The 70,005-nt window shown below is 49.3% G+C and overlaps 4 protein-coding genes and 1 long non-coding RNA gene across 9 annotated transcripts in view; all 5 read left to right on the top strand.

The window, feature by feature from the left end:
- The first annotated feature begins 9,938 nt into the window (after window positions 1–9,938).
- On the top strand, window positions 9,939–17,032 carry LOC120660995. Of its 2 annotated transcripts, none has more exons than XM_039939670.1 (9): window positions 9,939–10,258; window positions 10,911–12,848; window positions 12,943–13,634; window positions 13,953–15,012; window positions 15,144–15,478; window positions 15,552–15,743; window positions 16,135–16,238; window positions 16,573–16,664; window positions 16,747–17,032. In XM_039939670.1, exons 1-9 carry the CDS (start codon window positions 10,099–10,101, stop codon window positions 16,782–16,784), a joined length of 4,611 nt encoding a protein of 1,536 aa, XP_039795604.1. In that variant the 5' UTR covers window positions 9,939–10,098; the 3' UTR covers window positions 16,785–17,032. The 2 variants fall into 2 exon arrangements, with proteins under 2 accessions (XP_039795604.1, XP_039795605.1); XM_039939671.1 differs by having other exon boundaries at window positions 15,561–15,743.
- Window positions 17,033–32,905: 15,873 nt separating this feature from the next.
- LOC120658888 lies at window positions 32,906–34,488 on the top strand. Of its 2 annotated transcripts, none has more exons than XR_005668873.1 (3): window positions 32,906–33,433; window positions 33,718–33,784; window positions 33,867–34,488. It is a non-coding gene; the product is annotated as an uncharacterized LOC120658888 (long non-coding RNA). The 2 variants fall into 2 exon arrangements; XR_005668874.1 differs by having other exon boundaries at window positions 32,913–33,433; window positions 33,880–34,488.
- A 24,801-nt stretch (window positions 34,489–59,289) lies between these two features.
- Window positions 59,290–62,769, top strand: LOC120660996 (probable glucan 1,3-beta-glucosidase A). The gene is made up of 8 exons (XM_039939672.1): window positions 59,290–59,540; window positions 59,635–59,754; window positions 59,882–60,070; window positions 60,208–60,366; window positions 60,633–60,802; window positions 60,916–61,071; window positions 61,481–61,935; window positions 62,091–62,769. The coding sequence occupies exons 1-8, from the start codon at window positions 59,340–59,342 to the stop codon at window positions 62,372–62,374; spliced, it is 1,734 nt and encodes a 577-aa protein (XP_039795606.1). The 5' UTR covers window positions 59,290–59,339; the 3' UTR covers window positions 62,375–62,769.
- Window positions 62,770–65,092: 2,323 nt separating this feature from the next.
- Window positions 65,093–65,896, top strand: LOC120662713 (proline-rich receptor-like protein kinase PERK9). The gene has a single exon (XM_039941804.1). The coding sequence runs from the start codon at window positions 65,093–65,095 to the stop codon at window positions 65,894–65,896; it is 804 nt and encodes a 267-aa protein (XP_039797738.1).
- Window positions 65,897–67,234: 1,338 nt separating this feature from the next.
- The window catches only part of LOC120660999 (probable ribosomal RNA small subunit methyltransferase B), a 24,429-nt gene continuing 21,658 nt past the window's right edge, over window positions 67,235–70,005 (top strand). For 2 of the 3 annotated variants that reach the window (XR_005669789.1, XM_039939674.1), the window contains exons 1-6: window positions 67,236–67,414; window positions 67,517–67,567; window positions 67,672–67,725; window positions 68,501–68,551; window positions 68,628–68,678; window positions 68,807–68,961. Coding sequence is in view for 1 of the 3 variants with exons in the window: in XM_039939674.1 (XP_039795608.1) it covers window positions 67,303–67,414; window positions 67,517–67,567; window positions 67,672–67,725; window positions 68,501–68,551; window positions 68,628–68,678; window positions 68,807–68,961 (474 nt within the window). In the remaining 2 variants the exon portion in view is untranslated. Of the gene's footprint in view, window positions 67,415–67,516; window positions 67,568–67,671; window positions 67,726–68,500; window positions 68,552–68,627; window positions 68,679–68,806; window positions 68,962–70,005 lie in introns of all 3 variants that reach the window. The other variant, XR_005669790.1, reaches the window with a different exon arrangement.

A 70,005-nucleotide genomic window follows, 5' to 3' on the forward strand; every position in this document is an offset into this window, starting at 1 on the left:
TCCTCATCGACCCAAACGAAGATCAGCTGAAGTACATGGTGCACCTTGAGTTCAAGGCCACCAACAACATGGCGGAATACGAGGCTCTGATCTTCGGCCTGACCCAAGCCCTCTCATTGGGGGTCCGGCAGCTTCTGGTGAAGGGGGACTCCCAGCTAATCATTAAGCAGGTCCGAGGGGATTGCAACTGCAATAATCCCCAGCTCGCGGCATACCTCATACACGTGAGGAAGCTCGAGAAGGACTTCGACGCTTTGGAACTACAACACGTTCCCCGCGAGCACAACTCAGCAGCAGATGATCTCTCTGCGAGAGCATCTACCTGGGCTTCTGTGCCTGAGGGTGTCTTTGAAAGACGGCTGCTGAAACCTACCGCCCAGCCTCCCGAGCCGGGTGACGGGAATCAAGCTGGCACCTCGAAGCTAGCGGTCCCGGCAGTATTCCACCTATGGTGCCCAACTAGGGCTGTGTGTTCTGTTGAGGAGCCTGTTGTCCTCACAGAACCACCCCTATCTGCTTTGGGAGCTCCCGATGCATGGATCTCCGAGATCCGGGACTACCTGAAAGATAACATCCTCCCTGATGACGATGTGTCCGCTGAGCGCATAGTCCGATTGGCTAAACGCTACGCGGTGGTAGAAGGGGATCTCTACCGCCGTGGCGCCAACGGAGTCCTCATGCGATGCATTTCCCAGGGAGAGGGCCGCGAACTGCTTGCGGAGATCCATGGAGGCGAGTGCGGAAGTCATTCCTCCTCTCGCACGCTTGTTGGCAAGGCCTTTCGGCACGGCTTCTACTGGCCAACAGCACTCCAGGATGCGGCTGAGCTGGTAAGGTCCTGCAAAGCATGCCAGTTCCATGCAAAGCAAATACACACCCCAGCTCAAGCTCTACAGATGATTCCGCCCTCATGGCCATTTGCTGTGTGGGGTGTGGATATCCTGGGGCCTTTCCCCCGGGCTGTCGGCGGGTACCGGTTCCTCTATGTTGCCATCGACAAGTTCACTAAGTGGCCGGAGGTTACTCCTGTGGTGAATATTACTAAGAAATCAGCAGTCGCATTCCTCAGGTCCATTGTGTGCAGATTTGGCGTCCCAAACCGCATCATCGCGGACAACGGGACCCAATTCAAAAGCAGACTTTTCCAAGAGTACTGTGAGGACATTGGCATCCAGCTATGCTTTGCGTCCGTGGCACATCCCCGTAGCAATGGACAGGTTGAGAGAGCGAATGCAGAGATCCTCAGGGGACTCAAGACCCGCACCTACAACTGCTTGAAAAAGCATGGTGCCAAATGGGTTGACGAGCTTCCATGTGTACTATGGGGCAACCGGACCACACCCAGCCGAGCCACCGGGGAGACTCCGTTCTTCCTGGTCTACGGGGCTGAAGCATGCCTTCCCCCAGAAATTCACCTGGGCTCACCACGGGTCCAGGCCTTTGACGAATCCATGCAGGAGCAGCTGCGGTGCGACGACGTGGACTTCGTTGACGAGCGAAGGTGGCGAGCAGCGATCCGAAATGCACGCTACAACCAGGCGCTCCGGCGCTACCGTCAACGGTTCGTGCACAGTAGGGAGCTCCGGGCTGGCGACCTCGTCCTCAGACGGATCCTGAACCGAGCGGGGCTCCACAAACTCTCCCCCAGCTGGGAGGGGCCTTTCAAGGTTACAGAGGTATGCCGGCCCGGATGCGTTCGCCTCGCCACAGAAGACGGAGTACCGCTGCCCAACCCGTGGAACATAGAGCATCTGCGTAAGTTTTACACCTAGGCAGAGCAGGGAGATAACCTTTCCTTTGTAATAAGATAGAGTTAGCGTGCGGCCCGGAGCGGTTGAGGGCCACCCTCGTAAACCCGACCTCTGGCATCCATCGCACTAGCGGCTAACGCGCGGCTCAGAGCGGTAGAGGTCCGACCTCATAAACCCGGCCTCTGACATCCATCGCGCAAGCCATGTACATCGAGATTGCAAAGGAAAGATTTTTTCCTAATTCTGTCTTTGTGTCAAAGTTAAATTACGCATTTCGATTCTCGTAATTTTCGCTTTTTTCTAACCCCCGCGGGACCTCTACTCTTGTTGCTGCAACTAAGATCTGCATTGAGCTGCTGGACTACCGTACAGGTCCGGACCCTCTTGCTGCAGGAGCGGGGTCCGGACCCCTAAGGACCTACTCTGGGGAGCGGGTACTTGTTTCCTGGGGTGGTTCGGAGCCCAGTGTAGCCGCTTAGCTGGTTCCGTACCCAAAAGCCTGCACTCTCCACCACCCTGTAACGAGTACTCTAGTACCTGGAGCCGGGTAATTGGGGGCCCGGACCTCGTCCCAGATCAAGAGCTGGCTTCCTAAGTCCAACACGGCGTGTCCAGCACCATATCTCAAAGGATCGAGCACAGCAAAGTGACCTCACCCACTGCTGCGAAGGGTCTAGGACGAAGAAGCCAGGTCCGGAAAGATCGTACTGTTTCCTGGAGTGGTCCGGAGCCCTGCGTAGCGCCTTAGCCTGGTTCCGACCCTAAGCCTACGCACTCCCCCACTCTGTAACAAGCACAGAGCTACCTGGACCTGCGCATCTAGAGTCCTAGACCTGGTACCAAGCCTGGGATTGGTCAGGAATGAGCCCCGCGGGTCTGCTCTAAGCTATAACTTTGAGGTGGTACACAGGTTCAAACCTGGCCGGTGGTAGACAGTCTCAAACCATTGAGCCTATCTACCAGGGGGGCCGAGTATCTGCTTCAAAGCTTTCATGCAGGATAAGAGCCAATCTCGGTGGTAGACAGACTCACAGCAGCTGAGTCTCTCTCCCAGGGGGCCCAGGCATCCGCTTTGTCCCACACATCATGGATGGATTCTGCATGCGTCAAATAGCTAAGTTGCAGTATCATTGCTACCATATAAGCAAATTTGATTCTTCTCTCTGTACTCCTGTATACTACGCAGGGAACAAGGCGCTTGCTCGCCTTGCAAGCTATGTGACACCTATGCCCAAGGTGGCAGACAGGTCCAGACAACTGAACCTATCCGCCAGGGGGCCAGGGCGCCGGGGTGCCGCATACCGCAAATCAACAACCGCCAAACAGCTAAGTTGAAGTTTCTTCTATTTCAAAAACTTTCAACTGATACAATGTTTGTTACATAATGCAAAAGAAAAAAGATACAATCCCCAGCCTAAGGGTCCGCAGGCTCTCGCTTGAAGTAGGCGGCGACGAAGTCAACGACCTCCCGCACGCTGTCCCGAGCGGCGGCCTCCGTCTCTGCTACAGGGCCATCGACCACGGGCGCCAGCGAGATGGCCGGGTCGTGGCTCCGGAGACAGGTCAGGATGTGCTCCGCCACCATCCGGATCAGCTCGCGGCCCTCGTTTTCAAGCTGTCCAGTAAGGACTGGCCCCAGGCGCTGGAGCCTATCCGAAGCGGAGCTCAACACTGGGAGGGCGTCAGCTATCGAAGCTGGCGGCTCCGCCACCTGGATCGGGCTCATTCCAAATGGCACCAGTGCGAGGCTCGCTTCGGCCGCCCAGTCAGCGATCCGCTGGGCTCCAGCGCGCTGGTCTTCCTGGTGCTTCTGGACCGCCTCCCGGACAGCCTCCTGCACCCGGGTGTCCAAGGCCGCCTTGGCCACCTCCACCTCGCGGGACCTCTCCTCGAGCTCGCGGGACCTCTCCTCGAGTCCGCGGGACCGCTCCTCCAGCTTGGTCTCCTTCTGCTCCGCGTATACCTTCCGCTTCTTGAGCGACTCTCGCTGGCGCTCAAGCTCCTTCTCTATGGCGGTGGCGTGAGCTTCCCGCTTGGCAAGAGACTTCCGGTCCTCCTCCAAGTCCGCCTCGTCGGCAGTCAGCTGGCGGGCTCTCTCCTGCAGTTGTTCACGCCATCCCCGCAGAGTCGCAGAGAAGACGTCGAGCTCCTGCCTCCGGACCTCGAGGTCCTCGCTGCGAGTCTCCAGCTCTGATTGCTGGGCTGCGAGGTGAGCCTCGAGGTCGGACCGCTGAGCAGCAAACCCAACAACCTCCAGGGTGAAGTCCTGCTCCCGCTGCGCCAAGGATTTCTCTCGGCTTGACACTGCAAGCTCTCGGTCAAACACCTTCTTAAGGTTGACTCGGTAGGCCGCTTGGTCCGCCTTGAGCTTTGACCGAGTTTCCGCGGCGTGGGACGCTTCAGCCTTCGTGTGCGCCTCCAGGCGGGTGTGCCAGTCGGAGAGGCGCTGACGCTCGCTCTCCAGCGCAGACCACTCCCGCCGGAAGGCCACCTCGGCGGAGGAGGTTGCCTCCTCAATCGAACGCCGAACTCGCAACAGCACCTGAGGAAGCGGGGTCGTATCCTCCTCCGGGGATTGGAGCTGCAGGAGCCGCCTGCCAAACACCACCTCCAACTCTTCCTCCGCAACAGGACCGGAGCTGGAGGTAGGGGCTTCCGCTTGCGGCACTTGTCTCCGGCGCTTCCACTGCCGCCGAGTCGGGCGCGGCCGGGCCCAGCTCCGGCGCTTCCGCTGCCGCCGAGTCAGGCGCGGCCGGGCCCAGCTCCGGCGCCTCCGCTGCCGCCGAGTCGGGCGCGGCCGGGCCCAGCTCCGGCGCCTCCGCTGCCGCCGAGTCGGGCGCGGCCGGGCCCAGCTCCGGCGCCGCCGCTGCCGCCGAGTTGGGCGCGGCCGGGCCCAGCTCCGGCGCCTCCGCTGCCGCCGAGTCGGGCGCCGTCGGGCCCAGCTCCGGCGCCTCCCCTGCCGCCGAGTCGGGCACGGCCGGGCCCAGCTCCGGCGCCCCCGCTGCCGCCGAGTCGGGCGCCGTCGGGCCCAGCTCCGGCGCCTCCCCTGCCGCCCGGGCACCTGCTGATGTGCCAACGGTGGTAGAAGAACCGCTGGGGCGGGAAGCCCTGGTAGCAAAGCAGAAAAGCCGTCAACACAAAAAAAACAGAACACCGGCGCAAGGGAGGAGAGCAAGATGACACTAACCCAGCAGAACCGGGGACCCAGCGTCCCCGGAGCCCGGGCCTCTTCTCTTGCAGCTGCTGCTGTTGCTGTTGCTGTTGTTGCCCCTGCAGCTGCGATACAGGCGTAACCCGGGCCTGCGCCCGTTGCTGCTGTACCTGCGGCTGCGGCATGGGTGCAACCCGGGGTCGCTCCTGTTGCTGCTGCTGCCGTCCGCGTGCCTGCTGCCGCTGCTCCTGCGGCTGCTCCTGCTGCGGCCGCTCTTGCTGCCGGCGCGATGAATTCTTCGGCGGCGATGGTGGTGGTCCAGTTACACCAGAGGACCCGTGGGGGCCAGCAGCCCGGGAGCTACCCTGGCCTGCGCCCTCGGAAGACCTCTGGCGCTTCGCGGCGGGCTCCGACACCAGGGTCCCGTCGCCCCGGAGTAGCCTCCGCCGGCCTACGTCCCCTGACGACGCACCGGAGCTGCTCTGGGCCCGGCTGGAGCCGGCCGCAGCCGCGGCCTGTTTCCCCTTCGTAGTGGCACCGGACCCTGCAGCGCTTAGCGTAGCCTGATCCCCGGACGAGCCAGGGATCCGGAGCCCACGGTTCGGGTCACCCCCGGTCTGCCGCGGGGCCAGTCCCCCGTCGTCCAGGGTTGGCAGGGTGGCCAGCACCGCCACCCTCGCTGGGTCCTCGCAGAGGGGGACTATGCTCTGCGGGAGGATCAGATTCTCTGCGATGAAGGTGTCTCCCGTCACGTTCCGCACCAGGACCTCCAAGGCCTCCTGGGTCAGGTCGCTTCCCTCCCCGCGGTGGGTCCTGCTGCAATCGTTGAGGCCGGTGAAGCTCCACGCCGGTCGCGGCCGCTGCTTCAGGGGGGCGATCCGGCGCTTCACGAAGTCGCCGAGCACGTGCCACGAGGTGAGGCCGCTCCCTGCCAGTGACCTGATCTTATCCAGCACGGAGTCGAACTCCGGCTGCAGCGATGGCTTGGCCCTCCAGGACGCTTTGTCGGAGGCGGGCCCCGCGGTCGGCAGGACAAGGCGCTCGTTGGCTTCGGTGGTGGCAACCACCCAATCCCTGCGCCACTCCTCCCACCTTCCGCCAGCAAGGCCCGGAATGTAAGGAGTCGGCAGGTCGCTCCTTATCTGGAAGTAGTACCCTCCCACTTCGTCCTTGCTCCTTCCGGACTTCACCAGGATGAAGAAGTAGCGGAAGAGGATGACGCAGGGACGCACTCCTACGAACATCTCGCATAAATGCACAAAGATGGACGCCAGGAGGAGGGAGTGGGGCGTCAGATGCTGAAGCTGGAGGCCGAAGTCTTCCAGCAGCAGCAGCAAGAATGAAGAAATCGGCAGCCCCACGCCGGCGGAGACGTGCGAGGTAAATAGCACGAACTCCCCGGCGCGGAGGTTGCCAAGGGGAACCGAGCCTGCTCGCACCCCCCAGCCGGTCTCCTGAGCGCTCCACCCGAGCAGGCGGCGCACTGTGTTCAGCTCTCCCTCGGTCTGGAAGCGACGGGGATGAACAAGGGATGCCATCTCCTGACGGGCGAGGAAGGAGCCTGTGTAGGGGGGAGAGAAGGTCAAGGAAGGCTCGGAGGCAAAGGGGCGCAAAGGCTGGAGGAAGAAGACGAATGCGGGAAAGCAACCATAGGATACGGTATGCCCCGTTATAAAGCCTGTCTCAACCAGCGCGCCCCGGAACCGTCGCCGGAACTCAAGCGACGCTCGCACCAGGAGTTAGCCGCCCAGTCCATGACGTGAGGGGCCCAGGCCCACCTGTCAGGGAGGGTGGGTAATCAACGGGGGTGCGAAAAGGCGGGATCCGAACCGTCGCCCGCGCGCGTGAAGCAAGGCGGAAGCCGAGCTGACGTGCGCGCATTAATCATAGGCGTGGCCGAGCTTTTCGGGAGCTGCGCCGGTGGTAAATGATCCGTTTACTCCGGCCGCAACAATGCCAAACGTCGCGCGTGTGACTAAGTGAACCGCTTATCGTGGGGCCCTTAGTCAGTAATCCGTTGCGACGTGATGAGGCAGCAACCAACCCAATGGGTAGTCAAAGCCGGTCAAGACCTGCAGAAAGGAGCTTCAAGCTATATAGTACCAAATCGCAGAAGTGGCCCCACCTGTGGGCTCGTACCTCCCCCAAGGTGGGCCCGGGGGCCACTGTCGGTACCCTGCAACAGGGATACCCACTCTTACTGCAGCAAAGCAGGACCCGCGTAGTTATCCGTAGCTGCGCGGGAGAGACGGAGTAGCCAGGCCCCACAGGCCAGGCTTTTCCCTCACCAGGCCAACGGCCCCGGACCGTTCCCCGCCTGAGGATGGGTCCGGTGGCGCCACGTGTCTCCATGGAAGGGAAGCTCCAAGCTGACCGCCGAAGCCTCGGACCCCCAGAGGGGTCCGGGACCTCCTACGCCCGTCCGGACTCCCCTCACCGTGTAGGGGTCCGAAGCCGCCACGTGTCCCGGAGGCGTGGGATCGTGCGCGAGCCTTCCGGAGGAAGACTCGCCCACCTACCGCATTTAATGCGATAGACAAGGCGTGCTCTGCCGCTGTGGTACACAAGACAGCCTTTTGTCAGGCCCCGCTGCGCGCCGCGTATTACCAAGGAGCACAGTGCAGCCGCCTGAGCCGCGCCCGCGCAGAGCCTGCCTGTAGCATTAAACGGATACGACAGCACGGCACTTTTCCATCATGCCGCCTACGCCGCAAGCTACACCGCCCGCTTAAGCAATGTGACGGGCGGTGTCACTAGCTGCGACGGGCCTGACCTGACAAGACGACGCTAGGACATGATGGACGAAGGGCTCCGGGAGCAGGCGAGGGAATCCAAGAGAAAGATCTCCTTTGCCTGCGACGCCATAATGCATGAACAGTGCGTTAGGTTATACTACATCGTTGGACCCACCTGTCGGGGATCCAACGACTGTGTACGCGCCCCCTTGAGATATAAAAGGGAGGCGCTCGCTGTGCACAAAAAGATCCATACAGACTCAAGCTCTCGCACCTCCTCACGCTTGTGGGAAGGCAATACAACACACAGTGGATGTAGGGTATTACGCTCCGGCGGCCCGAACCACTCTAAATCCTGCTGTGTTTCTTGTGTTCTGAAGGGAGATCGATCTAAGACGAGCTACCCCCTGAGTACACACCCTCTGGGCTAGGGCGGGTGCCTTCCGCCACCCGGCCGTGGTTTGCAGCACCACGACAAAATCCTTTTTGCTGGATTTAAGTGAGCTGATGCCAACTTCAGATCTCACTAGTTGACCCAAGGAGGAGGAGCTCTAGATTTGCGCATCGTGAATTCGTGATGCATGCGATTTCGATAATATGCTTTAGTACACCCATAGTGCTTATCGCCAACGCTTTGTCGTATCGTATCTGCACTTATGATTAGAGGCAACAACGTGAGCATCATAGACTAATGTTTTTTTAGATAAATGCAAGCCACGACCTTTCTCTTAAGTTAACTGTCGCAGCCATATGAATGATGATGTCTATTTCTTTCAATGGCCTTGTTTGGATAGTGCCTACAAGTTTCTAGAATGGACTTTGACCGTCCATTAGAGGTGTTAAACAAAATCAGTTTACAAAACTAACTCCAGAACCCATGTGCTAGGAACCCTGAAGAATCTAATGAATTCTTTGGTCACGTGATTAGATGATGGCTACTGTATCATCACTGTAGCCAATCATCGATTAATTACCGTCATTAGATTCGTCGCGAAAAGTTACATCAATCCCTGTAAAGGTTTTGTAAACATACTTCATTTAATACTTCATACGAGCAAGATTCTCTTCTCGGGAAACGTATTCTAGGATTTCTAGAATAAACCAAACACGACCATATCTTTAGCAAGCTCTTGTTTAGATGCACCCAAAATTTCAAAACTTTTTGAAAATGGACCACTCTTTGGAATTTTTCATCTAAACGGGCCTCATTTTGGCCTGTAAACTTTCCGGCCCGTTCTATCCCGTATATATCTCCCAGCCGCTGCTCCAACATCTCATATAGCTAAATTCTTTCTCAAAAAAAAAATATAGCCAAATTCTTCAACGAGACATCTCCTGCCATAGGGTGAAACCTTGTCGCAGAATCATGAACTGATGAAATGCTTTTGGTACTTCTCTCGCAAAGATAGAAATATCCGAAGTTGCCTAATCTGACATTGCAAGCAACAAGACCAAGGAAACGAAGGGGAACCGGATCAACATTTAATCAATCACTCAACTAACTCAAAAAAGAAAGATCATGTGATGTGAACTCGCGAAGGGCAGCGCGGCAGAGAAGACGACCTCGGAGCCGGACAACCTCTTCACTGGAGGCTGCAGCCGCAGGGTCATCTTTACAAGGAGTCAAGGACTGCATCTCATAAGTCATAACCCAACAGGGCAACAGCCAACAGAGCATCAGGATCCAATCACTGGACTCCTCAAACACACTAAAAGCATCACCATTTTGCCGCTACGTTTGCTGATGAATCCGGCGGTGCCCATGACGAGTAGGCGTGGTAAAAGGTCTTAATTTTCAGCATAGATAATTTAAAGATTGAATTCTAAAAGGATCGAATTTTAATTTTATCTCATATAATTTTAAACTAAAAAAATTAAAGATCAAATAAAATTATGAAGAAAGCATTATAGCCCGTTACCACCCCTGGTGATGGGCCGTCTTGTTGTGGAGGCGCTCCGCGACCCCGGCGGACTGCTAGACCGAGATGAGGGCGGCCGAGTGAGCGAGCAGGATGAGGACGGCGGGGTCCGTCGGCAGCAGTGGTAGGCGCGGCGGGGTGGCGGGGGGATGAGCAGGATGGGGGTAAAAATTTAAAAAGACGAAAAGTTTCTCCTCCGTCCGTTCGCATCACTGACAGGTGGGACCCACCAGGCACCCTCCGCGCGCGGCACGAGACAGATCGAGGCATCGAGCCATTCGGAATTCCAGGCCGTCGGATCACAGATCACTGATCCCGCCCCCGAAGCGGTCATCGCCGCTCCTCCTCGGCTGCGTGGTGACCTCACTGCCCCCACACAGATCTGGCCCCGGCCGCCCTCCTGCCCGATTCTGCGATTCAAAATTTTCGAGCCCTCCGTCTCCACACCGGCACACCGCGGCACTAGCCGTTCCTCTCCCACCTCCATGCCCAAACCCTAGGCGGCCACGCGGCGACCTCCGCGAGAGCCGAGCCGGTACGCCATGGAGCAGCTGTTCATGCAGGCCTTCGAGCGCGGGGACTGGCTGGCCGCTCAGGTGCAGCAGCAGGTCGACTCCTACTCCCAGACCCTCGCCCGCCGCCTCCTCGCCGCCGGCCACAGCCCCCCAGAATGGCTCCTTCCTTCCGCCACCCTGGCCCAAGGTGCGCTCCCCCTCCCCCTCCCTTTCTCTTCCGTCCCCACGTCAGTGCCGCGGATTCGGGTGGTTCGTGAGCGGAGCGGGGTGGATTCGCTTGGCCGATTGGGGCTGATTTCGATTCGGATAGAGATTGCGTACTTCGACTTGAAGGGTTAGTGGTTAGTGGTGATTTGAGCTTAGATTGCCCTACGGTTGGTTGTGGAGCATTTCTAGTGCTAGCATTTGTTAAATCGGAGAACGTTCGTGGTGTGGTGTCAAAACAATCATGGGGGCGGTAGCCGGTAATTGCCTAAGGAAAACAATGTGGTTGGAGATTACTTAGTTTTACAGAATGTTTCCTGCTGTCATGACTATATCAGAACAATAACATAGCTAAATATGCATGCCATATTTTGTTGTTGCAGTATACTGAAATTTTAATAATTCAACAAGCAATAAAATTTGCAACTAAATGAAAGAAAAATAAACAATTATACTCTGTTTGTTCTTTTTGAAATGTCAGACTACCTACAGGTTACACAAGTACCAGAATCATTGTTGAATGTTCGTATGTCATATCTAACCGTTTTGCTGTAAATATTGTTTCATGATCCTTTCTGTGCGTTGCTATCATCTTTCTTTTTATTCATATACTGAAGTAATCCATTTATGTGTAGAGCTGAATGGCAAACCAATTGTTCTCACTGGAAGACATATTACAACACCAGCAGTCAATAGGAGTGTCTTCCTGCCTCTAGCTGTTCCTAGCACTTTGTCCAGAAATTCGGAGGTTCCAAATGAATGTGCCTACACAGACACCAATTGTACTGCTCTGGATACTAGCCAACATGAAGAGGAGCAGCAAGATCATAATTCACTTAACCAGGACATTTCTGAGACTTGTACCGCAGCCAAAATGTTTTCAAGGATTCAGCGTTCCAGGTCAAGGCAAAGGCATATTGAAGATCGTCTACATGAAAAGAATCAGGCTGCAAAGAGTGGAAGCCTTGATGGCATGCGTAAGTCTAACCTTGGGACTTTGGGGTCAAACAGAGCTAATGCATCATCATCATCCATACCATGTGATGATGTTGCAAACAATGCTGAAACAACGTCATCAGCTCCAGGTCAGGGTAGTGGTTTTTGTGCCATTCAGGGGAGATCAATTAACTCCTTGAAGTGTGGTGACAATCTTGAAAATGAAGGAGTTCAGTCAGATGGTTTCCCACCACAGATAGTAGAGAGAAAAGTTATCTCTTCTAATAGTGACATTGGGGTCAGTAACAAACCTTCTGTTAGAGATTCATTTAGTGTGCAACTTCCAGATCTCTCTAAGCCAAGCTTTACAGATAATGTGTGCCACCGAGTTCCTGAAACTCCCATGTTGGTTGAGCCAAAAAAACTTCAATTTGATGGCGTTGAATCAGTTTGTGTGGATGATACTAGTGAACAAACAGGCCAGCAACAGGAATCTGGTGTTAAAAGTGACCATCTTGATATTGCTGGTAGAATTCCTTCAAGTGAAAACCCATCTTCTACCAGTTCTCAGGGACTTCATTCGGTGGGCAAGTTGTTGCTTGATCATGTTAGGTGGGGACATTTGAACCCTGACGTTGCACCAGTGGAGCATCATTACAAATATGCTTTAGAATGTGGCCATCCTGAGCCCACTGGTATGCATTCTCCAAATAAGAAACCATCTCTGATGTGCCCTGCTGAAGCACCGGATTCTATTGGTGAACCATCGCTTCAAAAGGATTCTGGCGATGTTCCTGAAACCAATTCATTGGGAACAGCATGCCCCAGAGTCAGCCGACCACTTGAAATGGATACATCAAATAGTGATGAAACCAATTGTTCTCAAAGGCCTTGTTCTGTGGTCAACCCGCTGCTCACAAATGATACATTGCAGGCTATTGAGGATACTGAAAAACTGCCGAGTTCCAATTCTCAATTCTCACCTCCATACAGTGGACATTTGCAGATATCTACCAAGCTATCTGGCTCAAGGTTTGGGGCTCATGCATCATCAGGAACATCACCAAACAGTTTGTTAGGGGAGGATGGGCATGGACAGCTTTCAAATTTGCCAATAAATGACAGAAATAGCCGATGCCCCCATGGGAGGTCTGCTTTAAGTCTAGAACTGCTTCCAACTGAAAATTTTAATTCCAATGATGTTTGTCAATCAAGCTTCTTATCTTATAGAATACAAACTAATGACAATTATTCCGATGGTTGCACTGCTGTGAATAACTTTAGATCTGCAGATAATGAGTTATCTCAGGAACCATATTTATCGGTCAGACCATCTTTGGAATTGAATGGGAGTATTCCAGATGCCGAAACTCCATTAGGCCATGGTCCTCTGGACATGGAAAATGAGATGCTCAAAGAAAACCCAGTATCTGACTCGGTCAACTGTTATTCAGGAGAGTTGGGTGATGATGCTCAGACCAGCAAATCGTATGGTGGTTCTGCTGATAACAGAAAAAATGAGTCTGTGGTTCTGAAAGTTATGCCCAGTAATTCATCTCAAAGACCCAGAGAAATGCATGGAAGAGAAAGGAACAGTGTGGTTTTATCAGAAAAATGCAATGAATTCCTGCGACAAGGTATCATGATTGCTCCTTGTAAATCATTATCCTTCTTTTTTTTCCCTAGCAACTGGCACTCTGATATATTCTTACGTAACTTGCAATCTTTCAGGAAAAGAACAAGAGACCCCTCATGCTGAGGATGATGTGCAAATAAATGCTAATTCATGGACAGCTGAGAGTGTTGAGAAAAGAAAATCTGAATGTACTTCAGAATCGTGCGAGAAGAGCAATAAGCAAGAGGACAGAAGAAGTGCTCAGAAGAGGTCAGTTGCAGATGGTGTTCAGATAAATGGGGGTACATCATCCAAGAGAAAACGAATAAAATGTCAAGACATTGCACTTCCCAGTTCTTATGACACGAAACCATTGTCTCCGAACCACCAAGATGTCATTGGCACCCATGTGGTAACTGCAGAAAATTTCTCAGGGAAATCACAACCTTCAGGTCGTTACTTCTTAAGGAATTCAGGATCTGGTGAGTTCATGCCTCTCAAGTCTGAGACAAAGAATGATACCATGAGCTGCAAGATGTCAGGTGCAAGTGATGTTCAAAAAAATAGGAATTCTATTCCTGAATTAAGAAATAGGTCCAGCTTATCCGAGGTTGCCCTCGGCAAGTCTTCTAGTGTGAAGGCTTTATCACCTCATTTTGGTTGCGGTATCAGCAGCAAGATTGCAGTTGAAGAAATGGACCTCCAAAACTATCAATCACAGTTACAAAATATTTTGGATGTCGCTACAACTCCTTTGCCTACAAGCTGTGATATTGCACTTGATAACATGGAGCTCTGCATGCCAGAGGTACGTGTTCAGCAAGTGTTCCAACTCTTTCATTCTGAAATTGTGAAAATATCAATCCAAAAGACTATTCTTCGGATTACCCAACCAAGTGCAAGTTAAGAGAATTGGATGGTTTCAGTTTTATCTAAGTGGAAATTTGGTTTGTGGCTGATTCTTAAAGATATTGTTAGGCCTGTTGCCTTGTTGGGTAACTGAATTTCATTTGCTACATTTTTAGATGGTAGAGTTTTGCAATGTTCGGTCTGAAATCTAACTTACAGTTTTCTGAATATGTTCGTGAATTCCAGAGCGTTGACAACTTTTCTTCTTTGTTGGCAGGAAAATCCTTACTTACAAGGTGAGGACCTAAGTGTTTCTGATTCCAGTGTGGAACATCAGCAAATGGCTCTTAAGATGGATGAAATATTGTCTAATTCTGCCACTGATTCAATACATATATTTCCGAGTTATGGATCGGAACAACATGATAAACAGGCATCTGCTCCAGTTGTATTTGCTCATGAGAAATTAAGTTATGGCTCTGGCATAGAAGTTGATAGGAAACTTAGAAGTGAAGATCTAACTGGACCTTTGCTATCTGATTCCTCCATACCAAGACAAAAAGATGATGAATCTGTGGACTGTAATGATACAATGCCACAGTTCGAGAGCTTTGATTTTGCTACCTTTAGTTATGATGAAAAACGACACAATGAAAGTATTGATGGAAGAATAACAGATGTTTTTGGTTCATGTGGATTGGGACATAATGGTTCCTTTTTTACTTCTGATGTTGTAGCCTCGTGGTCTTCAAATGATAGCGACAAACATGAGAGTAGTGAAAATCAGTTGACCCCTGCAGTTGAAAAGTATAGTCTGGGGAAACTTTCAGGGAAAATTGGATCTGTTTCCGAGCATATGGGTTCAATCCCAGAACTTTCATGCTTCCGAATTGATGAAGACAGTGACATTGCAGAAGAAAATGAGTACCAAGACATAATACCTGGATCTGTAGGTGTCCAGAGGCAATCGGGCAGAAAAGTATTTCAGGATATCACTGGATTATGTCAAAACACTGGGAATTTTGCCGCTTGTTCCATAGGTATCATGGATACAAGTGACACAGACTTCACCACAGAAACTTGCAGTGGTGAACTCAATCATCTTCCAGGTCTCAGGAATGATGGTGATAACAAGAAGCCCAAAGAAAGTTATGCTTCTTTAGTAAAGAAAGGAGGAAAAATATCTCATTCTCTCCGTAACAGATTAAGCAAGACAGAAGCAAGACACATGAGTGAAACAAATACTGGCAAACACTCTAAGCCTTGCAATATTGTTGCAAATGTGGCATCTTTTATACCTCTTGTAAAACAAAAGGTGCAAAACACAGCAGTATGTGGTATGTCTTATTTTTTTACTTACACTATTTAACATTTATTTAATTGCTAAAGCTATTTGGCAAATGATCCTTTGAGTTATTTATTTGAGTGGTTCTCACAAAAGGCCTCTACAAATGACTTTGTCTTGTAGTGAAAAAGGATGTTAGAGTGAAGGCACTTGAGGCAGCTGAAGCTGCAAAACGTCTTGAAGAAAAGAAACAAAATGAGCGTGAAATGCGCAAAGCAGCCGCAAAACTAGAGCGTGAGAAATTGAAGCAGGAGAAAGACTTAAAGCAAAAACAGGAAGAGGAACAAAAGAAGAAAAGAGATGTTGATGTAGCGACTAGAAAGAGGCAGAGGGATGAGGAGGGAAGGAGGGAAAAAGAGAGAAAAAGGAAATGCGTTGAAGAAGCTCGAAAACAACAGAAGCAGCCTATGGAAAGAAGGCATGCCGACAGTGAGAAAGATTCTCACCCAAAAGCTTTTGTGAGTAAAAGCTATATGCTCGATCTCTATCCAAGTGTTATTTAAGATATATATTTATTATGAAGTATTTTAGTCATTGCAGGATAACAAGAAGTTGCCGAAGAATTTGGCTGAATCTGTGAAAGGCCAAGTGAAACCTAATGAAATGACACGCCTCGGAGATAATGCCACTAAAAGTAGTAATGAAAAGGTTGTGGCAGCTGATGAGAGACCTGCAAGTTTTGGTTCTCAATCTCAGGAAAATATCCACCAGAGTCTTGAAGAGGTAAGTTCTGTAGACTAATGTTACTTCATCTGTGTGTGGGTGTGTTGGGGGGGGGGGGGGGGGCAGTGAGGGGGCTTGCCTGTAAGTATCCAACAAGCATGTAGGGTTTTTTTAGACTGGTCACTTCAAATTCAAGGTATTGCTTATAACATCTTAAAGTAAGTATCTGGAAGATATTGCACTGAATTTCTTTTTTTAATCTGAGGCCATAGATCTTAGAAGCTGTGCAAAATGCCGCAATGCACACACTGCACCTTAATTTTTGGATGTGGAAAATGATGTGGATAGCCAAACTTGGCTATTTTGATTCATAATTGTGTTATTTCACTTCGGTGTTGATGAAGATTCTAATTATGAATTCTCTGCTCCGCGGTTTGTTGAACTTTTGTAGTCTTACATGATGACTCCATATAAAGATTCTGATGATGAAGATGATGATTTTGAACTTAAAGAAGAATCAAGACGAAGAAGGAAATTGATTCCGTCATGGGCTCGGTATGTGTCTATCTTAAAATTACAGAATCCCCTATTAGCCTAGGTCTGTTATTGAAATATGTTATCTTGATGTGATGTCTGATTTGGCAAGGCAAAGCTCAGGAGCCACAGCTTCCTTTTTGCCATTCTTGCAAGTTTACATAAATTTACACTTACCTTCCTGTAGAGCTCAACGTAAGGGGGCTCATGGGATGATTCAATTTGCATAAATGAATTGATTAGCACTCTGATGTAACTGAGAAAATGGCGGCATCTCTTTACTGCTTTGTTTATTTGATTATACTTCTCATTTTTCCTTAAGGCTGCTAATGACATGGTCTTCTCTGATTTGCAGGGGAGAGAACTTGGAAAAGATCTTACTATCCAATTACGCTTTGGACCATAGAGAAATCTTTTCCCGAAAATGCTCCTCTAACCTATCTGAAAGTAATCTTCAATCCATCAATATCCTAGTCGATCAACTTTACTATGCAAGGTGCTACCACTTACAATGTTGTTTCCTTTGCAGTTTGTCCAGTCCATATTCCACAACGTGGTTTCAGATGAGTTTCTTTTTTTTTATTAAGAAAAAGGGGGTTCCAGATGAATTTCCATTTGACGAACTATTGGTTATATGCTGCTGTCTTTCTTCAGCATTGCCACTTGGCTTCTGTCAGCAGCATGTATATAAGCTGGTCACACCATTCACTCGTTTAACTATGTAGAAGAACATTCTTGTATTATCAGGCAACTGCGGCAACAATTGTTGTTGTACATAGTTTCGGTTTGTTCACAAATACTTTGTTTCGGTTGCACTATTCTTTGTGCAAGGAGATAGGCTCTGTTTGGCACCGCGAGCACCAGCAGCGCGTCGCTTATACGCGAACGCAGCTCGGACGCCGTTTCTCCGCTTTTCCCTCGCGCAGTACAAAGTTTTGCTTTTTTCGTTGCGGGCGTTGCCTAGACGCGCGTCTCACGCGAAGCGTTTGGCGGGATTATTTCCACTTACCGCGTTTAATCATTGCCACCGCGGACCCAAACAGGGCCATAATCTGTTCGTTGATAAGAGTAGCATTCTTGTCTGAGCACTGTGCTCAAAGGTAGCAGTAGGTGTGTGTGTACATTCCTTCCAGACTCTGTAGCATGTAATGCCATGAAGTAGTTTTAAACTAAACATGAAAGGAGAAATGTGTGCCGTGTTTTACTCAAAGAAACGACGTCTTGGAATGTTGAATCAGGTTAGAACAAGGAAGCAAAGCGTTCTTACTGAATAATGGGGCTGGATATTCTCTATCTCTAGAGGGAAAAAGGACGAGGAACGAGCCAGCAGCATGGAACACCCAGATGTCACAAGAATATTGCAGTCAAATACTTGTATTCCCCGGAAGTTGCGACGCAGCATATCTGGCTTCCGGCCATGGGGCTGTCATGCTCATGCCTTCCCGTGCAAAGACGAAGACAAGGCCCGTGAGAGGTCTAGACGTCTAGTGCGGCGAGTCGGTGACGACGGCTGAATGCAGGTCGACGATGAGAGAGGACACCCTTGAGGATGGCCAGCGCCCAGCGGGCGCACAGCACGTCGCGCTCGCCTCCATGATCGCGCCGCGCGTTCAGGTAGAACCACCGCCGTGTGCCGCTGCTCACTGATCCCGCGAAGCTCGCCTTGATCCCTGGCAGAATCCTCGCCGCCGGCTGCGCAACGGCGCCACCTGCACGCGGCAAGTAGCGCACATGAAACACAACAACCACAGAATGCGTTGCGTTGAACCAACCAACCCTCGAGAAGAAGCAAGTCGCATGGGCACGGGAATGGTCGTTGGGTGGCCGGACGGCGATGACAGTGAGAGCAGAGAGCACACGGCCCTCGCAGAAGCGAGGCTTTTTCCTCGCTGGTGCTGGGTTGTGCTCTCTCTCTTCTGTCATCACTCTCGAGGTCCACTCCACCGTTCACCATGCCAGGGCGGCGCCGTCGTCCCCCCTGCCGGCCGCGAGCCCTGAGAGCGAGGAAACCAAGCGGTAATCAGAGACGCCATCCACATCGGTGCCAGGCCATCCATCTATGATCTACCGACACGACGTCCATGGTTCGCCATGCCCCGAATCAGAAGAGTGCGGCCGGAGTTGCTTAGCTTCCGCGGCGAGGACGAGAACGAAGCGTGGTGACTGCAGAGTCTCTCGCTTGTGCGCGCGCGTGTGTGCTTTCAGTGTGCAAGCAAGGCTGGAACTCTGGGAGCGAGGTGGCTGGCTTCGTGCTGGAGAAACGCTCGCGGCTCAAATAAACGCCGCGCGTTCCGGGCCGGTGAGCCACGGGGGCGCTGCTGCGGCGGCCTGGAACGCGGGAGGCGTGTTTACTCGGGGCAGGCCGCCCCGAAACGGCGCCGAGAACGTGGCCCTGCGGCCGCGCCGCGGCAGCGCCCCATATCGGGGGGCGGCGACGGGGAGAGGCCGAGCAGAGCAGAGCAGGCGCGCGTTAACTCCGCCTGCAGATTCAGTCTGGGGAGAGCGAGGGGTCCGCGTCCGCCCGCGCGCGCGCGCGGGGCCTCGGCTCGGCTCCAGTTAAACCCGCCGCGCCGCGCGATGGCCGCCTGCAGGCCGCAGCCGCTGCGGAGGCGCTCGTGCACGTCGCCCTCGCGGCGCGGCCAGGCTATGGCTGTGCGTGCGCGCGGCGCCATGCGTCACGCGCGCCGCGCGCGGCCGTGGTTCCTCCGGTGCCGTAGGTGGATCAGGGGCAGGGCGCACGCAATCGCATGCCACCTGCGTGCCCGTGCTTGCTGAGCGTGGTGATGCCGTTCTTGCGTCATTGGTTGGTGCATTGATCAGCAGGCAGGCAGCAGCCGCGTGTACGAACTGCTGCGTGGCACACGGGATTTTTTTTATTTTTAACCTATTTTTCAATTTTGTTTTAAAAATAACTCATCCGGGCAAATATTTACAGATCTAACCCATTTGGCCGCACCAGTCCGCGTGGCGTGACAAAAACACGCTGTCGCGCCACATGCATTGGCATGACAAGGTGTGCCACATTGCCATCCTTTGTAGCGCTCGGAAGGGGTCTGCCAGCTCATATTCCACATGTCAACCTTGTCACGCCACTACCACCGGCGTGACAGTATAGCCTTGTCACGTCATCCCCGCCGGCATGACAAGGTCCAACCTTAGAAAAATCATATCTTTTTCATACGAATTCGGATGGAGATGATTTTTATATGAAAATTGTAGCTCTCAACGAGATCTACAACTTTGTAGTTTTGAGTTTTTTCATTTTAAGTCATTAAGATATTTAAATAATTGATTTAAACTTTTGACAGCATATTAAGCACTTTACCCCTGTCAGATTGTCTCTAACTTGACATGTTTATCATGGTTTTACAAATTAAGTTTTATATGATGTTTGATATATAAAATAATATGGACTAAATAATAATAATTTAATAAAAAATACAACGAGAAATCAAATTATATCATTATTGTATATAGAATATAATGTAACACCCTAGATATTATTAATTATAGCTCTAACTAGCGAGTTGGTCCACACTAACAGCGTGACTAGTTTTGCTACATTTTATCTTTTTATTGTAAATGCTTTGCTGTAGCAGTCTATTTTGTTTGTTCCTCTTGCCTTTGTTCTTTAACCAATATGCATCACTAAGCCTTATTATACATATTTTCACATTATCTATCAAATTATGTGCATATACATTATATTTATTTTGTACGAATTAACTCCGAAGCTACATGTGCATATGTACAACATCTAATCAACATCATGCGCTCGTAACTACATGAGAAAAACTCGAATTAGCTCATGGAGGAAAATTTTGCCAGCATCACCTGCATGAAGATTTGTCTACTACCGTTGTGCCGAATTTCTTATGGTCCTTGACGTCTTTGGAAGCCTATATACGGATAAGCATACAAAATAATCAATAATTGTGTCATCGTTTTGTGTTCATGTATTAGGTCGTTTTGATCCCATCATCGTGCCCCATGGGCATGGCCAAGGTCTAGTTGAATTTGTTGGGGCAGGATTGTGTATTGGTTGGTAGGTCAGAGAACCGTTTGCTATTTTCTTGCTTTGAACCATCATTTTACTTCCATCTATCAAGATCAACCTGTTTTGATCCCTATTAGTCGTGCCATACGGCGTGGTCTTGGTTGGGTGGGTAAGTCTGACTAATTTTTGTATTCGGCATGGACTCTTTGATTATACTAATTTTTCTTAATTTTTTAATTCTAAAATTAGATTTTTTTAATTATATTTGATATGGACTCTTGAGTCCATTTAGACCGTTAGATCTTTGTAAAATCCAACGGTGTAAATCAATCTCTTTTTTAGATTAACGTGAAAATTTCTAAATCATCTCGGTGAATAGGATGGCTCTCTTTTTTTTAACAACACTTCCTTATTAATATAATAGATATATAGTGTAGTGGGATCCATGGGAGGCACCTCAAGCGATGGTTTTGGTTAGGTCAAGCAAGTGGTGCAATGATGAGCGGCACGCTGACCAAAGGATGGAGATGGTATGGTGGAAAAAAGACCATAGGATGGAGAACAACCGAAAATATTCATTTATCTAAACTACTGAAGTACTAGTATAAAACCTACACATTTGTATTCTTTTCAAACTGTTATCATATTTTAAGGTCTTAATTTTTCAAAAAAATTACTTGATCTAGCTTATAGCTACAATTAGTATCTAGGGTGTTACATTATATTCCATACACAATGATGATATAGTTTGATTTCTCGTTGTATTTCTTATCAAATTATTATTATTTAGTCCATATTATTTCATATATCAAATATCATATAAAACTTAATTTATAAAACTATGATAAACATGTCAAGTTAGAACTTAATTTATAAAACTTAATTCATATATCAAACATCCCACCAGGAACCATTCTGTCTTGGAAACAGCTTCGCCTCGAGTTATGTGCAAGTTTCCGCGCCATGAGGCCCGACGAAGTCACATCTTACAATTTTCATGATCTAAGACAAGGAAGCATGACCTTGCAAGAATATCTTCAGAGTGTCATGAAGCTTCGCGCAAGAGCACCAAATGTTGCCGACCAGAGCATCATCGATTCGGTGGTGAAGGGGATCAACCTGGGACCATGCGGAGAATACATATCCCGGCGCAAGCCGAAGACAATCACGAAGCTATTCGAGATAATGCAAGAATATTGCATATCCGACCGTGTGAAGGGAAGAAGGCTCGAGGAGAAGAACGAGCAGAAGAAGTCGCGAAGCAGCGAGAGGTCCCATACAAAACCGTGGCACGCTGACGAGCCGAAGCAGAAAAGAATAGTGAACAACGTGTCTGAAGAAGAACCCCGAGAGCATAGACACCATCACAGGGGCAAAGGCGAGGGGGACCGCCACAAAGAAAGATCCAACCGCGATGATCGTCACCATTGCGAAGAATGACACAACAAAGGCCGAAGAGACAGCGGCGGTCGAAGAGAAAAAATTCCATTCTGTTTTTTCCACGGCAAGGACAAAGGCCATTGGACAAATAAATGCCCCTTTGCCATTGAAAGAAAAGAAGAGTTTGATCGGCAGAACTCCCAGCCAGCGAAGCCAGTAAATCATACCTCGCAGTTCCCACCACAGTCTTCGGCAACGGCAACCACTTGGGCTCCTACGCCAAATTGCCCGGTGTCATACCCAGTTTTCAATTACAACCCGCTACCGTATGCACCACCTCCGCAACAATCAGTACCAATGCTACCACCTCCGCAGTACAGTCAGACATGGTCCAGAAGCTCCACACCATTGTCTTGAGACACAACAAATCTACCTCCACCTCCGAAACTTGAGCCGGGGCAGATTCTAGAGCGAGCAATCGATGCACCTTCGGGCAGCAGGGTGAACATCATCAACGCCATCTCCGGAGGATCCAACGAACCAGGGCTTGAGACAAAGTGGCAGCGCAAGGAGTACTTTAGAACTGTTTCTCATGTCGGTGAGGGCAAATGCTTCCGAACAACTTGGTCGCATGCCCCGATATCCTTCACACAGGCAGACCTTCGGCTGCAACACTACCCACACAATGACCCCCTCGTCATCAGGGCCAACATCAGCAAGAATTCAGTGCACTTCACATTGAACGATGTAGGGAGAATATTGGTGGACAATGGGAGCTCCGCAGACATCCTCGTATGACAGTGCTTTGTAAAAATGGGTTTCATAGAAACAGCCCTGCACAAGTCACAGTATCCGCTCATTGGCTTTGGAGGCAAGAGAATCAAAGATCTCGGCAAGACAGAGCTCAATGTCACATTCGGCGAAGGAGCAGCACAAAGAACCGAAGCAATAACCTTCGATGTAGTTGACATCAACTACCCATATAACGCCATCTTCGGGCGCAACACCTTGGTTAAATTTGCAGCAGTGATTCATCAGTCCTATCTATGCATAAAGTTACCTTCGACTGGAGGAATTATCACAGTCTTTGGCAACTAGGAAGAAGCAAGAACATGCGAAGACAATGCATCAATTGACAACAAGAATGTCCATGTCATTGAAACACAAGACGAGGATACCGATGCTGCAAACAGCGAAGAGCCAGAGTCAGGAGGAGTATCTCTGGCAGAACACATGAAGAAAGTACCATTGTGCGAGGATGTGCCCGACCAAATGGTGATCATCGGGAAAGGGCTTGAAGAGGCCGAAGAGGCAAGGCTTATACAGTTCCTCCGCAACAATCAAGATGTGTTTGCATGGTCCTCGTCGGATCTGCGAGGAGTTAGTCGAGAGGTCATCGAACATGAACTCAGGGTGAACCCGAAGGTGAAACCAGTAAAGTAGGGCCAAAGGACAATGTCCGAAGAAAGGCAGAAAGCAGCTCAAGCCGAAGTACAAAAATTGCTGGACGCGGGCGTCATCCGCGAAGTCCAGTATCCGGAGTGGCTAGCAAATGTTGTCATGGTGCCGAAGAAGAATGGGAAGTGGCGAATGTGCATTGACTTCACAATCTTAAACAAGGCGTGCCCGAAGGATGAATACCCACTACCACGAATTGACACCTTGGTTGACGCAACAGCTTGCTCGGAGATGCTCAGTATGTTGGACTGTTTCCCAAGTTATCACCAGATATTCATGAACAAGGCAGACAAAGAGAAGACTAGTTTCACCACCCCCTTTGGGACATACTGCTACGTGAGAATGCCTGAGGGCCTTCGCAATGCCGGATGCACCTTCAACAGAATGATCAAAAAAGTATTGGGGGATCAATTGGGGAGAAACATCTCCGCATACGTCGATGATGTGGTTGTAAGAAGCAAAAAGAAGGAGGATCATATCCAAGATCTTCGCGAAACATTTGCGAATCTTCGTCGCCATGGCCTCAAGTTGAACCCAGAGAAATGTGTCTTCGGCGTGTGAAGTGAAAAACTATTGGGCTGCATGATCACCAAAAGGGGAATCGAGGCAAACCCAGAGAAGATCGAAGCCATTAGGCGGATGAAGCCACCTACCGCAAGTAAGGGGGTGCAGAAGTTAACAGGCAGGTTGGCTTCGCTGAACAGATTCATCTCGAAGTCAGCAGAGAAGTTCCTCCCATTCTTCAAGGCGCTGAAAGGCTCTGGCAACTTAGAATGGGGTGAAGAGCAGGCGAAGGCCTTAGGATACCTCAAGCAGTACATTGAGAAATTGGCAATCATGTCCAGCCCGTCGGAGAAGGCGAAGTTGTTGTTATATAACTCCACATCAGGTGCAGCCGTCAGCGCTGCCCTCGTCGAAGAGCGCACAATCGAAGGGGAATTAACACAGGTGCCCATATACTTCGTCTCCGAAGCATTGAACGGGTCGAAGTTGTTGTACTCAGAAATGGAGAAGATGGCATATGCGGTGGTCATGGCAGCACGCAAACTTCGTTACTATTTCCAGAGCCACAAAATTAAAGTTCCAACCTCTTTCCCACTTAGGGACATGTTTGAAAACAGAGAAGCCTCCGGCTGGATAGGCAAATGGGCTACGTAGCTAGCCGAGCACACTATCGACTTCGTTTCCAGATCAGCAATCAAATCATAGGTCCTGGCAGATTTCATCGTAGACTAGACCCCAGCTGCACCTTCGCAAGAACAGCCGAAGATAGAAGCAATATGGCAACTTGAGTGCGATGAGGCTTACCAGAGAGACGGAGCAGGAGCTTCGGCTGTATTGATGGCACCCTCGGGCACACAACTGAAGTACGCAGTAAGACTTGGTTTCAATGGGTGCACAAACAATGTCGCAGAATACGAAGGCCTTCTCTTGGGTCTTCACAAAGCAAGAGCACTGGGCGCGCGAAGATTAACGATCAGGTCTGATTTAGAGTTGATCACAGGCCAAATAAACAAGTCAAACAGGGCTCTCAAGCCAGAATTGGCGAAGTACCTGGCAGCAGTGCGAAGCATAGAGAAATACTTCCTCGGGTTTAGTATCCGCAGTTTCTCCAGAACAAAGAATAAGCAAGCCGATCAACTGGCGAAGGCAGCAGCACAGTTCGATTCATTACCACTAGATGTGTTCTTTGAAACTTTAAAGCAGGCCTCCGTCAATTGTGCTGAAGAACTAGCCAAATTCGTCAACGCCATAACCAGCGAAGACTGGAGGGCCGCCATAATGGCCAACCTTCGCGGACACTTCATCCCGAAGGATGAGAAGGAAGAAAAGAGAATGGCACTTCGAGCCAGGAATTACAGAATCATAGGCGAAGAGTTATACCGAGGGGGAGTCTGCGCACCACTCCTAAAGTGCATCTCACGTGAAGAAGGCAAACAGCTGTTTGAAGAGATACATGCAGGGATGTGTTCTTCGCACATCGCAACGAGGACCCTGGTCGGCAAAGCTTTTTGAGAAGGATTTTATTGGCCCTCGGTTGTGGCGGACGCTCACGATGTGGTTCGCACATGTCCAAATTGCCAGAGGCATGCCCCATACAGCAAATTCCCACCCGACGAGGTGCAGCTACTACCTCCGGTATGGCCCCTCGCACGATGGGGCATTGATATTGTTGGATCAGGAAACTACAAGTACGCTGCTGTGGCGGTAGAATACTTCTCCAAATGGGTCAAGGCCAAAGCACTCAGGGACATCACAGGAGGAGCCCTACAAAAATTCTTTTGGCAGAACATCGTCTGTCACTTCGGGGTCCCGAAGGAGGTTACAGTGGACAATGGCAAGCAGTTTGACTGCGCAACTTTCTGGGAGTTCACCACTCAACTTGGCACCAACTCATGCTTTGCGTCGGTCTACCACCCGCAGTCCAACGACGCTGTGGAAAGGGCCAACGGCATCATCTTCGCAGGCATCAAGAAAAACATCACTGAGCTGCCGAAGGGGAAATGGGCGGATGAGCTGCCGAGGGTCATATGGTCTCATAACACAATAGAGTCCAGGACCACGAAGTTCACCCCGTTCAAGCTACTATATGGCAAAGAAGCCGTAACACCCGAGGAAATCAAACTCAAATCCTGGAGAACAGCCGAAGGGCCAGAAAACGCCGAAGAAGACATCAAACCCTCAATCGACACAATCGAAGCTGGCAAGATTCAAGCAGCAATCAACTTGGGAAAATATCAAGAAGAAACGCGAAGGTGGAAGAATAAGAAAGTGAAGCCCAGAGATATCAAAGAGGGGGACTTGGTGCTTCGAAGAATACCGAAGGCCAAGCAAAAGGGCAAGATGCACAGCAAGTGGGAAGGCCCATTTATCGTCGCATCTATGGTAAGGCCAAAGGCCTGCAGGCTCCGCACGCTAGAAGGCACCGAAGACCCCTATTCATGGAACAAGGATATGCTACAGAAGTACTATGTGTAGGAAGTGTGTAAAAGCCACCAGAGGGAAATAACCGAAGGGGCTTGTAGGCAAATTTTTTCTTTTTGCATCTTTCCTTTTTTTCTCATGTGTAAGTCCGCACAATGTACCGAAGGGCCCGTACTCTTTTCCTCACGTGGGAAGCTTTCGAGTGTCCACTCGGGCGCCGAAGGTGTGAGGTTTTTAACGAGGTGGAACCCTATGTAACCCCTTGTGAAATATAAACAAGGCCCCCACAAAAGAGTCTCGAAGGAACAGGCACGCTGCAAAGGCACCGAAGCGTCTATCCCTCTTCGTCAAAGCGATGAGGGGAGTCATTGGCGCGAAGTACAAGCCATAATGCTTGGAAGAAGTAAGCACAAGGTGCAATCCCGATTAGGGGCTTCGCTCCTCTTAGCTTCACTTCTAAAGAAATAAACAAAAATCTTGTCGCATGAAAGCGAATGGTGGAAAGTCCTGTCGCGCGAAAGCCGAAGGCTAGGCACGACCTCTCCGGCTAAAGAACCGAAGGTCCCCTAACAAAGTCCTTACGTGCGAAAGCCTAAGGAGGAAAGTCCTGTCGTACGAAAGCCGAAGGCTAGGCGCGACCTCTCCGTCTAAAGAGCCGAAGGTCCCCTAACAAAGTCCTTACGTGCGAAAGCCTAAGGCGGAAAGTCCTGTCGCACGAAAGCCGAAGGCACGGCGCGACCTCTACGGCTAAAGAGCCGAAGAACACTATGAAATTCCTTATGAGCAACGCCGCATGCAAGACGTGCATAGTTGAAACAAGAGCCGAAGAATCGACGGATGTCATCCTCCCCGCCAATCGAGCGAGGGGGGGTGGCGCTTTGCAAAATAGATACACGTACGATGCCGGTGATGATGAACGAACCAAAACGCGTTTGCGACCTCGCCCGCGCAAAGGGGGGGTGGCGCTTCGCAACAGTACATCCATGCACAGTCGAAGGACAAACGGGAAACCGGCATACATCCGTTATAAACAAGAAACTTCAATAACATCTGTTACATTGTTACAATAAGACACCTCGCGAAAAAGCGAGAAAACCAATAAGTTACATTGTTACACCCGAGTCTTCTTCCTCGAAGACCATGCGGTCCACCTCAGATATAACTTCGCGGACCGCAACACCCATTATTTCTTCGGCTGTCTGTCGAAGAAACGCCTCAAAGTCGTCGTCTAAAATCGAGGGCAACACAAATTAACTAGAACTCTCATCGAAGATGCCTTTGCGACGATACATGAATTCATGTGGTGACAGGGGCTCTTCATCCACCGGCTCCGGTTTCGGTTCACGGAGACCGGCGGGAGCGCTATAAGGCCTATCGGTATCGAGAATCTGTTTTATTTCGCAACGAAGCACGCAGTCAGCAAGGATCTTCGCGTATTTTTCTGGATCACGCTGAAATTCGGCAAAAAAATGCTTCGTATCGGCGTTTCGAAGATCGTAAACGTGCTCCCTATCTGCCCAAAATTCTTCAAATGAAACCGAAGGGTAACAAATGTGGAACTTCGCCCAGGGCGCACCAGCGACATAGAAATTCCCTCGCTTCTGCTGGCGAGGCAACACGCCTTCGGGCACCTGCGCAGGGGCCAACGCAGGGTCCTGCGCAGGCACCGAAGGTGTTAGTTTCAAAAAAATCATAATTATAACACAAAAGTAGACTGTCACACAACCACGGCCCTCACTCCTCGCCAGCTGCAGGGTGAGAAGAGCCCCCCGTGGTTTGGTCTTCGGCCGCCGGGGCTCGGTCGGTGGCCCCACGACCGCCGCCGGCATTTCCTCCCTCGCTGCCAGCATCGCCAGAAGGCGGCGTAGCGCCTCCACCGGCTCGGTCGCCACCACCTTCAGCATCAGCAGTTGGAGCTTCGGCAAGGATGGGCTCCGCAACAGCGTCGGCTTTGGCTTGAAGCTAAAAAACACGAATTCTCGCAGATGTTAAGATGCACTTCAGGGCGAAGAAAAGGCACATCAAAAAGAAGACGAAATTACCTGGGCCTTCATTCGTTCAACTTCGCGACGCACGATCGCGCTGCCTTCGCCCTTGAAGAAGTGGTCCATGAAATTTTTGGCAATGTTCTTCGCAAGTGCGGGCAACGCCTCCAGGCGAACTGCATCTTCTCTTGACTAGGGAAAACCTTCATCGCGGAGGAAACGGAGCTGGGCCTTCTCCACAGTGCTGGCGCTGGCAGCTTCGGAAGGGAACAAGCTGTACACCGCAGCACTTAGCGTGCGAACGGCGACAACACCGCTTATATCCTCGTTGAAATGAGCCCCAACGTCCAGCATAGCAATACATGCTCGGAGTCACTTGAAGAAGTCATCAACCCCAACGGTGTCCCCCGAAGATACATCGGGAGCATCAAGCCCGTACTTCTTCAGGATGTCCGGAAGCTTTTCTAAACCTTGGTCGCCCCAGTCCTCACCGACTCCATGAAGGAATGGAAACGTTCGTGCATAAGAGCCCGCCGTTTTTCGGCGTCGTCTTCGAGCAACTTCGCGGCCTTCGCTGAATCCTCCGCCTTCACCGCAGCTGCCGCCAGCAGCTCCGTGGTGAGGGTCGCCTTTTCCTCGGAAAATTTGTCGAGGCGCTGTTGCAGTGCTTCTTTTTCTTCCCCTAAAGCAGCCACCTTCGCCTCCAGATCTGCGACGACAGCCCTTGAGCTCTCTTTGGCCGCCAACTGTCGAGCGGCACAGCGCGCAACCACGATGGCCTTCAGCGATAAATCTTGCACACTCTCCGGCATGTTCATCAGTCCACTCGCCATCAAGTCCTTTTCCATTAGAGGGAAGCAAAACGAGCCACCCGCCTCGGCCAGTAGTTCACGCTCACGGTCCCGGCTATCAAAACGAAGGGACTTGACGATCTTGCCGCCAAGACGCACGGCCGTGGGCTTCACTCCGAGCTCCGTGGCACCAGCTTCGGGGTCAGCATTGCGGACGAAGAAGCTGCTGCTGTCCGACGTGCTGCTTGACTCTTCGCCAACACTCCCTTTCGTCCCAGAGCTGGACGCAGTGTTCTGCTCAGGCAACTTCTCGGCATCTTTGCCGGGGGCAGAGACTTGGGGCGGCGCGGACGAGCGATGGGGGGAGTCGATGACGATGTTCACTTCCTCGTTGCCTTCCTCGTCATCACTCTCCGGAGCGGTGCTGAACTCAAGATCCAGATTCGGAGGGACCACCCTCAAGGGTGGCGCATCTTTCGGAACAGCGAAGGGTGGCGCCTGGGCAGCCTCGCGGTTGCTGTCTTCGCTCCCATCGTCTTCGGAGTCCCCCTTGGTTTGCAGGGGAGACTTCTGCAAGATGGCGTCGATGAGTCGGCCTCTCTTCTTCGGCTCTGCGGACGAAGACGTCCGTTTCCGTTTTGCTTTTTCCAAAGCCTTCGCCTTCTCCGGGCCGCCCTGGCCCTCAGCAAGCTTCAACTCGGCCGCCCGCTGAGGAGCGGAGAGGCCCAAGGCGTGGAACACCCGGTTCCGTCGAGCCCCGCTAAGATGCCCGACAAGGGCTTTGTACTCGTCCCTCGAGACCGACCTGACCATCTCATCGGCCCGGCTCTCGATAACAATAGGGTCCACCCCTGCATCGCCGAAGAAGCACAAAGTGTAAGCAAAAGAGCAAAGCATACACCACAACAAGAGCTTAAGCATGAAAACTCACATTCGGTCCGAAGGCTGAAGACGGTCGTGAAATCAGGTACCGGAATACCTTCGATCCAGCGGTCCTCGGCCAACCAACTGGAGATGTCCCAGCCGACCCTGACGGGAAAGTAGCTGCACGCGATGAACTCTTCGATGATGTCGCGCGTGCTGAAGGTCTTCGATAGTTTCCGCAGCAGGGCGAGAAGAGCCTCATCTTCGACTCGGACATGACAGGCGGCTTTCGGCACATCGCCAAGAGCAGTAATGTGGTCGACGATGAGGGGATGGGTCTTCGTGACGGGGTCCAATGTCACCTTGTGATAGAACCAGTAGGATGACCAATCGTTGGCCCACTTGTTCTTGCTCGCAGCGACTGGACATGGAAGGTTCTTGTGGAAGGCGAAGGTATAGCAACCATATTGGGGAATGGCCGATATCTCCGCACCTCCGGTTGATTGTAAAGAAATCCTCTTCGGTTGATAATGCACTCTGAAGGCATGGGCAAAACCTTCGGTGCTTGGAGAAAGGCGGCAGGTCTTCGACAGCCACATGTAGAGATTCAACTGCACGATCGAGGTAGGAGTCATTTGATGCAAGTACACCTTGAACAGACGGAAGATGTCCACCACCACGGGGTTGAGGGGCATCCGAAGGCCGGCGGTGAACAAATCACGGAAGACGATCACTTTGTCTGTGCGAGGATGAGCTATGGTCTCACCCGTCGGATGAGCACGGACATCATCCGCAGAGACGAAGCCCCAAGGAGCCAGGTCATTGAGGAGGGACGGAGTCATCTTCGACAAGCCAAGCACAGTTGTCGTCGGCCCTTTTGATTGATCCCTCTTCGGAGCCATCTTCGAAGATGCAGAGTGTTCTGAGAGCGCCACTCTTGAAGTTCAGCACCAGATTAGTTCGAAGAAAATGACGCTCAGAAAGAACCTTCGCGAAGCAAAAAGAGAGGAGCCTGGGAAGCAAGGGCAGTGAAAAGTAAAACACACAGTCACGGCGCCGCTATTTATAGGTGGGGGGCAAGCGCGAGACTTACCACGTGCGCCACCGCGAAGTGGAAAGACGCCAAAACCCCACGCTACACACATAAGATTAAGAGACCGAGGGGTATCTCTGTCCTTTCAAGTCTACGAGCGAACACAAGATTTCCCGCCAAAGGTCGAATCTAATAATTTGGGCGCGAACTAACAGTTATGAACATGAAAATTTTGCTTCCTCGACGGGAGTGCAACTTTTTTACAGGTGAACACGAACTGTGCTTCGCCGGCTACCGTCGCGGCGCCCAGCCCGAAGGGTGGCGCTTCGGGACACCGACGGCGCCCACGGAGTCGAAGCCGCGCCCCTCCCGAAGATCGGACCGAGGCTCCGAGGGGCTACTGTTGGGGACACCACCTTCGGGCCGGTCGCCGAAGGTGCGCGAAGACAAGACGTTGGGAACAATGAAGCCGATGCCAAGAGCAAGCGCGGAGATGGCCCGTCTTCGTGGATCTTTGGGTCGGAAGACGAAGAAACGCGAAGACCGGGCGACACAAGCGCCGTGACGAGGTGTAATCAGTGGCCCCACGATCTTTGTCAATCAGGACGAAGAGGGCCGCCTGGAGTTGTGGTCCCTTCTGAGCTGTACCGCACCCAGGCTGTGATATGGAAATCACGTGTACGTCCAGGAATATTTCAGGTATATGACCGTTGTAATGGTGTAAAAGAGTAATTGTATATTGGAGGCGTGACACCACCTATAAATACCCCTTGTAATGTTCATTGATGGGACACATTGAATAGAGAGAGAATATTACTACTTGAATTGTGTGCTTGTCCCTTACTGTTGTAGTATCCGTCCGTCCCAGAGACACTCTCCACCAACAGTCTGCCCCTGCTGACATGCATGCCTCGCTCGCAGAGACATCCGAGCCAGAGATGAGACACCTTGAGCAGGCCGGCACCGGGGACCACAACCTGCCGGAGCTCCACAAGCTGCGCGACCTCGAGGATAGGGAGAGGACGCCAGAGAATCATGGGAAGAAGACGCACGATGGAAAAAAACAACCGCCGGAGTTCGGATTGGGAGCTACAGAATCGTGAGCATATATAGGTACAAAGAAGATGAACTTGCCAATTGCTAGTAGATGGGAAATTTGGATGGGAAATTATTGAAGAGTGTTTTTTTTTCTTTTTTCCAAAAAATCAAGAATGGGGAAGAGAGATAGGAAACTTTGGAGTTGGAGATGCTCCTAAATCCCTACCAGCACCTCCAACTGCCTAATCGCATGTTTCAGAATTCAGATAACGGGGAAGCAACAAGAACACGGGAAACGCTCAAACAAATCAACCGGTTAATGATCTCTGCCAGAATGTTTACAAGTAGTCTTTCGAACATGCATATAAATCATTAGAAGTTAACAGGATTTACACAAACCATGCTAACAATTTGTTCTCCCAATCACATAGGATAGCTTGAGACTCGAGACAATTCATGAACTATCACACAAAAACAGAGACTGTTATTAACGGACGAGCAACGGATCCGGCGGAATTGAGCAACAGCTAGTAGTATCCTGGAGCCCGGGCCTGGTTCTCCATCTCCGGCAAGAGGCTGCAGATGAGGCGCAGGTTCTTCCCCCCGGCACTGGACGCATCTCCTTCTTCTGCGTGGCGGCCACGGTGGTGGTGGTGTCGGAGGCGGACGAGCTGGGGGCGCTTTACCTGTACGGAGGTAGGGACGGCGGCGGAGTCGTCGGCGATGGCGAGGGCTTGATCATTCTGACGTGTTGGCGCGGGACGTGGTCGGTTCCGTAGGGGTCACCGGGCGGCCAATTGCCGTCGTAGACGACCTCGTAGCCTCTATGGATGGGCGACACAATCATCCCTCTGAGCCACAACATGAGATCCTCCCCAGTCTTCAGCGTCGTGGTCCTCATGCGGACACTAACCTGAGTGCCGGGACTGATGTGGTTGTCAGTGCCGAGGGTGGATGGGCTTGCGGACCCGATCGAGGATGAGGCGGATCGGGGTGGAGGAGGAGGCGGCGGCGGCGACGTGGAGGGAGGGATGGCAGTGGGGTTCGGCGAAGGGTAAGGCTGAGGCCGAGGCCGCAGCGGTCACGGTACGTGGGTGCCAGCAGAGCGTGGTGGGGACTTTGAGGCGGTGGACGACGGATCCTCGTGTCGTGGTGGACGAGGGCGTGGCTCCCGGCCCTTGTAGGGCTCATTTGGCAACCCACTTCCCTGCGGGGTTCCCGGTCGTTTCCCCGCGGAGGAAGGCCACGAGGAAATCTTCCACGAGGTATTTCTCGGATCTATTTGGAAGCCTGCGACGAGGGGTTTTCTAACCCGATCGAGTCTGTTTTTCACGCGGAACCATGCCCGACCTACAGAGGTTGGGTAGGAATCCCCCTCTCCTCCCCGCCGCCGTTGCGCCCGACTCGACTTCCTCCATCACCGTCGACCTGCCGCCGCCGCCGCCACCAGCGCGCGTTGCCTCCGCTGCGCTCTCCTCCGTCATCTCTGGCACTGCGCGCGACTCCACTGCACCACCGCCTCCGCATCAGGTGAGCCCGCGTCTCCCTGCCTCCTCACATAGTTTCTCATAGATCTTGAGGAAGAAAAGCTGCGACCACGATCTGGAGCAGCAGCGCTCCATTGAAGCACCCACCCTGTCCGATGAGCACAACAACTGCAGCTCATTCCCATTCCAACTGTGAAGAAACTTCCTTCTGGGCCCGTCTTCCCGTTCCTACCAGCCGTCGTTTCACCCTCATCCAAGGTTAGCAGTTCAACACTTCCCGCTTGGCACACATGCAACATCTCTCCGACCTTCAACTAGCTATGGCCTGTTTTAGATCTATGTTTATCTTGGCACTTCAATGAGAAAAGGATTTGTTAGTGGATTCGATCGAATATATGAGCCATAGCTAGGACTATTCCGGTTGTGCAATATGATCTGTGCAACAAAATCAATGCATAAATCATGTTTGTTTGAGAGTATAACTCAGGCATGGATTTGTGGAAAAGCAAATAACTGTGGATAAATCTATTTGCACTTTGCAGCTCTGAAACTTATGATTTGCTTTCAAATTGGAATTGGACTTTTGAATCTGTTCATCTATAAGTTGAGGTGAGTTGTACAATTGGGTATTGTATCTGCAATGGCAAGTTTGCAACATTGTGTACCAGTTCATACTTTGTTTATCCTGTAGTTATGCTTTGCAGGTTGGAAAGCAAAGGAGAATGGAAAGCCCAGTGTACTAGTTAGATATCTCGTCTTCGTGGAGAACTGGATTTACTTTCAAATGATCTCTTGATGCTGTCAACTGCATCCCAAGTAGGTCAGTGTGTTACGTTTGGCTTGAAGCTTGAACTGCATGGACAAAGTTTACAAGTAGCGATGAATTTTGTCTTGAATTTGCGCTGGTGCTCAAGTGGAAAATCAGCTATCTTTGTTTTTCTCACTGCTTCTTTTAGTAGATGCAGTCTGAATAATAGGTCCTTGGATGCAACTGTTTCAGTGTTATCACAGCTCTGGTAAATCACAGATGCTTGGATGCAAATCTTTTGCATGCAGAGAACTTGGTGAAAGCAATCTGAGAAGCCCTGCTTCCTTGTTCTATGTTGTTAGCTTGTTATACTTCTTTATGCCAGTTGGGAACACAAAAGAAAAGTGAAGCGGCAAGACCAATGTGAAATTTGTGAAAGAAGTTAATGTCATAATCTGTTCTAGTTCCGATGTTCTTAGTTATCCATTTGAATTTTTATTATCTGTCTGGATGTGTGAATGGAGATGACCTGTGATGTTATGATGAATGGATTTGCTTGCTTGGATATTGATGGTACTTCAATTAAACTTCTGTATGCATCAGCCATCTCTAATAATTCACAATATCACATAATTATGATGTGTTGATGCAGGTCTTCACATGTTACTCATTTTCAGGAATTTTGTGATTTTTCATTTATATTTTTTTTCAAAACATATGTATCATATCTTCCAAAACAGCAGGAAGAGACAGTTCGTGATTCCTCCCCGTGGAAAAAACCTTCCAAACAGCAGCAGGGACATTCTCCTATTCGGGGATATTTCTCCTCTACGTGGAGGAGGAATCGGTCATCCAAAAATTTCCCCATGATGAGTTTTTTCCCTAGGTTATTTAGCTCCTGCTGCCAAACTAGCCCGTAGCGTGCACCCTCAAGCGGCGGCGGCGGGGATGGCTTGCTGGCGGCCGATCTCCTGGGCGTCCCGCCAAGGGCTTGAGCCTCCTTCACTGGAGCTCGCGGCGGATGCTCTGCACGCCGGACGAGGAGGAGCGCGGCGGCATCACCATGGGGATCAGAGCCAAACTGGATCGAGTAAAGGGGAGAGGTGGAGGCGGCGAAGGCGAAGGCGAGGGCGCAGAGTTGTGGCCCGTGGGGTGGATGAATCGGATCGAGCGGAACAGAGGAGGAGATGAGTGGAGGAAGGCAAGAGAGAGAGCAGAGGTGGGCGTGGGGATTGCGCGCGAGGGGAGAGCGTAGCATTTAAGCAGATGATTTGCAGATCGGGCCGAGACAGGCGGTTTTGGACGAGTCCGATCGGAAGTAGAATTGATGGGCCAGTTTTCGTGAGTGCCATGTTGAATGGACTGGGGCTGGATGGTTTCCAGCTATTGGGCGGGGATCCATCTGGCCGGGGGGATCATCTAGCTGGTAGTCTAGGCCACTGGCCCATTAATTGCCCTACCTGTTTTCATTTCAGATCATCCCATTCGATTGAGATCAACTCTCCCATTCAAGTCAAGAATTGTTAGGCCTTGGGCTATTGTAATAGAATAGAAGCCCACAAAGGTGTGGAGGTGCAGCGTGTGAGCCGGGCGCATCACCTTCGCCATAACCGGAGGTGATGGAAATTCAACCCTCGTTTAGTTTTTTAAAGTAGCTGTCACATTAAATATTTGGATGTCATTTTGGAATGCTAATTTAATATAAAAATAATTGCATAAATTACAATTAGGGATCTTAACAAATCTATTAAGTATAATTAATGTATGATTAATAAATGATTATTGTGGTAATTAATGGTCAAATTATGGACTAATTAGGCTTAATAGATTTCGTCTCAAAATTAAGTCATGAAATTAATTTTATAATATGTTTATATTTAGTACTCCTATTTAGTGTTTAAACATGCAATGACATGTGACGGGATTTATGACTTAAACTGGAAAAAAACATACGGGGCCTCAATGATAAAAACCATTTTCATGATCCGAAGACTACTTACTGCCCATGATATGAAGACTACGGCCAATGAACTTCCCCTCCCCTTTTTCGCCCCCACGCCACTCACATCTCAAGCGGCTTCCACCACCAGATCCGTGTCTGGCCTCTACTCCCATCCTAGCAAGCACTTCATTTTCCCCCGCGCCCTTCCCTGCTCTGCGCCACCACCCTCTTCGTCTTCGGCGGTTCCCGCCACCAAAGCTGCCGCTACCAAATTTTGCCACCGTCTCTACCACTAGCTCCATTATCGGTGAAACTTGCCACACTCTCCCGTCACATATCCCGCTTACCAGATATCCTCTGCCATGCACGACCGATGGCGCCCTCGCTGTCTCGCCGTTCCGCCCACAATATATTGTCGACCAAGGACTCTCCCTCTACTACTGGGGGACACCATAGATGATTACCCAGATTCTGAAACTCCCAACCCTAACGTACTGTGGTGAGGAGACTGGCAAGCTCGAGGAGGAAGAAGAAGCTGCTAAACTGTTTGGACCGAATTTGATTCGCTTCGGGTGATGGCTCCTTCATTCGTAGCCATGGTGCTATGAACCCATACAGAACGTGTATAAATTTTTTGCTATTTATAACTGAACGAGCTGCCAAGTAATAGAATTCAAAACCCGTTCCGTTATAGTACGTTTCCATCCGAGTTCTTGCTGCTCTTCCTCAAATTTCTCCCGATTCTCTATTTGATCTTGCGTATCCAGTAGAAGTACTCCCTCCATTCCATTATATTAGCATTCCAAGAATTTAAAATTTTTATCACAATGTAAGCATTCCTAGAGTGTGAGTCCCACACCCACCTTATCCTCCCAACCTTGCATCTACTGGCCCGCCTGCTCGCCGTTGTCCTTTTCCGCTCCGCCCATTGCGTCGCCCGCCTCCCCTCCCGCTCAGACCGTCGGCTCCCGCCTCCCTTCCCGCTCTAGTCGCCGCGCAGGGGTCCGCCGTGCTGCCCACCTCCCCTCCGCTCCAGCCGCCAAGTGGGGTCCGCCGCGCCACCCTCCTCCTGTCTTGCTTTGGCTGTCACGCGAGGGCCCGCCGTGCAGCCCTCCTTCCCTCGTGCTCCGGCCGCTGCACGAGGTCCTTCGCGCCCCCATCCTCCCGTCTCGCTCCGTCCGCCGCGCCGCCATCATCCCCTCTCGCTCCGGCGTCAGTTACTGCTGTTGGTGTGGCGACGCGCGCGTGGAAGCGTGCGGTAGTGTCCCCGGGAGTGGTGCCACTTTGCCATCTCACCCACCTCAGGGGCAAAAGCGTCATTTCCTCCTTCTGCTATTTTTCTTTTGAATCTTTGGAATGCTAATATAGTGGGACGGAGACAGTAGCTAGCAAAATCATAGATTTAAATTACTCATTGGTATGACTACCCGCAATTAGGAGTGATAATAGATCATGACAGTAGTGATCTCTTCAAGATCCAACTTGATCTTTGTATAATTTTTAGCTAAAAATTGTATAAGGTAGAGCTCAATCCTTTTCAGATTCGACCCTTAAATTAGGCGACACAGTCACAGATTAAGAGGGATGGACACCCATGAGACGTGAAATGAAAACGGGATCCGACCATGCAGAGAGCTGTTCACGCCGTGCCCGTGCACGTGAGAGCAGGTATAATAATGCTTAGTAAGCGGGCGACTGGCAATACACGTCAGAAAAAAAGTACAACTGGCATAGGGAGAAGGTAAAGAGAGAGAAGGGCGAGCGACTCACCAGCAAGGTTTTTTTTCCTGACCGGTTTACCAAAACCGGCGCCCACCGGTTCCGGTTTACTGGACCGGTTTGACCGGTTACCGGTAGAAACCGGTCAAATTCAAATTTGAATTCAAAAAACTCAGTTCAACCGGTTCGTACCGGTATACCGACCGGTTAGACCGGTTTATCGGTCGGTTTGATCGGTTTGTATTCAAATCCAAATTTAAAATCGCATGTGTAACCGGTTTGGACCGGTTTACCGGCCGGTTTTACCGGTTTACCAAGTGGGCCTTAATGGGCCGTCTTATTTTTTCCTTTTCTTTTTTGTTCTAACTTTAAATGCCCGAAAAGTATGTTAAACGAACAAATTTTTGAGAAAATTTGACACCATTAGATTCGTTGCACCTTGAAGTATTTTTAGAATTTTTTTGGGTATTTTTCATTTTTTTGAATTCAAATTTGAATTTTGAATTTGGGTCAATTTGATACCGGCCCAAACCGGAACCGGACCGGTTTGACCGGTAACTGGTCAAACCGGACCGGTTCCCACCGGTAAGGTGAACCCTCACCAGTCGCTAGCTCAGACGGGCGTACGAGCACCTATAAATTCTGATTGGTTCATGGTAACACTGCAGCAAAAAAGACATTAATGATGTTGGGACCCACCATTGCACCAGCTCAGCAGCTCAGGTGAGCTGGAGCGCGAGTCGCCGAGCAGCGGACGTATCTATTATCCCTGCCCGGAAACACGCAACGTGGGGGAGCAGCGAAAGGCCAAAGAGTAAAGTTCATTTTTGGCCATCGAACTATCGACTGCATCCGGATTTGGCAATGCAACTCTAAAACCGGACATTAGCAGCCATCCTACTCTCAAAAAAGTTCACGTTTGGCCATAGAGCTGTTTTGCAAGGTGGTTTTGCTGAGTTGGACACCACGTGGCGGTGGCCCCACCTGTCAGCCCTCCTCTCTTCCTTCCCTCTCTTTCTTCTACCCTCTCCCTCTCTCTCTTCTCTCCTATCCCTCTCCTCTAACCTGCACCGGCCGCCGCCCTCCTCCCATGCGCCAACTTCGCCGTGGGCCACTGCTACTGGCTGGGCGAGCCAGAGCTCCGCCACATGCCAGCGCCATAAGACCCTGGCCCCTCCATTCTCCCCACTCGCCCCCTCCTTTCTTCTACCTCTCACCACGAGCATGAACAGAGTCGAGCCACCACCGGACCGTGTCGCCACCGCCGCGCCACCAAACTCAAATCCCCCTCTCCCAACCATCCTCCACCCTCCCTGCTACCTCCCAAGCCTGCTCCCGACGAGCTCTGACCCATTCACAGCTGGGAATCGAAGTTCTCCGTCCGCCATTGGCGCCGGCGGGACCGAGATCCGCCCGTAGGCAAACTCCCACCTCCGGCTCCCATTTTCCTTGTCCAATAGCTCAAATCAAATGTAGGCGACCTCCAAAAGCTCGTGCCCTCCACGTTCCACAATGTTCCACCGGTTTCCGCGCTCATCTATGGAGCTCGCCGCCGGCCGGAACCCCCTCCTCGCTGCCGGCCATGTTCGGTAGTTGCTTCTGACGCACATCTCCCACCGTTGAACTCGCCTCGCTGCGTAGATGCTGTAGGTGCTACTACCCGCCGCCGCATGGCTCGCCACCGGGGAGAACACACCGGGCGAGCTCCGCCATGAGCCAGAGCCGCCAGCCGTGCGAGCTGGAGCTCCGCTGAGGGCCCACACCGCTGGCCGAGCGAGCTCGAGCTCCACAGCGGGCCCGCGCTGCTGGCCGGGTGAGCTGGAGAGGCGTGCGCGAGAAGGGAGGCGGCCGACATAGGGTCAGCGGAGTTGGATAGGAGAGAAGAGAGGTAGAGGGAGAGAGAAAGAGGAGAGAGGAGGGAGAAGAGGGCTGACAGGTGGGCCTCACCGCCATGTGGCGTCCAGCTCAGCAAAACCATCGTGCAAAACAGCTCGATGGCCAAACGTGAACGATTTTGAGAGTTGGATGGCTGCGGATGTCCGGTTTTAGAGTTGCATTGCCAAATCTAAACGCAGTCGATAGTTTGATGGCTAAAAATGGACTTTACTCAAGGCCAAAAGAGTCTAATTGGTTGGCTACTAAAATTATGGCATGCCAAAATTTGGACATTGCCAATTCTTAAACTATGATTTGGTTTGGTACCAAAAGATGTCCACATCTCACATTTATTCTACCAAAATAGTGGTAAAGTTTTTTGCCTAAATTTTGGCTTGCCAAAACTGTGGCATGCCAATTTTTTGACAACAAACCAATCAGGCCAAAAGTGCGAAAGCAGAGTAAGCCTACAAGAGAGGTGAGTGTTCTAGACGTGGACACCTGGGCGGTGTTGCGGGGAGGATGCACTGTTGATGAACAGTAGACGCACTATCGCGCCATCAGGTACTTGCGAGCCTGCGCAGCTGTGGTGCCGCTGCTGCCGCCGTTTGGTTGTCCGGAATGCATTCTGGAATGTATATTTTAGGCTTCGCAAAGTATTAAATAAAGTGAGGAATATGGAGTACTCACTCCTGGTTGTGATGTGTGAATTGTCAACCGTGCGGTGTGATCATGTGCTTGGTCTTTGGTTGCAGGTACACGGGCGTCAAGTGTCGACGGAGAGCTGCCGTGGAGGTGCTGTGGCCGATGGACCGTGCGGTGGACGGCGGTGAAGGGCAGCTGGGACCGGAGCTCGGGCCGGGCGGCAGCTGTGGCGTCCACTCCTGGATCGAGGACACAAGCACCGACGGAAGGCGGATTTCTTGGTTTGCGCCACAAAACCAAGCTGGCGGACGGCGGTTGAAGATGCCAAGTCATGGAGGCACGGGCGTCGGTCTCGGGACTGGCAGAGGAACGGGCATCGACGGCGTCTAGGGCCTCGCTGCGGGCGAGGAGGTGACGGGCGTCGGGCGGCGTATAGGGCCGTCAGGAGGCCGAGGCGGGAACGGCGTCTAGGGTCACGTCGTGGAGGCGGGAATCTCCCCGCGCGTGGAGTTTTGGCGGTTTTCTCAAAATCGGCCACCTACCCGGGTTTCGCGGACCCTCCAAAATCGCGGACCGGATCTTCATCCCCACGGCGGCATCGCGGAGAAGACTTCGACTCGAAGAAAGAACCTTGGCCGTCGGATGAGTCCTTGTATCTCTTTCCGGTTTTGCCTCTACGGGCTTTCTAGTGTCTAGTTAAGTATAAGGGTAGTTTAGTCTTTTAGTACTAGAGTTAGTGGACTTAAATATCTCTCACCCACTCTCTCCTCGCCCTCCCTCTCCTAGTCCAGCCGCCTGCCCCTTCGTCCCGTGGCCCTCTCTCTCTCTCTGTTCCTCCCTCTTCCTCTCTCTCGGGTAGAATTTCATCCATGGAATCTTGAGACTTTGTACTAAGATTGATCGGGAAAGGAGGCCCTCTCCTCCTTGTGCCCTCGGAGGTTTTGAATTTGAATCAATCTTGTACTTTGAATGTCTTTTGTGTGATGAATTTTGGTTCTCCCATTTTGTTCTTTGTGCATGAGATTGAGGGCGGTTTCTAGATGATTTTGTGACTCCTTGGGGTGCTTCTAATCCATCTAGCCTAGTGCTAAATTCCCTGGAATCACGAGTCTCCACGAATCGAAGTTTTTGCGTTCTAGAGAAAACCCCGCTCCTGCTCCGATGTCTTCCGATTCCTCTTAACCCATAAGGACTTTCGTTGAAATCTTTTGGGGATGTGTTCTTGAAGTCATCATCTTCATCTCCCCAAAATTTGAGCTCCTTTGGACTTGATTTGATCCCCCAATCATCAAGATTTCCAAAGGTCGCGAGCTGGAAAAATTGTTTCTGGGCACAGGCAAACTTTTTCCTATCACCAGTTAAACCGACGCTTGTGATATGTTGCGTCGGTTCAACCGGTGAGTTGGTTTTTCGCACTTTAGGGTTTTTGGACTTTCTGCTTGGTTACACCGGTGCTTTAGTTCCACGAGCATCGGTTCAATCGGTGAAGCTTTACTAAACTGTCTCTTCGTGCTGTTTTTGCTCGTTGCACCGGCGTATAGAAGTTCATCAACGTCAGTTCAACTGGTGCTCAGTACAGTTTGTTTTGTTGCCTCTCTGGACAACTGCTTTCTTTCCGCTCTTGATCTGATCTCTTCGCGGCTTGCTCCTAGAGTTTTTGCTTGGTGTCTAGCTCAGCTATAGCTACACTTCGCACACTCTAGAAGAGAGGGTTTGGGTGTACTCTTGGGACTTGACCAAATCGGTTTCGCTCGTGATTTTTTAATTGGCTCCCATTCACCCCCCCCTCTGGTCGCCTTTTCGGTCCCTCAATTGGTATCAGAGCTTGGTTAAGGTTTTCATTACCCTAACCGGCTCGAAAACCACTTGGCGACCATGGCAAGTCTTGGAAAGATCCCTGTGTTTTCCGGCGAGGACTATACTTATTGGAAGGTTCGCATGCGAGACTTCTTGCAAAGCATGGGAGCTGAGGTTTGGGATATAACCAAGAACCAGGCTTACGAGGTGATTGCCGTTCGGGTCACTCCTCTTCAAGTGACTGAGCACGAGGCTAACGCCAAGGCTATCAATGCCTTGTTCGCTGGCGTTTCTTGTGCGGAGTTATCACGCGTCCAGGGTTTTCAGGAAGCCCACATGGTTTGGACATGCCTTGAGAACTACCACGAGGGCACACCTCACGTTAAGGCTAGACTTTTCGAGACTCACCGGCGTGAATATGAGAACTTCACACAGAGGCCGGGTGAGAGCATTGGCAACATGTTCAGTCGGTTTCAATCGATTGTGAACAAAGTCAGTGCTAACTGATCTGCTGATGCCTTTGACTACACAGAGCATGAGAAGGTTCTCAAGTTGCTCTACGCACTTGACCACTCTGTGGGATTTCAAGGTGAACATGATCATCGAGTCTGCAGGCTATGAGACTCTGACCGTGAATGAGCTCTTCAGCAAGCTCAAGGCCACTGAGGTGGATAACCAGACATGAGCCAAGCTCAATGGTGCCCCTCCTTCCAAGAGCATCGCTCTTGTGACTGGCCCAGGTGGATCGAGTTCTAATGCTAACTCTGCTTTTGGTTTTTCTCTTGCCTCATTGCTTTCGGTTACAGATGAGCAGTTGGAGATGCTGGGCGACGACGACTTGTGCCTCCTCATCAGCAAGTTCCAGCGTGTCTACCACAACAAGCAGAGGCGAAAGAACCCCGGGTGCTACCACTGCGGCGATCCGAACCACTTCATCGCTGACTGCCCCAAGAAGTCCGACGGTGGCCAGAACAACAACTTTGACTACTACCGCCACCGCGACCGCGACGAGGGAGGCTCCAACAAGGAGCGTCGGTGCCACAAGCACCGCAGCCGTGACCGGGACAAGGGAGGGCGCTTCGACAAGGAGTCGATCAAGAAGCGCTTCTAGTACAAGGCCAATAAGCGGGAGAAGGCTTTCTTGACGCAGCTCAGCGACATTGACAAGAGCTCCGACACTGACCGCTCTTCTTCATTGACCTCCGACGACGACGACGAGAAGAAGAAGAAGAAGAAGCGGGACAAGGAAGCCACTGGCTTCATCGGCCTTTACATGGCGGCCGGTCGGCGCAAGAGTTTCTACACCATGGCGGGTGAGGCCAATGGTGCTCGTGTGTCTCCAGGTGGACATGCTACACCGATGCACGATGACTCTTCTCCTGGATCCGAGAGTGATTCAGAGGTAAACTCCACTATCGACCTGCTTGATACTGAGATTAGGGAGTTGTACGCCGCTCTCGACAATCAGAAAAAGCTACTTAAGGAAGCAGCTAGAGAGCATAAGCGGCTTAGGGCTGAGCTGGCTTGTGCTAGAGAGAAATCTGGTTAGGATGAGTGCACTGGCTGCATATCTCACATGAATGATCTTGTTGCTCTCCATGCCAAGCATGATGAGAACGTAGCGAACATGGATGTTGACAAGATCTCGCTGGCTAACGTGTCTCATGAGCTAGCTAGGGCTAAGCATGAGCTTGAACTAGCCAAGGACGCTCCTATTGTTACTGATGTGCTTGAATGTGATGAGTGCTCCATCTTTAAGTCTGATCTAGCTTCTTTGCAGTCTAAGTTTGCTACTGTTGTGTGTGAGCTAGAGGAGCTTAGGTCTAGGCCTGTTTTGCTTGGTGCTTGTAAGTTTTGTCCCACGCTTAGGTCAGAGCTAGATGAGAAGAACGCCTTGATTAAGTCTTTGGGGAAGACTAAGGTCGGGGAGTCTAGCCCACCTATTGATTGTCATGTTTGCCCTAGTCTGATTTCTGATTTGAATAATCTTGTGGTAGAGAAAGCCAACTTGGAGAATAAGAACACATATCTTAGGGCGATTATTAGTTGGGTTTCTAGTAGTGAGCCGCAGTTGGGCATGATGATCAATCAGTTTAAGCGTGGTGATGGGTTTGGGGTCGGTTACACCTACACAAAGTCTGACTTTGACATGCTGTATGGTAAGATCGGCAAGGCTGCTGGAGTTCTAAGTGCTCTAAACACTGCTAGTACGAGCACACAACCTTCGCTTGTTGACCCCGTGGATGGTGTGCTGAAAGAACCACAAAAAGCACCTCCACAGAAGCAGGTTTGGGTTCCAAAGCCCAATGAGCTAAGGAATCCCCTAGATACACTCCTTGCTACCACAGCCCAGGTTGCCCAGAAGAAGGGGGCTGCTCCTTTCCGTCCAAAGGCGGGGCCTCCACCTCCCAAGAGAGAGGTGAGGTACCACTGCGAGTACTGTCACAGAGACGGTCACTTGGAGGAGTTTTGCTTCAGGAGGAAGCGTGCTGTGAGGCGTGAGCAGGAGAGACGTAACTCAGACATGTACTCTGCTCGAGTACATGGTCCTCCTCGGCGTGGTGGTAGGCAAGATGTTAGGGCGCACCGTGTAGGTGGAGGACAGGGAGACGGTGGTGATTACCGTGCTCCAGCGGGTGGTCGCTTTACCGGTCGTGCTCATGGTCGTCCTCAGTACGGCTATGGACCACGGGACCGAGACTTTGGAGGAGGTTACGAGACACCACGTTTTCCTCGCGGTGGTGGTCGTCAGCCTCGCGGTAGATGGGACGGGAGATACGCTTTGCCTGATTTTGCTAACCCTTCTGTAGAGCAAATGGCTCGACACCGGTTTGCTTCACACATTGCTAACCCCAGTGTTGAGACATTTGCTCAACCTTTGTCTCGCTACTGATGTGCAGGCTGGAGGCTTGGAGAACAGGTGGATCATGGACTCCGGTTGTTCGCGCCATATGACCGGTAATGACAAGTGGTTCTCCTGCCTCACCACGATGCGCTCAAAGGAGTACATTGTGTTCGGGGACAATGGAAGAGGAAAGGTACGTGGAATTGGTGCTGTTCGTGTTTCCGATCGCTTTACCCTGAGAGAAGTTGCTTTAGTTTCGAACCTTGGGTTCAATTTGCTCTCTGTTTCACAACTTCTTAATGAGGGGTTTGAAGTTCGCTTTAAGGAGGGTTGTTCTCGTGTTTTAGATTCCAGAGGAGATTTGGTTTGCCGGATTTTACCTCGCGATCGGGTTTTCTTGGTTGACTTCTCTGGAACTTCTCTTGGTCCTCCTTGTTGCTTGTTGGCTGGTCCTTCTTCTGATTTGTGGAAGTGGCATAGGAGACTTGGACATTTGAGTTTTGACTTGTTGTCGAGACTTAACTCACTTGGCCTGATCAGAGGATTGCCCAAATTGAAGTTTGAAAAGGATCTTGTTTGCCACCCGTGTCGCCACGGGAAGATGGTTGCCACCTCTCATCTGCCGATTAATCAAGTGATGACCACTCACCCTGGAGAGTTGCTACACATGGACACAGTTGGTCCTTCTCGGGTGATGTCGGTTGGTGGGAAGTGGTACGTTCTTGTGATCGTGGATGACTTTTCTCGCTATTCTTGGGTCTTTTTCATGAGAACTAAGGATGAGGCTTTCAAGTTTGTTCGAGACTTGATCTTGAGGTTGAAAAACGAGCTACCCCATACCATGAGAGCTATTCGCAGTGACAATGGCACATAATTAAAAAATGCTCGTTTTGACACCTTTTGCAGTGATCAAGGTCTTGAACACCAGTATTCTTCCCCCTACACTCCACAGCAGAATGGGGTTGTAGAGCGGAAGAATCGAACGCTGGTTGAGATGGCTAGGACGATGCTCGATGAGCATAGGACTCCTAGAAAGTACTGGGCTGAGGCGGTTAACACCGCTTGTTATGTGTCCAATCGTATTTTCTTGCGTGCTTTCATGTACAAGACTTCTTATGAGTTGCGATTTGGACGCCAGCCCCGTGTTGACCATCTCAGAGTGTTCAGTTGTTGGTGTTTTGTGCTGAAGGAAGGAAATCTTGATAAGTTTGAGTCTCGATTGTCTGACGATATTTTTATCGGTTATGCTTCTCACTCTAGAGCTTACCGTGAGCTGATTATTGATACTAACATCGTCAGAGAGACTTGTGAAGTCACTTTCGACGAGACTGCACCGAGCAATGCCTCTGTCTTTGAAGTTGCAGGAGATGATGAGCTCAGCACCTCCATCTTTGAAGATGAGGAGGAAGAACCTGCGGAGGGTGATGCTGAGGCTACCACGCGTGCTGTGGACCCAGCTGCATCCGCCACGAGCTCGGACGATGATGACGGCCCCGACCCGACTACATCTACTACTCGAGGGCCGATCGAGCAGGTGATTCAGCCTTCATCAGCTGCATCTGATGACACACCAGTTTTGGTTGAGGAGGAGGCGACTTCGTCAAGGGAAGCACCGCGACACATTCAGCGTCATCATCCACCTCAACAGATGCTAGGTGACCTCAACGAGCGAGTCACACAGTCCAAGGTAACAAGTATCGCTGGCTTTGCTCATTCAGCGTTTGTTGTCTCTTTCGAGCCCAAAGATGTTGGACATGCACTTTCTGACTCCAATTGGGTCAATGCCATGCAAGAGGAACTCGAAAATTTTGAAAGGAATCAGGTTTGAGTTTTGGTTGAGCCTCCGCCTGCTTGTAACCCCAAAAGAACCAAGTGGGTTTTCAAGAACAAGCAAGATGAAGATGGGTTGGTAGTGCGAATCAAGGCTCGACTTGTAGCGAAGGATTTTGCCAAAAGGAAGGGATAAATTATGAGGAAATTTTTGCCCCGGTAGCACGCTTAGAAGCGATTCGAATTTTTTTTGCATTTGCTGCTTCCAAGGGTTTTAAAGTTTTCCAAATAGATGTGAAATATGCCTTCTTAAATGGTTTTATTGAAGAGGAAGTTTATGTGAAACAACTCCCTGGTTTTGAAAATCCCAAATTTCCAAACCGAGTTTACAAACTTCAGAAAGCTCTTTACGGTTTGAAACAGGCACCTAGAGCTTGGTACGATAGGCTTAAAAACTTCTTGCTTGCTCAAGGTTTTAAAATGGGATGTGTTGATAAAATCTTGTTCCTCATGCGCTCTGACTCTGAATTTTTGTTGGTTCAGATTTACGTGGATGATATCATCTTTGGTGGCTCTTCTCACGCTCTTGTTTCCAAGTTTTCTGAGCAGATGTCCCGGGAGTTCGAGATGAGCATGATGGGTGAGCTGCAGTTCTTCCTCGGGATGCAGATCAAGCAAACTTCCTAGGGCACGTTCGTCCATCAAGCCAAGCACACCATGGACTTGCTGCGGAAGTTCGACATGAGTGGCTTGTCTCCTCAGCCGACTCCGATCAGCACATCGACGGCGCTTGATGAGGACTTGGATGGCGAGGAGGTGGACCAGAAGGAGTACAGGAGCATGATAGGCTCTCTCCTGTACCTGACGGCGACGCGGCCGGACATTCAGTTCGGTGTCGGCCTCTGTGCGCGGTATCAGGCTTCGCCGCGCACCTCCCACAAGCAAGTGGTGAAACGCATCTTCAGGTTCCTCAAGTTCACTCCTGAGTTCGGTCTTTGGTATTCTGCGGATTCATCTCTTGTCTTGGTTGGTTTTTCGGATGCCGATTTTGGCGGGGTCGGCTGGATCGCAAGTCGACTTCCGGCACTTATCACTTTCTCGGTACATCGCTAGTTTCGTGGTCCTCTCGCAAGCAAGCTAGTGTAGCGCTCTCTTCCACAGAAGCCGAATACGTTGCCGCTGCTAGCTGCTGCTCTCAGATTCTTTGGATGAAACAAACCTTGCAGGATTATGGGTTGAGTTTTGGTAGGGTTCCCATCTTTGTAGACAACATGTCTTCCATTTGCATTGCAAAGAATCTAGTGCTCCACTCCAGAACCAAACACATAGACATCAGTTTCCACTTCCTGCGAGATAACCATGAGAGAGGCCACATAGACATGATCCATGTACCATCCGAGAGGCAAACAACAGATATCTTTACCAAACCACTTGAGCATGAGACTTTTGCTCGCTTACGAGGGGAGCTTGGGGTTTGTTACCCCTTTTAGTTGCTCGTTTTCCTTTGGTTAGCTTTGTAGGTCTTGGTTCCTTGTTCTCTTCGTTTTTCTAGGTTTGGTAGCTGCATTTTGTACTTGCATTGTACATTTCAGCATTTTTGCATTGCCTCACTTGCACTAGCATTCTTGTATACATTGCTATGACCTCCTAGTGCTTGCTAGTGTGAGTTTATAAACGTGATCATGAATAGCTTGCTCCACTGTGTATATGATATCCTCTGAGTTAAGCTATTTTGATTTGAAAATTCAAAAACATGGTCACCCTGTCTTGGCTACTAGCATGTTAGGGCGTGTTGATATGCTTTGCTATCTTATTCATGCTAGTGTAGCTTCTTGATACTTAACTTGTAAAATTGATAAACTTGCTTGAATTGTGCTTGAAATGGAATGGAAAGATCCAGGTGGGATTGCTTGTCGCACTGATCGAGCTTTCGGGACGGCTCACTTTGCACTTGTGAGAACCCGGGCAAGACTGTGCATGACTGAAACGAGTGTCTTAAGCTTCTGATTGCCTTTGGCATAGGCTTGACCTCGTTGCTAAGTAAAGCATGACAAACTTTCAACCCCTGGCATTAATAATTGCTTGATATAATTTGATTGCAAAATGGGTGTTTGCAACATGTTTTGGCTGCTTTTGGCTCACCTGTATGAGTTTGATTAGCACTGATTTCCATTCCCTACTTGTTAGTGCTAGATCATGGGTGATGCTTTTATTTCTGCTAAACTGAACTGGCTAAGCTCTAGACATGATTTGATATACCCTGTTGAGCTAGATGCAGGTCTTCTTTATGGATGCACACGTGCTTTTGACTAGATGTTGCTCATATCCTTGTTTCCCTGAATGCTTTCACTTACACCTCCTGCATTGCATTCATTGCATAGCATAACTTCAGGGGGAGTCTCAGTTTCAGGGGGAGTCTCAGTTTCAGGGGGAGTTTTAGGTCTGTTTAGCCTTGATGTGTGCATGTGCCAACAAGGGGGAGAAGTTGAGTGATCGAACAAGGGGGAGAATTGTTTGATTTTTGAGAGTTTCAAAAACTTGTTGTGCACAGGGCTTTGAGAGTGCATACATGTGGTGAGAGTTGCACTGGTAAGGGGGAGATGCATTTCAGTGGGAGTTTCTGCTTTGTTTAGCTCCTGGTTTTCTCTTTGCTTCTGGCATGACTGTGTCGAGCCCTGCCTCTGTCTTTGAGGAGTCATGTTTGTGTTTGATTGATTGTATCGAGCCGTTGCCCTTGTCTTAGAGAATCGATCTTTACTTGGTCAAGTGATTTGTTCTTGATTCTTTCAAGCTTTTGTCACTTGTTCAAGTTCTTCATCTTCTTTGTTCTTCTCAGTTTTTGCTTCTCTCTTAGTTCGTTTTTGGTTCGATTGTGGTGTGTTGACAATGCACTCATCAAGGGGGAGATTGAGGAATGTGGAGTACTCACTCCTGGTTGTGATGAGTGAATTGTCAACCACGAGGTGTGATCGTGTGCTTGCTCTTTGGTTGCAGGTACACAGGCGTCGAGTGTCGACCGAGAGCTACCGTGGAGGTGTTGTGGCCGATGGACCGTGCGGTGGACAGCGGTGAAGGGCAGCCAGGACCGGAGCTCGGGCCGGGCGGCAGCTGTGGCATCCACTCCTGGATCAAGGACGCAAGCACCGACGGAAGGCAGGTTTCTTGGTTTGCGCCACAAAACCTAGCTGGCGGACGGCGATTGAAGACGCCAAGTCGTGGAGGCACGGGCGTCGGTCTCGGGACTGGCGGAGGAACGGGCGTCGATGATGTCTAGGGCCTCGCTGCGGGCGAGGAGGTGACGGGCGTCGGGCGGCGTCTAGGGCCGTCAGGAGACCGAGGCAGGAACGGCGTCCAGGGCCACGGCGTGGAGGCGGGAATCTTCCCGTGCGTAGAGTTTTTGCGGTTTTTTCAGAACCGGCCACCTACCCGGGTTTCGCGGACCCTCCAAAACCGCGGACCGGATCTTCATCCCCACGGCGGCATCGCGGAGAAGACTTCAACTCGAAGAAAGAATCTTGGCCGTCGGATGAGTCCTTGTATCTCTTTCCAGTTTTGCCCCTACAGCCTTTCTAGTGTCTAGTTAAGTATAGGGGTAGTTTAGTCTTTTAGTACTAGAGTTAGTGGGCTTAAATATCTCGCACCCACTCTCTCCTCGCTCTCCTCTCTCTCGGGTAGAATTTCATCCATAGATTCTTGAGACTTTGCACTAAGATTGATCGGGAAAGGAGGCCCTCTCCTCCTTGTGCCCTTGGGGCTTTTGAATTTGAATCAATCTTGTACTTTGAATGTCTTTTGTGTGATGAATTTTGGTTCTCCCGTTTTGTTCTTTGTGCATGAGATTGAGGGCGGTTTCTAGATGATTTTGTGACTCCTTGGGGTGCTTCTAATCCATCTAGCCTAGTGCTAAATTCCCCGGAATCACGAGTCTCCACGAATCGAAGTTTTTGCGTTCTAGAGAAAACCCCGCTCCTGCTCCGATGTCTTCCGATTCCTCTTAACCCGTAAGGACTTTCGTTGAAATCTTTTGGGGAAGTGTTCTTGAAGTCATCATCTTCATCTCCCCAAAATTTGAGCTCCTTTGGACTTGATTTGATCCCCCAATCATCAAGATTTCCAAAGGTCGCGAGCTGGAAAAATCATTTCTGGGCACAAGCAAACTTTTTCCTATCACCGGTTAAACCGACGCTTGTGATATATTGCGTCGGTTCAACCGGTGAGTTGGTTTTTCGCACTTTAGGGTTTTTGGACTTTCTGCTTGGTTACACCAGTGCTTTAGTTCCACGAGCATAGGTTCAACCGGTGAAGCTTTACTAAGCTCTCTATGCGTGCTGTTTTTGCTCGTTGCACCGGCGTATAGAAGTTCATCAACGTCGGTTCAATCGGTGCTCAGTACAGTTTGTTTTGTTGCCTCTCTAGACAACTGCACCGACGCTTGAGTTTGATTTTGTCGGATCATCCGGTGTACTATCGCCAGTTGAACCGACGCTGTTTAAACCGTAGCGTCGGTTTAACCGGTGAGTGATTCTTATCTACTGCCGGCTCTGTGACGTCGGTTGAACCGGTGAAGATTTTCTTCGTACGTCGGTTTAACCGGTGTTCATATACCGTGCTACCTTTGCTGCTTGCTCTCCGCTCTTGATCCGATCTCTTCGCGGCTTGCTCCTAGAGTTTTTGCTTGGTGTCTAGCTCAGCTATAACTACACTTTGCACACTCTAGAAGAGAGGGTTTGGGTGTACTCTTAGGACTTGACCAAATCGGTTTCGTTTGTGAATTTTTTAATTGGCTCCCATTCACCCCCCTCTGATCGCCTTTTCAGTCCCTCATAAAGTCTATTTGTAAATTTTTTTTAGAAAATAAGTATAATTTTTCGTGATGAATCTAATAATAGTAATTAATTAATAGTTGGTTATAGTGATGCTACAGTAACTATTCTTTAATCACGTGGTCAAAAGATTCATTAGATTTTCCAGGGTTCGTAGCACTGGGATTCTCAAATTAGTTTTGTAAATTAATTTTATTTGACATCCCTAATTAACGATGAAATGTATTCTAGCACATTTTCGAGAAAAACCAAACAAAACTTTATCCATTGTTGGAAGTCCCGACGAGCACATCTGCACACACAATGGCAGCCAGATTCGCTCTCTAGAGCCCTCCCGCTTTTGGGAGGGGTACAGTGCCGACCGGCTGAACCTTTTGATGCGCTGGTCCGTGCATCTCGAATCATCGATCATCCGGCCCCAAATCAATGTTACTGCTCCTTTTTCTTAGCGGATCGGATTATCTAGATCATCCGACACAAACCAAACGCAAAGTATACGCACTCGGTACTCCGCAGGCTCCTCTACTACGTGCAGCACCCACTAAAAAAAATGAGCATTCGTCTAACACATCAGTATCGATATATTTTCATCCGATACTAAAGTACGAAATTTCCAGTCCTCAAAAATTATTTATATTATCTTTTGGAAAAAGTCTATACTACCCTCTAAACTTTTTAAAACCGGTCAAATTACCCTCCAAAATAGTTTTAAAAAATCATAATAAACCACAGAAAAATCATAAAATAAAAAATCTAATTATGTTGGACTCCAAATGAGTAGATCTACACAATGAATATATAATATGGTATGGTTTAATATATTTTTTTACAGCTATGAAGAAAAACATGGATCTAAAGCTACAGCAAAAAAAATATACTAAAACATATCATATTATATATTCACTGTGTCGATCTACTCATTTGGAGTCTAACACAATTAGATTTTCTATTTTATGATTTTTCTATGATTTACTATGTTTTTTTGAAACTGCTTTAGTGGGTAATTTGACCGGTTTTGGAAAGTTCAAGGGGTGATATAGACCATTTCATAAATTGGGGGTTATATAGTCGACCCCCATAGATGAGGGGTGATATAGACTTTTTCTATTATTTTTTAGTACCGGCTGGTGCTTTGATCCGGTACTAAAATAGAGTGGCCATTTAGTATGGTCAATAATATCACCCGGTCGGTATTTTAGTTCGGTATACTAAATGGTCCTTCATGTATTACTTTTAAAAAAAAGAAAAACATCTTCCATTTAATTACATGTAATACATACTAGATGAGATGGTAAAAAAAATAAACGTGATACGAAATCATGAGTTCGAACCCCACGACCGTGCACGCGCAAGCGCATTTACCCAGTTACAGCAGCTAGCTGTGGCCGTAGCCTCTTCAGCCAACTGCATGCCAGGCCACACCATCAATCTCAAGAGATACACAACCGCCCACTGGTTTAGCAAATTTCTTTTCTACCCATTTCCGTCAAGTACGTACGTACTAGTAGAGCACGATGCCTACAAACGGAGAGGAAAACTAATACCATACACGAGAGCTTTCCCGAAGGGTCCCTGATGCATGGGGTCGCAGTTAGTAGCATGCACGAGGGACAAGTCAAAATTAGCAGTCAAAATATCTATTATATTATTAAAGGAGTGTTAAAAGAAGCCAAGAGAAACCTCCACGTTCGCCGAGAGAGTCTAGAAATTCCCACGTTAATCTAAAAAGAGAAGGATTTGCATCGTTGGATTTTATGAAGATCCAACAGTCTATATTATTCTAAGAATTCATTTCATATTAAAAAATTCATACCACACAAAAAAAAATCCACATTGGATTAGAACTCTATCATGCTTCATATACAGCTAGGATTAAAAAAATAAGAAAATGTCACATCATAAACATGTACTAGGACTCTATCATGCTTGGTTTATGGAAGACGTATATTTTTTATTTTTTTAATATTCTCATAAATATATCCGTTTCTATCATGTATATTTTCACGTTCATCAAAGCTTTGGCTCAGGTCCAAGACCGACTCTGTCACGTATATGTAATAAGAACACTAAAATAATTGGTACAGTTAACTTTGTCTTGCATAGCTTTTTCGAGCCGAAAGAATTTCTCAATCGTTTCTCAACTAGATCTCTCAAACAACTGGCCCAGGGATTCCACAACTGAATCACAAGTATTTAGAGAGCATCAATCAGGTAGCTCATCAAGTTTTGAGCCTATATCAATTTGGAGAGCATCAATCAGCTGATAGCACGTCAAGTTTTGAGCAATTGACTCGCACACTAATTGACTTCCACTTTAATCTAAAAAGGAGAGGGATATTACACCAAAGAGTATGTCCATATTAATTTGGTATTTCCTATTAGAATTAGACTTTATTAGTTTTTCTAATGTGAAAAGGACTCGGACTCCATCTTTCCGTAGTCATGTCTCCGTTCAGGTTTAAAGAAAAAAAAGGAAAGTTGACATCATAAAACATGTCTGATCCATTTCTAATTAGGCGCAAATAAAAGAGGAAACATTAAAAAAGGACATTCCTGTTTTTTTAGCAAATCAAGGTCAGGTCGATCAGTTCTGACCCCTCACCAACGCTGGACATAAATATGCTCACCCTCATCAATAAATAAATGTTTACTCTATAACTATATTCATTACTTTATTATTTCATACGAAATTATATATAACCAAAGTTGTTTCAGCTGCAGCTGGAGCCCTGCCTAACTAGCTCTAACTCGATAGGCTACGAATCTACGATACATAACAAATTATTCAAATCAGTCGCTGCAATTGTTCTTCTTTGCTCAGAAAAAATAAGAAGCTCTGAGGCACAATCTAATCTAAACTCAGTAACTGAGTTGAACTAAATAGGGAACTTCTCCATTATGTGCATCGGACATGAAACACACTAATCGATTCTTAATGTATGGAGGAAAAAATTGAAGATGGAGAAATTAGCCGAAATAGCTTGAGAAAATGAAGTCAAAGAAAAGAGTTAGAAACAACAGCAAAAATATGCATGGAACTATAAATCGATGAGAGAACAAAAGTCTGAAGTGGACCAATTTATACAGTCAATCAAATGGGCTAAAAATAAATAAGAAATGTACAGTAACCAAAGTGAAAAAATAGCCCTAAGTCAATAGCCTACGAATCTGCGATACATAACAAATTATTCACATCACTGCCGTTCTTTCTCTTTGCTCAGAAAAAATAGCAAGCTCTGAGGCACAATATAAACTCAGCAACTGAGTTGAACTAAATAGTGAACTCCATTAGGTGCATCAGACGTGAATCAGACTAATCAATTTTAAATGTATGGAGGAAAAAAATTGAAGATGGAAAAATCAGCCGAAATAGCTCGATGAGAGGACAAAAGTCTGAAGTGGACCAATTTATGCAGATAATTAAATGGGCTAAATATAAATAAGAAAAGTACAATAACCAAAGAGAAAAATACCAATAGACTCCGCTGAATAAAATATATAGGGGTGCGCTATTTAACACGCCGCAGCCACTAACCGGAAACGGTGAATCATGACAGAAAACTGTTGAAGGGAAAAAAATATCATGCTATCTTGTGCTCCGTCCGAATAAAGCTATGTGCTAAAGAAATATTGGAGCATAGCAGAAAAATGAAACAATGACAAGTAAACTGTGATTTGTATGGTGGCCAGCATCCACTGCACTAATCGAAAATTGCAAGAGGAGAGAAGAATCTATAATAATTTACTGGATTATCAACTAATGATTTACCATAACAATTTTGTTAGGCTAGCAACAATATGGTACTAGAATGCATTTGCAGGACTTGGCCGGCAATACTGACATACAAAGCTATCCTCAACCAAACTTCCATTGGTTGAGAGAAAACCTGTCTCTAAGATGACCTCCAGCCATTTTTGCCATAGAGCATATTCTCATGGAAGGTAACACAAGTAAGGGTGGTGGTGTCGGTGTCCTGACCCGGGGGTCCGGATCCCAACAAGTAAATACCGCGTGTTTCCTCGTCCCAGATGTTGATGCAAGAGGCAACACAGTAATGCACGAGTTTATCCTGGTTCCGACCACGGGGCCGTATGTCCAGCAAAGGGGTGTGCGAGGGCACTGTATTATCTTGCACCCGGAGTGCTTGTAGTAGGGGGTACAAGCGAGGCGAGAGAGGGAGTGAAGCTCCCAAGTCTCCACTAGAAGAGGAGTCAGTTGAGGTGAGAGCTCAGTGGTGCTGAGAGGTGACGATGATCGCGAATGTGGATGACTGTATCAATGATGTCCCAAACGTCCCCCCCTTAAAGGAAGCCCTCCTCCTCCTTTTATAGTCACAAGGAGAGGCGGTGTACAAGAGTAGGGGAACGTGGAAGTCGTCGTCCTCCCCCGAATCGCGGGGGTGCAGTGGTCGGACACTGTAGGAAGTACACTGTGGGGGCGTGGCGTCGGGCGTGGCGGTCATCCTGGATGTCGTCCATGATCTTGCGGAGATTGCGCCGGCGTCCTGCCAACTCCAGCAGGCAGTGTGGTCGTCACTGTGGAATGTTTAGTCCTCCGGATGTGGTGTTCCGCGGGCCCTGTAGGTCAGGGTCTTGCGTGCTCTAGCGGTGACGGGGCACACGGCAGTCCCGGTCCCCTCTTAATAAAGTGCCAGTGTGCGCATTAAGGAGGTCCGAGGGTTACGTGGAGGTCCCGGACCCCTCGAGGGGGGAGGTCCGGGACTCCGGCTGTCTATGTTGTGCGTCCCTCTTGGAGGGGCACGTGGCATCACCGGACCCCTTCCCAAGTAGGAGGTGGGTCCGGGGCCATACGTGTGATGAGGTGGAGTCCGGACGGCCAAAGTTGGCAGGATAGTACGGGGAGCAGTGCCTAGTGCGTCTCGTCCTGCGCCGCAGTTCTCACAGTGCTGCCACAGCGCCCGGGATGGCGGAGCAGTGACCGGAGTTGGCGGATGGTACTCCGGTCACTGCCACTGTGGGGAATGGCGGCCTGACGCCGTCTATCCTGAACACTGTGGAGGAGTAGTTGGCATTCAATGTCTCCGTACGACGGGCAGTTGAGCGGCAGGGCCCTTTGTCCCTTATGCCGAGGGGTGGCCTCGAGCGAGGCGGAGATGGTTTGCTCGCTCGAGGGTAGGTTCGCTGCCCTCGAGCGAGGCGGAAATGATTTGCCCGCTCGAGGGTAGGTTCGCTACCCTCGAGCGAGGCGGAGATGCGGGGCGCAGTCGAGGGGCCTTGACGGGAGCCCTCGAGCGAGGCGGAGATCGTCCCGCAGGTCCGAGAAGGGGGCGAATGGGCCGTATGCTGGGCTTCTTTGAGTTCTTTCCTTTCTTTCAGATCGGAAGGAGGCCGTGGGCCTTCGTGGGCCCAATTGCCTTAATCATGTGTTTTTGTTTTAGAGTGATCTTAGTACCCCGATTAGGGTGTCTCTAATCGTGGTACTCGACAGGTGGATAGCCTCAAAATTTAATCTAGATAATCTAGGTGTCATGCTCAAAAAGGGCCGAGCTCTTATCTTATATAATTTGAGCTCAAAATATAAGGACCATGTTAGATTGTGAAGAGACCAATAGGACTATAATCTCTTACCACCCACAAGTCCTACTTACCAGTGTGCAGTGTACAAACTAACTTATTATATAGATAGCTACAGTGCGGATCACCGTTGTGTAATGATGGTCACATACTCGAGTTCTAACCCTAAATAATGATATAAGCTAATAAGCATATATATTCCAATGATAAATAAGATTTAATTGCAGACTTCTTCATCCTCACACATTAGTAAGTCTCGACTGACCTAGGGTAAAATTTAGAGGGAGCACACCTCATTAAGGGCAGCTAAATTTTAGAATTAAGGATTAAACATTGTAAAATTTTATTTATTACCATAACTTTAAATTAAAATTTTAAAATAATTTAGTAAGCTCATTGTATTGTGGATGCGCAATGGAAAAGAACATTAGCCAAGTTGGGCAAAGTGTGTTATGAAAACTTTTTTGGAGGTATGACAACATTGTTAGGGCATAACTGGAGAAGCACAACTTAATAGCAACAACTTAATGAAACAACCATATAGCATTATCATAAGTTGATGATAGAGAGCTAAAAAATTTTACAAGTGAGAAAATGATAGAGGACAACCATTGTGGAGTGTTGTGCGAGATCTAGAATAAATCAACTTGAAAATCGATATGACATGCACACTCATCCATTGCATGCCACAGGTAGTGTTCAACAAAACATAGTGACGTGCAGTCGTGCACTATCAATGACGCATCTTTGATTATCGTGGTATGGCGTGCAAAGAATTTGGGAGCATAATGACGGGAGATAACTATAACTAAGACAATATGAGAACATGCATCACATGGCTATATCAATGAGTGGTTGGAGGATAATAAAAATAAAGTAAATTATACTTCTGGTGTGGTATATGTATTGAACCAATTAACTAAATATAATTCTTCAAGTCTAAGGGTGATTTGTTTATCACGTATGGTAACTAGAACAATCAAGAAAAAATGTACATCGCAAGTATTTTCTAAAAAATAATATTATAGTAAATAAATATATAAATATTTAGTACTTCCAGTGTTTACATAAAAATATTTAATTTTCTCCTAAATTATTATCCAAAAATATACCATAAAATATAATAAAGAGCTTAGAAAAAAAGCTCTGACACAATCTAAACTCACCAACTGAATCGAACTCCACAGGAAACTTTTCTTTTAGGTGTATCAGACACGAAACACACTAATCGATTTCAAATGTGTGGAAGAAGAAAATGACAGAGAGTGAAATTGGTAAAAATAGCTAGAGAAAATGAAAGTCAAGAAAAGAGTTAGAGATAACAACAAAGACATGTTTGAAACTATCTATTGTCAATATGACACAACTCTGAAGTGAGCCAATTTCTGTAGTTAGGTGGGCCAAAGACGAAAAATGTACATAAACCAAAGTGTGAAAAATACAAATAGGTTAGACCGAATAAAAAACTTATATATAATTTTTCTACGGTAGGTGAAAATAAATATAATATTTTTTAGAACCCCAACCTATTTTTTAATATAACTTTTTATTTAATCTATGCCTGTTTTAATTACTGTAATGAGGAGTGAAATCTAGGTTTGTTCGATGCTATCCATATGCTCTAAAAACTAGATCAAATAGGCTTGACTTTTTGCTTAGTAAAAATCAAATTATTGCAAGTCACAAATCAAAGTCCACCATCTAAGTTACAAGTTGTAGGCTTTGAAAATAACACGTACACGCACACATATATAAATGTATCTAATAACTACATAAAAATTAGAAAAAGACAAGCATGTATTCAAGGTGACCCTATATTACTATTAATCATCAAACTTAGTATTACGTGGTACAATATGCAACTATACTTATGGTGACCTAATATTCAATTCAATCCTCAAATTTAGATATTGCAAGTTAAAGTATTAAAATATGTCAACATTATATGAAACAAAGCAACTTAAAAATTGATGATTGATATGAACGCCTATACATGGAAACTGCAGGTAGTACTCTATGAGAGCGAACCAAAGATAAATAAAATGCCTAATACATCTCTTCAGTTAATTTAAAAAAATATTAAAAAAATATTTAAAAAATACTAGCTACCCGCGCTATTAGCGCGGGTCACCTTGCTAATTATTATTTATAGCACAAAAACTAACCAAACAAGGCCCCGGTGGACTCAAACCTTTTGCCACCCAACATCCGCTCATCATGGACACGTCAAAACAGTGCCCGCCACTCCGGTCGGGTCTACTCAGCATGATCCCTACTCTACCCAACGCAACGCGAACAAGGAAAAAGGATAAAGGATAAGCATCAGCCGGCCACAGCAAAGCACAGGCTCGCTCCTCAGCGTCTATATATAGTGGGCTGCGCATGGTCAGGCTCCGGCGCAGCGAGCTGATTGGTCAGTGTAGTCTGTAGTGACCATCCTCGTAGTCATAGTCGGCACCGGCATCATGAGACTCCTCCCGCTCCTCCTCCTTGTCATCTGCTCGCCGTGGCCCCTGCTCCAATCCGCCGACGCCGGGAGGACGCTGGCGGAGGCAGGGGCGGCGCGGCGGCCGCGGGTCCGGGCGGTGAGCCTCGGCGGCTGGCTCGTGACGGAGGGCTGGGTCAAGCCGTCCCTCTTCGACGGCATCCCCAACAACGACCTCCTTGTACGTACCTCTGTATACAGAACTGCAATCACGAATGGCCTACCGTACCACAAAGATGTGTTAACTACTGACTGCACGCTGCGTCTTTGTGCAGGATGGCACCCAGCTCCAGTTCAAGTCCGTGGCCCGGAACAGGTACCTCGCCGCCGAGCAGGGCGGCGGCGGCGCCATCGTCGCCGACCGGGAGCAGCCGTCGGGCTGGGAGACCTTCAAGGTCAGTTGATGGGTCGTCGGAAATGTCGCATGAGCGCCGTCACACACAGCCAGTTCGTTCCTCCTTGCATTGTACATACTACTGATGATCGCATTTATTTTTTTCCCGATCCGGTCCGTCCATGCAGCTATGGAGGATCAACGAGACGACGTTCAACTTCCGCGTGTTCGGCAACCAGTTCGTGGGCGTCGACATCTCCGGCAGAGTCGTCGCGACGGCCACCACGCCGGGCCCCTCGGAGACGTTCCAGCTCGTGCGCCGGGACGGCGACAAGACCCGGGTGCGCATCAGGGCGCCAAACGGGCTCTTCTTGCAGGTAATGAATATAATTAAGACAGTTAGAATTATAGTTGTCTAACATTCATTCAAAGAAGCTCATCTAACATTCAGAATTAAAATTTGTAGGTTTATCTGTGCTTGACAATATAGTGTTGATTTTTCATATGCTGTCAGGCAAAGACCATGGATTCGGTGACAGCGGACCACAGTGAGGACACAAACTGGGGTGACGATGACCCGTCAGTTTTTGTGACAAATAGTGTTGCCCATCTACAAGGGGAGTATCAGTTATGCAATGGCTATGGCATAAGAAAGGCCAGACAGGTGCTCAGGGTAAGAAATGACAGTGCTCATCTTATGTCAGCCTCCAGCCCTCCACCTGTTCTAAATTTATTTATCTGAATCTTTCATCTTTGACATCTTGGACATGCATACGATGTCGCACACTCTGCTTCATAAATTGAAGTGCGTGGAGTGGCTGCTCTGTTTACCCTTTAGAAACTCTTCTTTTTCGAAAAAATAATATTTGAAGGCTAGTACAACGGAAAAATATTATTTGAATGCAGTACCCACTTTGAACTTTCCTGTTTGTTTTGCAGGATCACTGGCGCACATTCATAACCGAGAGCGACTTCAGTTTCATCGCGTCAAGCGGGCTGAACGCGGTGAGAATCCCCGTTGGGTGGTGGATTGCCAGCGACCCGCGCCCTCCACGTCCGTTCGTTGGAGGATCTCTCCGGGCCTTGGACAATGCATTCCGCTGGGCAGAGTAAGTGTCAAGTCTCTCCAGATTTTTTTTTCAGTTGAACAAGGAAACACACACATACAGTATATATCAACCAAACTTTCTCTTTTGCTCCTTAAATTGTGTGTCATACATAGGAAGTACAACTTGGATATTATTGTGGACTTGCACGCTGCACCGGGGTCCCAAAACCCCTATGAGCACAGTGCAACCAGAGACGGCTCGCAAGAGTGGGGCACCAGAGATGAAAGCATTGCCCAAACCGTGCAGGTCATCGACTTCCTCGCATCAAGGTAACTGGATCACTGCACCATCATAACACTACTCCCTCCGTCCTAAAAAAAATACAATTCTAAGACCAAACACACAAACCAATAATAGTGTAAGATTACCAAAATACTCTTTGTCCTTTGTGGTGAGTGAATGAGATGTTAGTTGTCTTTTATGAGAATCTTCTAGAAACTAGCTTGTCTTTAGTGGTTGTTGGGTCAAAGTTAATATTTTTTGTGAGACAAATTTTGAACTCTAGAATTGTATTTATTTTGGGACGGAGGGAGTAATAATAAACTTAAGAGTTAATTGTAATTCCATTCTCATATTAAAGCTGAACATAGCCCATCAATTAATTAATGAAATTGATCGCGTGCACGATGGCCTATACATCGTCCAAATTTTTACCGGACCACCGGACGGACACTGCAGGTATGCGGAGAGTCCAAGTCTCCTGGCGGTGTCGCTGCTCAACTCGCCGCTGGCACCGGGCGCGACCCTCCGCAGCCTGACGAAGTACTACCGGCTCGGCTACGACGCCGTGCGGCGGCACACGCGGACGGCGTACGTGGTCATGCCGGCCAGGCTCGCCGCCGACGACACCGAGCTCCTCGGGTTCGCCGGGCGCTTCTCCCGCGCCGTCCTCGACGTGCACTACTACAACCTCTTCAGCGGCGCGTTCGATCGCCTCACCGCCGACGACACCGAGCTCCTCGGGTTCGCCGGGCGCTTCTCCCGCGCCGTCCTCGACGTGCACTACTACAACCTCTTCAGCGGCGCGTTCGATCGCCTCACCGCCGACGAGAACATCGACTTCGTGAGGAGGAACCGCTCCTCCGACCTCGCGGCCGTCACGAGGCGGAACGGGCGCCCTCTCACGTTCGTGGGTGCGTAAGCAAGCTCTGGACACTGTGTGTGTGTGTTTAAAAATTGTTTTCGATCTCTTGTCACGAACAGGAGTCTAGCGAGCTGAGCTCGCCTTCAACTTCAATTCCTTGGATTCCTCGTGTGGTTTTTATGTGATGTGCTGACTGATCTGCAGGGGAGTGGGTCGCCGAGTGGAACGTGCGAGGAGCGAGCGAGAGGGACTACCAGAGGTTCGCGCAGGTGCAGCAGGACGTCTACGGGCGAGCGACCTTTGGGTGGGCGTACTGGATGCTCAAGAACGTCAACCACCATTGGAGCATGCAGTGGATGATCCAGAACGGGTACATCACGCTGGACAGCTCGCGGAGCCGTGCGATCATTTCACCACCGGACGGTGATGAGCAGATGGAAATGGAATCAGCAGGGAGGCTGAAGCAGGATGCTGTTCAAGCTAGTTGAGGGCCAATGGTTTCTGCGGGGCCTAGTCTCGTCTCTTTGTTCAATTAGTCAAGCACTCAAGCTGGTACGGTGTGTTGTGCGTTTTCAGTCCGTTGTAGTTAGGAGTGTCTAAGTGGGGTTATGTTATCGAGTATTCGAGTCCAATAAGGGTCATGTGTCAGGTCAGGTCTATATGGTGCCTGCGTTTGCACGTGTAATCAGGGGCAGCGTCCCATGGCGTTGTATTGTATTATTGTGAGGAGCATCGAGGTGTTGGGCTGTTGGCCGTAAACAGTTTTTTTTTAAAAAAAACATGAGTCAAGCTCCTAATGGTTCGGGATGCACCTAGTTTTAATGGTTTGGTTTTGATATTTGGGCTGATGGGCTCTTTTGGTTCAGTGTTAGATGGGTTGAGGTGTCTATTGGTCTGGTTATGTTTAGTTTTTCTTTCACAATGGACTGATTTGGTACAAATTGAGCTTCTGTTTTTGTGTTCACTTTGCTTGTTGGTAGGGTGTGTTTACATCTTTCTGGTATAAATTTTTGGAAGAAAATTTTAATATTTCGGAGCACTAAATAAAATCTATTTACAAAACCTTTTTGCACGGATGAGTTGTAAATCGCGAGATGAATCTAATGAGCATAATTAATTCATGATTAATTTATAATTAGCGAATGGTTAATGTAGAATCACTGTTCGAAATCATGAATTAAGTAGACTCATTAGATTCATCTCGCGATTTACAACCCATCTGTGCAAAAAATTTTACAAATAGATTTTATTTAATATTTCATGTATGTGTCCAAACATTCGATGAAATGTTTTTTAGTGTAAAATTTTGAGATCTAAACAAGGTCTTAAAGGGATCGCTTTGAGCAATTAATGTAGCTGCATAGGCCTGCAGCGTGTTCATGCGAACGTGAACATCCAGCCTGTTCGGATGAACTGGTTGTGCTGACTAGCTGGGTACGAAACGAAAGTGGGTGCGCTGGGATCTGGACGGCACAGCAGCGGGTGCAGCAGCCCAGCCAGTTTAGGTCATCCGAACAGGGTGATTGTGTGTGCAGATGTGCTCGTCGGGACTTCCAACAACCAGCCATCACCTGAAGCGAATCGAATTCGGTCCAAACCGTCTAGCAGCTTCTTCCTCCTCGAAATTGCCAGCCTCCTCACCATAGTTAGGGTTTGGAGATTCAGAATCTGGGTTATTGTCGATGGTGTCCCCCGGCTATAGAGGGAGGGTCCTTGGACGGCACTGAACCGGCGGTGGCAACATATTGTGTGGGCGGGCGGGACAGCAAGAGCGCCACCAGCCGTGCATGGCGGAGGATATCTGGTAGGCGGGATATGTGGCGGGAGAGTGTGACAAGTTTTGCCGGCTAGTGGCAGAGACGGTGGTGAAACTTGGTGGCGGGAGCCGCTGGAGACGAAGAGGGTGGCAGCGCGGAGGCAGGGAAGGGTGCGGGGGATAGTAGTGTGTGTGAGACCCGCAATTGTTTATAATCATAGAATGTTCTAAAATAAGATTTAGCATATGGATGTACTTTACATCTTTTGTAACTATCTAAATAGGCGTAGAATTAGTTGTAGTACAAGAAAACTACCCAACCAGATTGTAGTTAGACTCTGACAGTACTTGACTAGGACTTTACATGTAACTCTGTCCCCCAGAGTACATAAGGGCAGGTAGGGACCCCCCTCCAAACAAGAGACAATCATAACAATCAATCTCTTAGGCAGTACAAGCAACCACACAGGACGTAGGGTATTACGCACATCGCGATCCGAACCTATCTAAATTCTTGTGTTCGTTGCACCATCAAATTCCCGAGCTAGTCAATCTTTTGCCTACAATCCTATTACTAAGAGTATCTCTGAGCAGATTTGGCGGCTAAACACCAACAGAGTGCTTGCTAGGACGGGAGTACTGATCGGACGCGGATCTAGTGGCAGAAACCAACCATTGGAGATAAGGAGGGGGGGGGGGGGGGGGGGGGGGGGGTTGCAGCAGAAAAAGGAACGGAACGTTCATTGGCCGTAGTCTTCGGATCGTGGTCGTAGTCTCAGATTATGGAAATGGTTTCCTTCGCTGAATTTCCATCACCTCCGGTTTGGTTTCCATCATCCAATTTCTATCACCTCTGGTGACGTCGAAGGTTTTTTTTTTTTTGAGGGACCGGTGACGTCGAAGGTGATGCGCCCGGCTCACACGCTGCAACTCCACACCTTTGTGGGCTTCTATTCTATTACAATAGCCCAAGGCCCAACAATTCTTGACTCGTTTACCTTTGAATGGGAGAAAGTTGATCTCAATCGAATGGGATGATCTGAAATGAAAATAGGTAGGGCAATTAATGGGCCAGTGGCCTAGTCTACCAGCTAGATGATCCCCCCCGGCCAGATGGATCCCCAACCAACAGCTGGAAACCATCCCGCCCCAGTCCATTCAACTTGGCACTCACGAAAACTGGCCCATCAATTCTACTTACGATCGGACTCGTCCAAAACCGCCTGTCTCGGGCCCGATCTGCAAATCATCTGCTTAAATCCTACGCTCTCCCCTCGCGCGCAATCCCCACGCCCACCTCTGCTCTCTCTCGCCTTCCTCCGCTCATCCTCCTCCTCTGCTCCGCTCGATCCGATCCATCCAACCCACGGGCCACAGCTCTGCGCTCTCGCCTTCGCCTTCACCGCATCCACCTCTCCCCTTTCCTCGATCCAAATCGGCTCTGATCCCCATGGTGATGCCGCCGCGCTCCTCCTCGTCCGGCATGCAGAGCATCCGCCGCGAGCTCCAGCGAAGGAGGCCCAAGCCCTTGGCGCCCAGGAGATCGGCCGCCAGCAAGCCGTCCCCGCCACCGCCGCTGGAGGGTGCACGCTGCAAGTGCCGGGAGCCACGCCCTCTTCCACCACGACACGAGGATCCGTCGTCCGCCGCCTCAAAGTCCCCACCACGCTCCGTCGGCACCCACGCGCCGCGACCGCCGTGGCCTCGGCCTCACCCTTCGCCGCGCCCCACTGCCATCTCTCCCTCCACGCCGCCGCCGCCGCCTCCTCCTCCGCCCCGATCCGCCTCATCCTCGATCGGGTCCGCGAGCCCGTCCACCCTCGGCACCGACGACCACATCAGACCCGGCACTGAGGTTGGTGTCCGCACGAGGACCACGACGCTGAAGACTGGGGAGGCTCTCGTGTTGTGGCTCAGAGGGATGATCGTGTCGCCCGTCCATGGAGGCTACGAGGTCGTCTACGACGGCAATTGGCCGCCCGGTGACCCCTACGGCACCGTCCACGTCCCGCCCCAACACGTCAGGATGATCAAGCCCTCGCCGTCGCCGACGAATCCGCCGCCGTCCCTGCCTCCGTACAGGTACAGCGCCCCTAGCTCGTCCGCCTCCGACGCCACCACCACTGCGGCCGCCGCACGGAAGAAGGAGATGCGGCCAGCGCCGAGGCCGACTACCGAGGGGAAGAGCCTGCACCTCATCCGCAGCCTCTTGCCGGAGATGGAGAACCAGGCCCGGGCTCCAGGATACTACTAGCTGCTACTCGATTCCGCCGGATCCGTTGCTTGTTCGTTCATGAACAGTCTCTGTTTTTGTCTGATAGTTCATGAATTGTCTCGAGTCTCAGGCTATCCTATGTGATTGGGAGAACAAATTGTCAGCATGGTTTGTGTAAATCCTGTTAACTTCTAATGATTTATTTGTATGTTCGAATGACTACTTGTAAACGTTCTGGCAGAGATTATTAACCAGTTGATTTGTTTGAGCGTTTCCCATGTTCTTATTGCTTCCCCGTTATCTGAATTCTGAAACATGTGATTAGGCAGTTGGAGGTGCTGGTAGGGATTTATCATGAGTTGATCTGCTGGTATTCTTGATCTGTAAATTGCTGCATTAGTCACTACTTTTAAGCATATTACTGTAAATTGCTATCTCCGTTTTTTACTGATGCTAGCTTTTGATTAAATAAGTCAAGAGTCGTGCTGTTCGCTGTTGCTGCAGTCAGGAATCAGTCATTTTGTCAGTTTGCAGAAAGTATGTGAAATTATTCAGTCACTCATCTCTGAAATATTCCTGTTATTTGATCAAAGATTTGAGCTCTTGGCTATTACCGAGAGAAAGAGCTGGTCAGTGGCTCACTGCTGTTAAATTCTTGCCAGGTACTAAACCCCAACCAAATAAGCTGAAACAAGCACGGCGTAAATTTAAATTCTAGGTTCTTAAATTCATATAACTGCACCCCACTTTATCCCTCCCATTGCTAGGAGCCAACTGCCCTTTTTCCCTGTCTCAGCTGCAGGCCTGCAATGTGCACAGAGGGAGCTGACTGGTGGAGTTAGCCGGTTGCATGATGCATGTGGAATGGTTTAGTTTGGTTTTGAAACATGATGGTTTGAAATGATGTGGTGTGGGATAACATATATTAATAAAAATGATTTGGTGCAGTTATGGTCTAGGTCTTTGACCATTACCACCTGAAAAGCGAGTCCCTATGCAAAGACTCGTCCTTCGTTTTAAGACAACCAAATTTTTTTTCAAGAAAACAGATAATTTTATTTTTTTAGAATTACACAGTACAACGTAGACGCCCACAACACGCACGCACGCTCACCTCTATGATGTATAATGCCGGTAAATCCTAGGATTAACTCTGGTGGATAGCGTCCCACTGGATCATCCTACCATTGGACTACAAAGCCAATTCGCACAAATAATTTTATTAGGAACTGGCAACGAGGCAAGAAACCAATTCATCGATGGGCCTGTTTACACATGCCTTAGTGAGCGACTCGCATATGGGCCTCTATGAAGAGAAGACCGGCCCGAATCAGCGAACGTATTATCTCCTCTCCTCTCGCTGCATTTCTATCGTCACAGGTTCAGCGCCACGCCTTGGCCCTCGCCTCGTCCCCCGCTCGTCGCCTCCTCCCCAGTCCCCAGCAATGGAGGGGCTGGCGCCCGCCGTCGCTCTGTTCCGCCCGCGCTCATCCACGCGCTTCCCCGTGCTCCTCGCTGCGGATTCCGGTGCCGCCCGCAGCAGCCCCGTTGCAGACGGTAATTCGAATTGCCGCGAATCGTGCGCTGTTTGGTTAACTACGAGCGCTCGTGTAGCTTGAACCATTGTGGGTTTTTTTTTGGGGGTTGGATTTTTGAAAGGGAGGAGCCGGGTTTCGAGGCGCAGCCTTGAGGCGTCTCCGCCTGGAGCAGGTAAGTGGGGCGACAGAGTTGCCGCTTCTATTTGGTTGGTTAATTTGGACCGTCCGGCTTGTTTATTTCAGCCCGTGTAAGATTTTCTCCTTTTATTGGAAAAGGGAGGAGCGCGGTGCGGAAGCACGGCAGTACCGAGTCTGCGCCTCGCCGATCAGGTAAAAAGTGCTGACGACCACAGTGATTGTGTTGAGAATAAGGTTTGACTGCCTGATTGACCAATTAGCCAGTATTGCATGTCTGAAATGTGGCAGTAAAGAAAATGAGGATAGAAAAATTGAAGCGTGTGCCTATCCAATGTAATGTGCACCGATTTGAATGATGCAATATTGCACTAGCATTGCTGTGTCTACTGATGCATTTCCTTCCGTGAAAAATTAATGCACCTATTATTTTAAAATGTTTGTTCCACAATATTGAATGCTTGTAGATATTTAGAATATGCTTATAGCTACTTTTTTTTTGCTGACTGTTGAGTTTGACTGCCTTTAGACGTTTCATGTGGTAAGTGTAAGGTTGTTTACCACTACCATAATCTTAATTCGGCTACATTTTCAAATATCTCATTTCCTGCTACATGTTCTTATATAATTTTGAAACTTGAAAGTGACATCTTGAGATATATCGCGCTATTTGAACCAAGAAGTTTCTGTTCCTGGAGTTATGAGTGTCTTTCAGGGACTGCTGCAGTAAGATCTTGCTAGTTCTTGTGCTTTAAACATACTTTATGAAAATCCCTTGAGCACCTGTGCCTGGTGAAATGTTTCCTTTTGTTTCATAGTGCTTGGAGGCATGTTTTTTGATCGACTTGCTGTGAAACAAGGGAAAAAACCTGTTCTCAGAAAGGATATTTCCTGTGCTCAATAAAGGAATTAGTGTGCTTAATTGTTGTGTGATTCTAACTACCAATCCAAATCTCCAAATGCTTTTCAGGAATCACTAGAGTTCCAAAGCTTGGCCCTGCAGTTTCAACTAAAAGAGCAGGTAAAGAGTGCTATTTCAATAGCTATTAACTTAGTTACTCACTTGTATAATTTAAATATATGTTTTTCCCTCTTAGGGAGGCGTAAGGATCCACTTATTAATTTGGAGGTCTCTCATCATAGAGCGGGTAAAAAGTTACTGTCACAGTTCTCAAATTTTGCTATTCACAAGTAAATTTCTCATAAAAATCGAAGCGAAGATATAATTTGTTGGTGGTTTCATTTAGTCATTAATGTTATCATGTCACCAAAGCAGTTGCAGCAGTGAGGTTGCTAAGAATTGAGAAGGGGAAGGCATTTGTTGACCTTTTGAATGAGAAAGCAAATGATTCTGGAGATAATGAGATGGGGTATGTGGAGAGGACACTAGGTTTCAGCACACGGTATTTGGAGGACAGGGATATAAGACTGGTACAAGTTACACATTGCACATGTTGAATTGGTGATTCTATTTACACATTTCTATTTGTTTAAAAGGCACACAATATAAGATTGATAGAAGTTACACATCAAACATATTGAATTATGTTGCTGTTGACTGGTTTTAATTTATCCAAAAAACACACACTTTTGCGATTGCTGGGAAACTAAAATTATATCCACCACTACTACCACAACAAAGCCTTGTAGAATGCAACCATATATCCCTTTAATATTCGATGAACATATAGCTAATCAGTTCTCGTGTTTGGCATCTTAACCAATGTTCTTAAGGCGTCGCCTAGGCGTCAAGGCGCTCAGGGAGGCCAAGGCGTCGCCGACGCCCAGCTAGAAGAGAGGAAGAGCAAGGGGAAGGAGCGACCGAGAGATGAAAGGAGGAGCAAGAAGATTACCAGAACTAGCAGGCGACGACCTCCGCCTTCCTCATCCTCGACGGCACCGGCGCCGGCGAGATCTGGCCCCCAAGAAACTGGGGAGGTGCGAGGACTTGAAGGGGGAGCGGCTGCGGTGCTCCATTTGAGCAGCTGGAGGGGACGCCGGGGTTCATTGCTGCACGGGTCTGCTACGGCTGCAGTCGATGTGCAGGGGAGCGCCGGCGGAAGGGAGGAGAGGCATGCGGGGCAGAAGGGAGGAGTGGCGGCACTGCTGCGAGGGAGGAAGAGAGGAGCGGCGCTGCTGCAAGGGAAAAGCGGCGGCAGTTTTGGACGTAGGGTTACGGGGAGGATGGGGTAAACACAGATAAGGTGGTCATGGGCTTGTTAGTGGGCTGGGCCTTACCTTCTCCTTGCCCTTTTCTCCCTTTTCTTTTTCTTTTCTCATTTGTTTTCCTTGACTATGGCGTCGCCTAGGCGAGGTGAGGCGTCGCCTAGGCGTTGTGGCGGGGGTAGAGCGCCACAGCTCGCCTCAACGCCTTAAGAACATTGGTCTTAACTTGTTACTGCTTGCATGTATAGAGTGTGATTGTGATGATAAACATGTTGTGAGAATGATCTGTAACTACGTTCCAAGACTTGT

This window comes from Panicum virgatum, chromosome 2N, assembly GCF_016808335.1.
Source record: "Panicum virgatum strain AP13 chromosome 2N, P.virgatum_v5, whole genome shotgun sequence".
Classification (NCBI taxonomy): Eukaryota; Viridiplantae; Streptophyta; class Magnoliopsida; order Poales; family Poaceae; genus Panicum; species Panicum virgatum.

Bases quoted from the DNA above. Each gene is read 5' to 3' on its own strand.
- LOC120662713 (XM_039941804.1), top strand. From the start codon at position 65,093: ATGGTGATGCCGCCGCGCTCCTCCTCGTCCGGCATGCAGAGCATCCGC.
- LOC120660996 (XM_039939672.1), top strand. From the start codon at position 59,340: ATGAGACTCCTCCCGCTCCTCCTCCTTGTCATCTGCTCGCCGTGGCCC. The intron at 59,755-59,881 runs GTCAGTTGATGG...CCGTCCATGCAG, and splicing joins CGGGCTGGGAGACCTTCAAG to CTATGGAGGATCAACGAGAC. The intron at 61,072-61,480 runs GTAACTGGATCA...CGGACACTGCAG, and splicing joins ATCGACTTCCTCGCATCAAG to GTATGCGGAGAGTCCAAGTC.
- LOC120660995 (XM_039939670.1), top strand. From the start codon at position 10,099: ATGGAGCAGCTGTTCATGCAGGCCTTCGAGCGCGGGGACTGGCTGGCC. The intron at 15,744-16,134 runs GTAAGTTCTGTA...GAACTTTTGTAG, and splicing joins TCCACCAGAGTCTTGAAGAG to TCTTACATGATGACTCCATA. The intron at 16,665-16,746 runs GTAATCTTCAAT...TTTCCTTTGCAG, and splicing joins CTCCTCTAACCTATCTGAAA to TTTGTCCAGTCCATATTCCA.